The 70,784-nt window shown below is 36.5% G+C and overlaps 7 protein-coding genes across 7 annotated transcripts; 4 read left to right on the top strand and 3 right to left on the bottom strand.

The window, feature by feature from the left end:
* Nucleotides 1-6,585: 6,585 nt before the first annotated feature.
* LOC126717067 (glucan endo-1,3-beta-glucosidase-like) lies at nt 6,586-8,581 on the bottom strand. The gene is made up of 2 exons (XM_050418279.1): nt 8,449-8,581; nt 6,586-7,652 (listed from the first exon to the last, which is right to left on the bottom strand). Exons 1-2 carry the CDS (start codon nt 8,504-8,506, stop codon nt 6,706-6,708), a joined length of 1,005 nt encoding a protein of 334 aa, XP_050274236.1. The 5' UTR covers nt 8,507-8,581; the 3' UTR covers nt 6,586-6,705.
* Nucleotides 8,582-17,841: 9,260 nt separating this feature from the next.
* On the top strand, nt 17,842-19,780 carry LOC126717065 (receptor-like protein 46). The gene is made up of 2 exons (XM_050418263.1): nt 17,842-19,176; nt 19,207-19,780. Exon 1 carries the CDS (start codon nt 17,878-17,880, stop codon nt 19,066-19,068), a length of 1,191 nt encoding a protein of 396 aa, XP_050274220.1. The 5' UTR covers nt 17,842-17,877; the 3' UTR covers nt 19,069-19,176; nt 19,207-19,780.
* A 3,780-nt stretch (nt 19,781-23,560) lies between these two features.
* On the bottom strand, nt 23,561-25,921 carry LOC126713562 (protein GAMETE EXPRESSED 1-like). The gene is made up of 6 exons (XM_050413324.1): nt 25,396-25,921; nt 24,702-25,289; nt 24,495-24,621; nt 24,207-24,393; nt 23,961-24,111; nt 23,561-23,870 (listed from the first exon to the last, which is right to left on the bottom strand). Exons 1-6 carry the CDS (start codon nt 25,866-25,868, stop codon nt 23,624-23,626), a joined length of 1,773 nt encoding a protein of 590 aa, XP_050269281.1. The 5' UTR covers nt 25,869-25,921; the 3' UTR covers nt 23,561-23,623.
* Nucleotides 25,922-31,215: 5,294 nt separating this feature from the next.
* Nucleotides 31,216-34,479, top strand: LOC126717064 (elongation factor 2-like). The gene is made up of 2 exons (XM_050418247.1): nt 31,216-31,309; nt 31,752-34,479. Exons 1-2 carry the CDS (start codon nt 31,255-31,257, stop codon nt 34,190-34,192), a joined length of 2,496 nt encoding a protein of 831 aa, XP_050274204.1. The 5' UTR covers nt 31,216-31,254; the 3' UTR covers nt 34,193-34,479.
* Nucleotides 34,480-38,007: 3,528 nt separating this feature from the next.
* LOC126717059 (uncharacterized) lies at nt 38,008-51,310 on the top strand. The gene is made up of 11 exons (XM_050418233.1): nt 38,008-40,917; nt 41,101-41,340; nt 41,740-41,869; nt 42,721-42,873; nt 42,976-43,220; nt 43,332-43,401; nt 45,535-45,741; nt 47,370-47,605; nt 49,554-49,632; nt 49,740-49,877; nt 50,383-51,310. Exons 1-11 carry the CDS (start codon nt 38,417-38,419, stop codon nt 50,584-50,586), a joined length of 4,203 nt encoding a protein of 1,400 aa, XP_050274190.1. The 5' UTR covers nt 38,008-38,416; the 3' UTR covers nt 50,587-51,310.
* A 13,030-nt stretch (nt 51,311-64,340) lies between these two features.
* On the top strand, nt 64,341-66,683 carry LOC126703578 (uncharacterized). The gene is made up of 2 exons (XM_050405269.1): nt 64,341-65,947; nt 66,035-66,683. The coding sequence occupies exons 1-2, from the start codon at nt 64,341-64,343 to the stop codon at nt 66,681-66,683; spliced, it is 2,256 nt and encodes a 751-aa protein (XP_050261226.1).
* Nucleotides 66,684-67,268: 585 nt separating this feature from the next.
* Nucleotides 67,269-68,198, bottom strand: LOC126696042 (uncharacterized). The gene is made up of 4 exons (XM_050395981.1): nt 67,992-68,198; nt 67,672-67,762; nt 67,532-67,613; nt 67,269-67,431 (listed from the first exon to the last, which is right to left on the bottom strand). The coding sequence occupies exons 1-4, from the start codon at nt 68,196-68,198 to the stop codon at nt 67,269-67,271; spliced, it is 543 nt and encodes a 180-aa protein (XP_050251938.1).
* Between the last annotated feature and the right edge of the window lie 2,586 nt (nt 68,199-70,784).

Below are 70,784 nucleotides of genomic sequence, written 5' to 3'. Positions count from 1 at the left end.
GTGTGCTAGCGACCTCCCTCTGGTGTGACTTCCACAAATTCCCTCGTGTAACTCTTCAAGTAAGGACTCGAATTCTTCTGGGTGTATGCAGAGTAGGTATGGCCCAGAGTAGGAACGCCAATACAGTTTGTGGTCCTCCGATAGCCAGAACCGAGGAGCATTCCTCCGTATCTTCTCGGCCTCCAACTTTCCCTCAGGTAGGGTATCGTTTTGGAGGAAGTTCTTTATAGGATCCATCCAGCTGGGATTCTTTCTAATCTGATGGACCTGGGCCGGGTCTCTTCTAATAGGACTCGCTTGGACTAGATCTTCGACAAGGATCATTCGCGGCAGATTATGCGCCGAGGATGTGGCGAGAGTGGCCAGCGAGTATGCATAGGTGTTTACACTCCTGGGAACATGTGTCAGATTGAAGGATTCAAAACTCGACTGTAGGCGTTTGACTTGTCCTAGATACTCTTGCATCCTAGCATCTCTAGCTTCCAGCTCACCCATCACTTGGCCGATGACCAATTTAGAGTCCGAGAATGCTTCTATTACCCTTCCGCCCAATCTATGAACCATCGTCATCCCTTGAAGTAAGGCTTCGTACTCGGCCTCGTTGTTCGTAGCCGAGAACCCGAGTCTCAGTGATTTCTCAAAGGCAGCACCGTCCGGCGATATCAAAACTATCCCAACTCCAGATCCTCTCTGGTTGGCCACGCCATCCACGTAGACCTTCCAATGCAAGGTCCCCCCTGCTGAAATTGTACCAACTGATTTTCCATCCATGTCTTTCTTCTCGGTCATTGTTTCCACAGAGGGTTTAGCAAACTCCGCGACCAAGTCTGCGAGGACTTGACCTTTGATGGAGAATCTGGGCATGTATTTAATATCAAAGGCCCCCAAAAGCGCACTCCACATGGCAATTCTTCCTGTGTAGTCGGCGCTTCGAAGCACCGCTCGAAGGGGAAGCTGGGTTAGAACGATGACCGTGTGTGCCTGAAAGTAGTGAGGGAGCTTCTGTGTGGCGTGTACTATCGCCAGAATTGCTTTTCCCAATGGTAGGTATCGCACTTCGGCCTCATGTAATGATTTGCTCACGTAGTAAACCGGTTGCTGCACCCCATTATCATCCCGTATCAGTACCAGGCTTACAGCATGGGGAGCTACAACTACGTATGCAAACAGTACCTCGTCTGCCTCAGGGCTGGACATGATGGGTGGTCATGACAGGTATTCCTTAAGTTGCTGGAAGGCCCGAACACAATCCTCCGACCATTCAAACCCTTTCCACTTATTTATCAAGAGGTAGAAAGGTTGACATCGATCCACTGATCGTGATATGAACCTGTTTAATGCTGCGATCATGCCAGTGAGCTTCTGCACTTCTTTCAGATTCCGAGGAGCCTGTAGGCCGTTAATTGCTTTGATTTGATCGGGACTTACTTCTATTCCCCTGTGGGTTACCATATACCCTAAGAATTTCCCGGACCCGAACCCAAATGAACATTTGGAAGCATTGAGTCGCAACTTGTGCTCCCTTAAGATAGCAAAGATGATTTCAAGGTCTTTTACGTGCTCGGACACCATTTTACTTTTTACAACCATATCGTCTATGTAAACCTCAATGATTTTGCCCAGCTGTGGCTCGAACATCCTAGTCATCATCCTTTGGTAGGTTGACCCTGCGTTCTTTAGTCCGAACGGCATCACCTTGTAGTGATAATTTCCAATGGATGTCATGAAAGCCGTCTTCTCCTGATCTTCTAACGCAAGGGGTATCTGATGATAGCCCTGGAAGGCGTCTAGGAAACTCATTCGAGGGTGGCCCACGGTTGCATCCACCAATCGGTCAATTCGAGGTAAGGGAAATGGGTCCTTCGGGCACGCCTTGTTTAGGTCCGTGAAGTCCACGCAGACTCTCCACTTCCCTGTTTTCTTCCTTACCACCACCGTGTTTGCCAACCATTCGGGGTAAAAGACCTCTTTAATAGCCCCTGCTTTTTTCAGTTTTGCCACTTCGTCTCTTACGGCACTAGCATGTTCCTTTGAGGGGCGTCGGGGTGGTTGTTTCTTCGGAGTGGAAGATGGGTTAACGTTCAGGTGATGACAAATAAGGCTAGGATCAACTCCCGAGGCGTCGTAGGCGTCCCATGCAAACACATCGACATTTCTTCTGAGAAATCCGACCAGTTCCTCTTTTTCTTGTGAAGGCAACTCGGAGCCGACCTGGAAAAATTTCTCCAAGTCGTTGTTGACAGTGAATTTTTCTAAACTTTCACACCTTATCTCCTCAGCTAGCTCATTGTCGTGCCCTGCCAAGGCGGCTGGTTGCTATAAGTTCCCAGGGGCCGAGGACTCGGCATGGGACCGATGTAAGATGGCGGCCACCATACACTGCCTGGCCATGGCCTGATCTCCACGAATCTCTTCTACTTGACCTCTAGATGGGTATTTTACTTTTTGGTGAAGCGTGGTGGATACGGCTTCCAGGGCGTGGATCCATGGCCTGGAAACTATCGTTGTGTAGGGTGAGTAAGCATCAACCACGATAAAATTTACCTCCACCACCTCCGATCCAGTCTGGATAGGTAGTCTGATCTGCCCCTTTGGCGTAACAGTCTTCCCTTCGAAGCTGATAAGGGGGGAGTCATAAGCTGTCAAATCCTCCGGCTTCAGGTTCAGCCCTTGTATAGATCAGGGTACATTATCTCTACTGCACTTCCTGGGTCTACTAGCACCATTTTCACATCGAAGCCTCCGATTCTTAACGTAACCACTAAGGCATCGTTGTGAGGTTGGATAGTTCCTCTCTTATCCTCATCCGAGAATCCTAGTATCAAAGAGCTTCCCTTTTTATACCTTTTAGGTTCCCTTTGCCTATCCTCGGAGGGGAGCCGACCAACAGCCAGTACCCTGGAAGGGGGTGACCCAGTTATTCCTAGTGCGGCGAGGATGACATGTATCGTTTCGGTGGGGGGTCTTAATGACACATCCTTTCGAGGCTCTTGCATTGCTTGATCGGGATGGCCGCTCGAGGGGTGCAGAAGATGACATAGCTTCCCTTCTCGGACCAACTGGTCTAGGTGATTCCATAGGTTCCTGCAATCCTTAGTGGTATGTCCATGGTCCTGATGATAGTGGCAGTACAGGTTCTGGTTAAGTTTGGAAGAGTCTCCAGCCATCTTTCCCGGCCATCTGAAGTAGGGCTCATTCCTTACTTTCTCCAGCACCTGTTGTACTAGCTCCCTGAACACGGCATTCACCGTTTGCGTGTTACTCTGTCCAGCCTGTCACGAAAAATCTCTCCTCGACTGGTTATGGCTATATCGTTCCGACCTAAAATCATTTGCTTTGGGGGGAATGATCTTCTCCTTTCCCCTTCCTTGCAGCTGATCTTCCTCCACCCTTTTGTACTTGTCGATCCTATCCATCAACTGATGAACGTTGGCAACTGGTTTACCAGTGAGAGATTTCCTTAAGCCATGCTCGGTGGGGAGACCACTTTTGAAGGTGCTGATAGCAACATCATCATGGTTGTCATCTAACTCGTTATACACCTCCCAATATCTATCTGAATATGCTTTTAGGGTCTCTCCCTCGTGCATGGATAAGGACAATAGCGAACTGAGGGGTCGAGGGACTCTGGTATTTGTAATAAAGCGGGAGCAGAAAGCCTGAGTGAGCTGCTTGTATGAGCCTATGGAATTTGTCTTCAGGCTATTGAACCACCTCATCGCCATTGGTCCCAAGCTGGATGGGAAGACTTTGCACATCAGGGCTTCATTTTGCGAGTAGATAGCCATTTTTTGGTTAAACTGACTCACGTGCTCTACCGGGTCTGCTTGGCCGTTATAGATGGTGAACGTTGGTTGGTTGAAGCGTCGAGGCAGCTTAGCCCCTTCGATTCTATACATGAAGGGTGACCTTGAAATCTGGTCTAGCGCCCTCTTCATAGCATCATTTCCCGAACCCTTGCTGGAGGGGCTCTCATATTTCCGTACAGGGCGTGGTTCCCTTTCGTAAGAAAAGGTTTCACTTGGGGGGGGTCCTTGACCTCCGTCGGTAACTCGCATCCTCCCCATTAGAGGACTCATCTGAGCTAGAGGGAGATCGTTTTCGCTGCACACGTCGTAACTTCCTCTTCAGGTCATCTATCTCTCGCTGCATGGCCTGATGACTATTTCGCCTCTGGGATACGTGACTACCTATCTGGGTGTGACTTTGACTCGTCTGGATAGTATGCACGCTTCCCTCACGATTCCCTCTGCCGCCTGGGTTGGCAAGGTTATTTTGCCTCTGGGACTCAATGGGTTGTGTCTGTTGAGAGTTAGCCTGGTGAGGATTCTCCTGGTGTGGACCTAGTTCTACCATGCTCGACCGTTGTGCTAGCTGATACCCTAGTTCTTCCCACAGACGGCGCCAATTGTAGGGACACGATTTTAGTTAACCTAGTCCTGGACGGTCAGGCCCTGGCCCAAAAGGTCCCACACAATGAATCTTGTAGAGTATGGGCTGAAGAACTTGATTCCAGTTGGCTTAGACGGTTCGTTGCATGTCTTTAGTGGATGTAGGAGCGTGAATCAAGAAAAGGGACATGAAAGTGGAAGTTTTATTCATGGCTTATGCATTCATATAGTGAATCCTTGCTCCCCTCCTCTCTCTTCCCTCTCTTTTCGCCCCCCCCCCCCCCTCTTTCTGAGGGACTCTTACATATTATATAGGTCCTCTTTTATCATCTGGGTCTTACGCTTGTTGATCATCCAAACCCCCACTTGAGCACCTGTCTCATCAGACGCCCTTACCAGTTCTTTGTGAGTTGCAGTGACCAAGGTAACACTGTTCAGGGGTCTTCTCTTCATTAATGCGGCTAGGAGAGTAGTTGGGGTGCATTTAATGTGGTGGTGACAGCCTTTGTTGGGATATTTTGAGCCTCCTTTCTTTTTACGTGTTTGGAGTGAGGGCTACAGTAACTGGGATGCATCATTGACCTGGACTTTGGAGTGTCTGAGGAGGAATTACTCCTCGGACGTGTTTTCTTCGCCCCAATTGGCTTGGGCAAGGACTATGGGCCGCGACGTCTCCTCGGACAGAATGGTCCTCGGACGGGCCCAAGGCCCAGCCAACTTGTTATTCTGGGCCGGTCCCCACAGTAGTACTTCATGTATTTGCAAAATTTTTTTGTTTTTTTGTTTTTTTGTTTTTTTTTTTTTTTTTTTTTTTTTGAGATTGATACATTCAAGTTATCTCTTTATTAGATTTTTTATAATTTAAGTTTTTCAATGACCACCATAAAAATATTTCCTAAAGCCGTCACTGATCCATAAAAATAAAAAATAAAAAGATCAACTATTTTTTCCCAGTTTCATCCTATATTTAAGTTATACATTTAAACTTAAAGTTGGAAACCAAGTTCTTCTCTTTATATAATTCTATCCAAAAGAATTACATATTGTAAAATCTACATCAAGCTATATATAGTTTTTTTTTTTTAAATACTTTGATTTTATATTCTCAAATCTTAACTCAATTTTAAAGATGCTTAGATGCATATGAGTGGGAGAACTTGTTCTAAGTTAGTGGTTGCATGTTTTCACCATATGTCTATTTTACCAATGTATAACATGAAGAGACTTAGTTCATGATATTGTTGGGTGCACTGCACTATGGTCCAGCCCACACTTTGTCTTAGCTCATTAAATGAGCTTGTTGAAAAATTGGCAAGAAGTCAGCAAAGCAAATTGAACATGCTGGAGAAGCTTGTCCGAAAAAGAAGAAATTGGGTTCATCTTTTCCTCTATAATTATATACAAAAGTCCAGCAACATTTATGAAGGGATGTACAAAAGTTAAGCCACATAAATAAAGATGTGATTTTAAATTTGTGAGACACGTTGGAAGGAAGAAAGAAAAGAAAGAAGCAAAAGGCAAGGGTCATTCGGCTAAGGGAGAGCTGAAGAAAAGAAATTGGTTGAAGCAAAGTCAAGGTAAGTGGCTTGCATTTATTGTGACTAGATGTGAAGAGTGTGAAAGGAAGAAAAGAAGGAAAAGATGATGAAATAAATAGAGAGGCCATTCGGCCAGTGAAGATGGGCTGAATAAGTGATGTCCCGGGGGGTGAAGATGTGAAGCCCCAGAGAAAAGAGAAGTCTCAGCAAGTAAGACTGAGGACTGGTGCAGTCTTGAAGGACTGCGTGAGTGAGAGCAAGCAAAAGAGAAGAGAAAAATAGGGAGGGTAAGAGAAAATGCTCAGTGAGAAAAAGAGTAGTGAGTGAAAAGAAAAAGAGAGTTTTTCTTTATTCAAGTTGTATCACTAAGTGTTGTAATCTCTATTTGATATAGTGAAATTATTCGGAGTTTGTCCAGTGGTTTTTTTCCTTCAAGGAGAAAGAATTTCCACGTAAATCTTTGTGTTTTTGTGTGGTTGTACTTCCACTGTACTTGCTGAAATTTATTTACAGTTATATAGAATTTTTTCCCAACAGATATATAGGGAGAATTTGGGTTCAGATTCATCTATTTCACTTGTTGAAGAAGAAAAACAGTCACAATATAGAAGTAATTTATGATTTTTTTTCATCCATTTTTTCTAGCGACACGCGAATTATAATTGTAGGAAACTTATTTATTAGAAGAGTGATTTAGTTTAACATTTAAAGGGGATACATAGCTCATGGAACACTTACTTAAAATTAAAACAAATATGCAAGTCTAACCACAATAGCTAACTGAAACTGATTTGGTACTTGGGTTGTTTGTTAGGAGAGAATACACCAAAATGTTTCTCAGTTTCTAATCCTTCCTTGACGTTTTCATCAAACATGGCAAACAAATAAGTTTCTATTTGTCCAGACTTCTTTGGAGTCCCGCCCTTCACATGATTAATCAAATTGTTGTAGTAAGTGCCTGCATTGTCTATGGTAGCTTCAGTACCACCTTCAGATGGCCAACCACTCTCTGATACTACAATTTGTAGATTAGGTGCACCAACTTTCTCAAGAGCAGAATAGTGTGCATCCAACAATGCATCAAAGAGATTTTGGTATTGAAGACTACCATCTGTTACCACAACCCCTGGTGAAGTAAATAAGGCAAATGGAAGGCTTATGTCTTGAGGCTTATCAGTATAGGCAAAGTAGGGGTAAACATTGGCTAATAGTGGTGCCCCATTACTGACTAGGAAGTTGATAATTGGGATTATATATGAACTTGCACTATCACTAAATGAACCTGCTGATGGAGGGGAATTATTGCCCAACAAAGTTGTATCTATAGCTGTTGAAACCTTAATTTGGTCTTGTAAATTGGCAGCTACAATTGCATTATGAATGTTTTGCATGGCAGGTAGAACAAACTGGGCTTCAGCATAATCAGGATGTACTTCATTCCCAACAGCAATGTATTTGAATTTGACATCAGGCCAGTATTTTGCTATGTTGTTTTGGACCCAATTTGTTGCAGCTGTAGCATCAGTGAGGGCTTGAAGATTGCTGTTAAGCATGCCAATGATGAGTTCTATGTTTGATCCCCTAAGGGCGTCGAGAGTTGTTTGATATGGTTCATATATCCTCATCCTTCCAATGCCATTGCTTTTATACAGATCGACAACTTCTCCATCAGATGGTAGATTGTTTCCATTTCGTCCATAACATACGCCAACAGATTGTGCTCCTACATCAAAGTTGTAATAAATTTTGATAAGAATTAGCTTAAGTAAACATTGGAAAAGGCTGGGGAGATGAAGTACTGATGTGTTCTTTCAATCTTTGTGTTCCTATCATCAAGTGGTGAGAAATAATTTGAAAAACAAAGTTTTGAATGATATATAGTAACTATTTTGATCTAAAGTGAAAGAGGTGCGATAGCTTGCTTTGCTACGTTTTAAACAATATACAAATTAAACTAGGAAGTTAATTTAAGACTATTACAAATTAAGCAATATACTTATATTAGTTTAAAATCGAACCCTAGAATTTAAAAAATATATATTTAAACCCCTAATTAAAACCTAAAATCAGACCCTCAAATTAAACTTGAAAAGTACGAGGTGTAAATTGCTGCGATTTTAAAAGTGTGGGACTCGATCTGAAAAATTGATGAAATTATATATAAAGTTTATTTTGTAACAGTACGAAACTTATGAAACTATAGATTTTATTTTGAAACCACTCTTACAAAATAAGGTTTAAAATTCTGTAACTGTATTAGTTCTACCACCACATGGAAAAAAGTTTAGGAAGAACTAAAGTTTGACTGCCTCTGCCCCATGCAGACGGGCCTTGAATCTCTGATCAAAAGTTCAAGGCCAAACTCCTTGGTAAAGACTAAAGACCAAAGAATATAGAGCTTTTCTGGATGCTCACTGTGCTAAAAACCAAGACAGAGCTTACATCAAAAGATTAGACCATAGCATATATATGCACGCAGTAAGTAAATATACAGGGAGAGAGACTAGCTATATATATACCTGTTAATTCCAGGCCAGATATCAAAAAACCAGTAAGGAGCAATAATATTGGAGCCATGGGGAAAAGGAAATTAAATGAAAAAGAAAAACCAACTCTTAATGCTTAAAACACAGATATCTCTTCATTAATTTATAGGGAATTTAAAGTTCTAGACTTCTAGACAATGCCCTATACCATGTAGTACTCCATGGAAATCAATGTACACGTACGTACTGACCAATGTTCAAGATCTTTAACTAGACACGTATTACACTAAGATAAAGTCGTACGTTCACATTTATTTGTTTTTTGCATGTGCCTATGTATAATTCTTGAAAAGTCGAGGTAATTTAAGATGCAACTTCCTTCTCCTATTTAATTTAAGGGCCCTGACCTGAATCGAATGGTTTAGGTTTGTTGGGTTCTAAGTCAAAGTCTAGCTAGCTCGACGGATCAATTACGGTCAATTGAGAAGACTGACCATCTGGTATCTCTTACAACGAATGGAAAATTAATGACTGACCCAGTTATCATAAATCATAATCCATTTGTTCAAAGTCACGTAGTCGCGTATATACTATCTTTTAATCTTTATGCAATTCTAGCAGCCCAGAATTTGGCCATATCATCCAGGATTCCCTTGTATTATTAGCAAATGAATTTCGTTTATGTGTTTTCTCTCATGTAAAAAGATTAGGCAATACTATTGCCCACTACCTTGCCAGAAAAGCTAAATTTGGTAATGAGCTCCAGGTGTGGATTGAATCCATCCCTAATGATATAACTCCTCTTGTGTATTGAGACTCTTTGTAGTCTTTTTCCCTTTCAAAGAAATTGACCTTCGGGTCTGGATTATCAAAAAAAAAAAAAAAAAAAAAAAAAAAAAAGAAGCAATTCTCAACTGGCAGATAAGGAAAATGATCTTATTTGTAGCTTCCGCCATGGAAATTAAGCAAAATAGATATATAAATATAAGGGTCATTCTACCGTACCCTCTTTTTTCTTTTTTTTTGGTGGGTACAGTACCCACCTAAATCTGAACCATTAATTTAATACTGTTTTGATCTTGACCATTCATTTAATTTTAATAGATATTGGTTACCGGTTAAGCAAGTAATATATATAAACCAAAAAAGCAAGAAAGAATAGAAAATAACAAATCAAATTTCTCTATGCTTTTCTCATGTTTACACTCTGTCTGATCTTCTTCTAGGTAGGTTTCTGCCTCTCTAACTTCTTCTCTTCCAATCCAACCACAAGAACCCAGACAACTGTTAAACAAAACCCTACCCACATGAGAAGGAATAGGGTTATACACTCCAGTTTCAGCCATTCTCTTTGCTTCTCTTGTCTTGCACACCCACAACCTTAGCTCGGCAATGCCACCCATAATGTTCAGGTTCTCTCTTTACTTAGGATTATACACTGATATGGGTTTATATTTTTTGTCTCTAAATTTTGTGGGTTTATGCTATTGTTGTTTTGTTTGAGTTTTGGTTGTCATATATCAATATGTAACTTTGGCACATACCTTTCGATTCACTGCCTCCTCGTATTAATTGATTTTGAAATTTTGATTATTTTAATTTTTAAGACATCCGTTGAAATTACTTTCTGCTTTCAGACACGGTAATGTATGATATATACTCTTAAATATATAATGCCAAAAGGCACAATTGAATAAAAATTCTTTGTTAATAATAAAAAAAAATTATAGGAAATTTAATATTGGAGCCATGGGGAAAAGGAAATGAAAAAGAAAAACCAACTCTTAATGCTTGAAACACAGATATCTCTTCGTTAATTATAGGGAATTTAAAGTTCTAGACTTCTAGACAATGCCCCATACAACTAAAATGGCTTTGTCAACCACTCCATGGAAATCAATGTACACGTACTGACCAAAGTTCAAGATCCTTAACTAGACTCGTATTACACTAAGATAAAGTCGTACGTTCACATTTATTTGTTTTTTGCATGTGCCTATGTATACTTTTCTTCTTGAAAAGTCTAGGTAATTTAAGATGCAACTTCCTTCTCCTATTTAATTAATTTAAGGGGCCCTGACCTGAATCGAATGGTTTAGGTTTGTGGGGCTCTAAGTCAAAGTCTAGCTAGCTCGACGGATCAATTACGGTCAATTGAGAAGACTGACCAGTAGGTATCTCTTACAACGAATGGAAAATTAATGACTGACCCGTTATCATAAATCATAATCCATTTGTTCAGGGACGAACACAGGATTTTAAGTCGGGGGGCCGGAGATAAGCAAAAAAAAAAAAAAATTTCAAATACGCATCCATATAGTATTAATAAACTATCAACCAAGACAGATACCCAAAAATCATTGTTTCTTAATATATTAAGATACAATCTACTAACAAAAACAAAAAATACGAAACACTATTGTTTCTTTATACAATCATCTATGAAAAGGGAACTCGACGCTCTTTCAAATCTTCAAAATCATCTACTATTGAATCCAAACTAAATGTCGAAGCTATATCCTTTTCAATGTATAACATCAAAGAGTCATTCAAAAAGTCATCTTCCATTTTGTTTCGAAGTTCAGTTTTGACAAGTTTCATAGCCGAAAATGCTCGCTCTGTAGTAGCAGTAGAAACTGGAAGAGTAAGCACAAGTCTCACCATTCTATAAACAAGTTTGTAGTGTTCTGAATTTCCAGTTCTCACTAACCATTGAGACAACTCAGATAAACTTTTCAATTTTTTGAACTCTGAATCTTGGACTACATTATGCTCAAAATGATAAAGCTCCTTCTCCAACACTTGTTTGTCATAATCTGTGAAATCTTGTGGATAGAAATTCTTTACCAACAAACAAAGATCACTAATTCTGAAAGATTTTAATGCCTCTCGAGGTTCTAAAGCTGAGCTAAGCCTAAGTAACTCCATTGCATCTTTATTAAACCGATAATTTAGTTCCTGTAGTTGACAATTTATTGTAGCATAAAAAATATTTACTCGATAATGATGCTCATTTGTAACATTATCTTGTTGATTACGAGCTCGACCTCGCCACTTAGTAAATAATAAGTATTACTTAGGGTAAATGCTCAAATTAACAAATTGATATTTTTTTCATTAATAATAAAATTGTACAAATTTCCACATTGCTAATTAAAAAAAAGATAGTACAAACACAAAGGTTTGCATTTAAAATAATTGGAAAAAAAAAATAAAAAGTTCCATTTTAGTTGATTGTGAGTGTGGGTGGCAAAAAGGCTGATAGGCCTATATCGTTGTCTACATTGGGCCAGGGGCCCAGCCCAAGGAAAAATACCTCCTCGGCCATGGGGAATCCTTCTCGGATGGATATAGCCAAGGGTAAAAGAGTCAACATATGACTAGTGGCAACACTCCATATCGTTCCGTAGGACAGGAAAAGACAACAGAGAAAATAAAAACGTCTAAGGGAAAGGCTGCCACGACTGCATTCAGTGCCTTATACCTGGCAAAGCCATACTTCTCTATACGTACAACCACTCCCAACAACTGAAGGGAGAGGCTGATGGGATAAGTACCTACCCTAGGGATCCTATTCAGGAAAAAGGAAATGACTATAAAAGGGGATAAAAAGAAACAGAAAGGCAAAGAAAGTGACATAAAATTTGTACTGCTAAGTTCAGTAATCCCAAAATGACATTACTAAGTAAAAGTTAAATGCCTTGAGAATTTAAAGTTTTAGTCTAAACTTTTAGACAGTGTCCTGTACCATGCACAATGCTAGCAACATAACATTTTACATCACTTTTATCACAATTTACTATGTAACGAGTTATGAATGCCACTATTTTTTCTTCATTAACCTATAACTCACTACATGACAAATTATGGAAAATATTGTGATAATAGCTGGTACTAAAATGACTCCATCAATCACTCCATGGAAATCAATGTATAGGTACTGACCAACTGTTGTTTGCATGTGCCTGTACTTTTCTTCTTGAAAAGTCTAGGTAATTTAAGATGCAATTTCTCTTTACCGTCTAGTCTAGCTAGCTAGGTCTAAGTATCTCTTACAAAGTCCTTCTAGTGCCACATTAAGTGGCACAACAAATGCCACAACTCGCCCATGTGGTGAGTTGTGGTTGGTGGAAGGGTGTCGGGTGTCCTCACATGGACCCACCACCACCCTTCCACCAACCACAATTCACCGCATGGGTGAGTTATGGCATTTGTTTTGCCACTTTATGTGGCACGAGACTTATTCATCTCTTACAACGACCTAGTTGTATAATCCATTTGTTTAGAGTCACATATAGAGTCACGTATATATCTTAATCCTTAGACTTTAAGCAATTCTTAACTAGGAATAATGACTTATTTGAAGCTTTCACCTAGCTGATCAAGACCTTGGAAATTAAGCATAATATATATCAGCCTTTTCAGACGTGGTTGATTATATTGTATAGCCCATAAATAAGATCCTTTTGAAAGTATAATATCTTGGCAGACTGACCTCTACACCTACCAAATAAGTCGGCGAAGAAATTACAATCAAGGGCAGCCTAGACTTTAGATGGTTAAGAAGTTTCGTTATGCATTGTACATTAAATTTGTGAAACGAAAATGTGAACTGTAGAAATTTTAGATCAAGATGTGGTTACAGTTGGCTACATGGGCCACTCATTGAAGAAGAGAGAAAATCGGGAGGGGAAGAATTTGACTGGAACTCTAGAAGTTAGGAATATTTAAAATTTGGCATATGACCCACTTTGCTATGCACAGATTTTCTCTACCTCAAAGAGGTGACCGATGTATCTTGCCTTATATGTGTGTGTGTGTTTTTATTTAATAGTCACCTCATTAAGAATGGCAAAATACTTTCAACTGCCCCAGATCTAACTTGACTCCAGAGAGTTTCTTTTTCGGCCCGAAGTGGGGATGGTAGGAGGCTTAACATACCTAATTTGACCCTAATTTTCTTTTTTTTTTTGGTAAACGAAAAACGGGGTAACTAGGCTACCCCAGCCTTCAGGGTAGGGCGCACAAGTTTTGATGCCCACCAACAATTGACTATGGAGAAGATTCGAACCCAAGCCTGACAAGCAGGACCCAAATAGCCCTACTTTGTTCTATTGTTATCCATACTATAGTTTAAAACTTGCACCTCATTTGTTGGATATTTTTTTATTTTTTTATTTTTTACTACAATTAAAATTAATCAATCTAAATCCGACTTTCCCAATTCCACAAGCGTGTTTTACTTTGACAAACCAAAAACAAAAATAGACCAATCCGTGAGTAATGGCAATTGACGAGTTGGGAAAATCGGATTGTATCTGGTAACAAGGTCATGTGGCTTGCCGTGTGCATAAGTTAACGTTCTGGAGACTAGAGAGAGGTATTTAATTGTAATAATTTTATTAATTTTTAATGAATATTAGAAAATGAATATTTTTTCTTAAAAAAAAATAAAAAATAAAAATAAAAAGAAGACTCACAGATTGGTCTATTTTTTGGTTTGTCTTTGTCAAACACGCTTGTGGAAAGAGATCACAATTCACAAGCTGACTTGACTAGGCCATGAATCAGCTGACTTGACTAGGCCATCGTGAATCCATAATAAGTATTATATTTTTTATTCCACAACCCAATCCTCCCAACTTAATTTTTACAAACATCCAATTCCAACAAAGAAGAAAGAAACACAAGAATGGCAAAACTCAGCCTACTTCTATTACTTGAACTACTCATTTTCTTCACCCCTTCACTCTCTTGTCCTGAATATAAAAAACAAGCCCTTCTCAATTTTAAAGCCTCTCTCATCAATTCTACTACTACTACTTCTTCAACAGAAGGCCAACGTGTTCTTTTGTTTGAATCATGGAATTCTAGCTCAGATTGTTGCAACTGGGAAAGGGTCAATTGTAGTTCTAGCCTTGGTTCAAGGACTGTGATTGCCTTATATCTGAACGACCTTGTCGACCAGCTGCCGCGGGAACACACAGTGTTGACTTCCAACATCTTGACACCGCTCTTTCATATTAGAAGCTTGACGCATCTCAATGTGTCTAAAAACAAAATACAAGGAGAATTGCCAAGTGACGGGTTTGCTAATCTGACTGAATTGATTTCTCTTGATTTGGGGTCAAATGACTTCTTTGGCTTCATTCCCTCTGAAAGAACACAGAGAAGAACGAAGAAACAGAGTATAACAGAAAGAGAAAAGAGAGAGAAAGAATTACTGAATTGAATCAATTGTATTGATATGAAAAACTAACTAATGCAATACAGAGGCAGTACACTATATATATACAGTATCAGTAAAGGTAAAGTTAGTTACAGACTGAATAAAGCACGATTGCCTCTCACACGTGCTATACTTAAGTTATCAGTACATACAAGACTAAACGACACCGTTCTATTTAATCTTGCATTGTGCCTTCTTTATACTTGGAACTGAGCTTGCTTCATCTTCAATTTCCTCAATCTTGCAACTGCTGTTATCACTGCTTTCATCCCCCCTCAAACGAAATGGGAACTTCCACATGAGTTTGGATGTCAACCAGTGAAAACGAGAAGAAGGTAAGCCTTTGGTAAAAATATCAGCAAGCTGATCGTTGGAAGAGATGAACTTGACCATGAGATCCTTCCGGAGAACCTTTTCACGCACAAAATGGTAGTCCACCTCAATGTGCTTTGTACGAGCATGGAATACCGGGTTGGAAGCAATGGCCAAGGCACTAACATTATCACACCACATTAAAGGAGGGGTAGAGAGAAAGATCCCCAAATCTCTGAGAAGCATACGGATCCAATATAATTCAGCTGCAGTAGAGGCTAAAGCCCTATACTCAGCTTCAGTGGATGATCTGGAGACAGTGGACTGCTTCTTAGCAGACCATGTGATGGGGCAATTTCCAAAGAACACAACAATGCCAGAAATGGATCTGCGATCTACCGGATCACCAGCCCAGTCTGCATCACAATAGGTAGACAAGGAAGGAAGACCAGGTGTAAAAGCAATGCCAAAATGAAGAGTACCCCTAATATACCTCAGAATACGTTTGGCAGCTTGGAAGTGGTTCTGAGTTGGAGCACACATGTACTGACAAGCTTGTTGGACAGCAAATGACAACACCTTAAGAGAAGTAGAAAATTGATTCTCAACAAGAGCCTTAAAATGCTTGAAAACAGACAACACTTCATTCTTATGTTTGAGCAAGAATAACCAAGTAAACCTAGTGTAATCATCCACAAAGATCACATAATATGAAAAACCAAGAATAGAAGATAAAGGAGCTGGACCCCAAACATCACTATGAACAATGTCAAGTACAGATTTAGACACAATAGGAGACTTAGCCAAAGGATATTTGTGCATCTTGGCACTTATACAATATTCACAAGAAGAACAAATGTTCACAATTTGAGACAAAGTAACAGAATGATAGAAATGCTTTAAAGCAGAATACAACAACCTAGAACTAGGATGTCCAAGTCTGTAATGCCACAGCAAAAGTACATCAGACTTGATGGAATTGGAAGCAGACATAGTGGAGTTGGAATTGAAGGCTGAGGAAGATGATAGTGTGGAAGGAGATGGAATAGGATACACTCCATCTTTACTCAACCCTTTGTAGAGGATCTTCCCCGAAGGTAAATCCTGAATTAAGAACTTGTAAGCATCAAAATAACAAAATGCATTATTTTGAAGACACAACTTATGGACAGACAAAAGATTAGAAGCAAGAGCAGGGACTCTAAGTATATTATGAAGCCTAAAGTTATGAGAAGAAGTTTTAAGCTCACCATGACCAACATGAGTGACTGGAAGCTCCTGACCATTGCCTACTGTAACTGTTTCAGTGCCTGCAACAGGTTGTTGATGAAGACTCAATTGTGACAGATCAGGAGTGACATGATCTGAGCAGCCTGTATCAGTAAGCCAGCCATTGCAGTGCTGGACTTGAGATGAGTTAGCCACCATTGAAGCCAACTTAGCAGGGGCATGTCTCCCTTGATATGCAAAATCCATTCTGTGGTAGCAATCAAGGGCTGTGTGACCACCCTTTCCACAGATTTGGCAAAATGGCCTATTTGACTGAGGTTGGCCAAAGGGATTTTGTGACTTAGAATGTTGCCCTGGGGTAGGATGATAGCTAGTATTACCAAAACCTCCATTGTTGTTGTTAAAACCACTGTGATTGCCAAAAGCTCCATTGTTGTTGTTAAATCCATTGTGGTTACCTCTGCCACCTCTTCCTCTTTGATTAGAATATCTACCCCCTCTGCCTCTTTGATTAGAAAAACCTTGATGTGGAGATTGAAAATTGGCATTCATAGCCATTGAAGGAGGAACAAGACCATTAGACCTCTTTTTGATTACTCTCTCCTCAGCATTGAGTAAAGTATTTAACTCCTCAATAGACAATACATCACTACGAGTTCTAATTGCAGAACTGAAAGAATCATATTCTGAGGGTAAACCATCAAGAGCAACATGAAGAAGCTCTTCATCATCCAAGATCACAGAAACAGCAACCAATCTATCCTGAATCTGTTTGATCTTTTGGAAATATCCATCAATTGAATCAGTTCCTTTCTTCACTGCACTCAGTTCATTACGAAGACTCATAACATGAGACCTTGACACTGAGGCAAACCTCTTTTCTAACACCTTCCATACTCCCTTGGCAGATCTTTGCCCAACAGTGAGAGCAAGAATTGCAGGTGATAAAGTGGAATTGATAAAAGTGAACATTGCTTGTTCACGATTCTTCCAAGAAATGAAATTAGGGTTAATCTCAGTAGTGAGATTACCAGAAGAATCCTTCAGAAAACGATCTGGAATAGTAATTGAATCATCAAGAATGTCAACCATAGGGTAGGTTTCAAGAATTACCTCAATCTGATGCTTCCAAACAGTGTAGTTGCTATAATCGAGTTTAACAGTCATCATCGAAGACATATTTGATAACAAAAGCAACGAAGTGTTGACAGGGAAAGCTGTATTAGTTACAGCAGGAGTTGAACTAGAGGTTGAAGATGAAGTTGCGGATGTGGAAGCCATGGATAAGGATCAAAGCTCTGATACCATGAAAGAACACAGAGAAGAATGAAGAAACAGAGTATAACAGAAAGAGAAAAGAGAGAGAAAGAATTACTGAATTGAATCAATTGTATTGATATGAAAAAACTAACTAATGCAATACAGAGGCAGTACACTATATATATACAGTATCAGTAAAGGTAAAGTTAGTTACAGACTGAATAAAGCACGATTGCCTCTCACACGTGCTATACTTAAGTTATCAGTACATACAAGACTAAACGATACCGTTCTATTTAATCTTGCATTGTGCCTTCTTTATACTTGGAACTGAGCTTGCTTCATCTTCAATTTCCTCAATCTTGCAACTGCTGTTATCACTGCTTTCACCCTCTCAACTTTTTCAGTTGAGATATCTTCAATATGTTGATATGAGTAGCAACAATTTCCATGATATTCCTAAAGAGATAGGGAATATGACAGAGTTGCGGCATCTTCAATTTTTGGACTTGAGTAAGAACCACCTAGAAGGAATGTTCCCACAATGGCTTGCTGAAATGGAAGTTGGATTTATAATTTTGTCAGATAACAAACTCACAGGTTCTCTCCCTCCTTCTCTTTTCAACTCTACATATTTAAATATTCTTTCCCTGTCTCAGAACAAGTTTTATGGACAACTACCAAGCAACATTGGTAATGCCACCTATCTTATGTCTCTTATGCTAAATGACAACAATTTTTCAGGGAAGATTCCTGAATCCATTTCCAATCTTCGTACCCTCACCCTATTGGACTTGTCCAAAAACAAATTTTCTGGCAATAGTTTACCAGATTTTAGCTCTAATATATGGCCCCAAATCATTGATTTATCTTCAAATGAATTCTCAGGTGAAATTTCAACAAACTTTTCCATCCTGACTAGAGTTCTTTCATTAGGAAAAAATAAGTTTTCTGGCATCATGTTTACAAATCTAAATAATATGCGCCAACTTGAATGCCTAGACATCCATGACAATAAAATCACAGGTGAATTTCCGGATTTTATCTGCCAAATCTCCACCCTTCGAATACTAAATTTAAGGAACAACTCTTTTCAAGGTTCAATCCATGATTGTATTTCCAATCTTACTAGCCTCCAAATTCTTGATCTTTCAAACAACCGTCTTGTTGGAAAAATCCCTGCCAAGTTCGGAAATTTTACTGGTATGATTAAAACACCTAACGAGTCAGTAGGTGATGTTATTGGTTTTATGACTACTTCTTTCAGCTTCCAAGGCAAGATTAATGATCTGATCCTCAATTGGAAGAAGTCAACACAAGGTCTATCTTGGAAAAATCTAAACATCTACTCTTTGTTAGACTTGTCAATGAACCAACTTTCAGGTGAAATTCCAACTACTTTAGGTAGTTTGAAGGCTCTAAAGACTTTCAACGTCTCACATAACAACCTTTATGGGAGAATACCAGCAAGTCTTGGTGATTTGTTGAATCTAGAGAGTTTGGACTTGTCACACAACAATTTATCGAGCTCAATTCCAAAATCACTAGCAAACTTGCAACAATTATCTATTTTGGATGTCAGTAACAACAAGTTGGCTAGTAGGATTCCACGTGGTAGCTAAATGGATACAATGAATGATCCAAATTTTTTTGCCAACAATAGTGGGTTGTGCGGAATGCAAATTTGAGAGCTATGTCCGGAAGACTTTCCACCACCAAAACCACCAAAGGTTGAGAGTAAGGAACCAAAACCACCAAAGGTTGAGAGTAAGGAAAGATGGTTCTCATGGGAAGGAGTGGGGATTGGATATGCAGTCAGCTTCATCATAACAGTGGAAGTCCTATATCTTGCCAAGTATTTTGTCCCTGCAACACCTCCAAATTACCGCCGTCAACAAAGAAGGCGAAGAATATAAATTATGCATGTTGTCTATGGTCAAAGATCTAAATCCCAGCATTGTAAAGGCTTTCAGTCAAACAAATAATAATGACAAGTGGACCAGTGGTCATTCATAAGTATCAACAGGTAATTTGGCTTGAGGGGCGACCATTTATCATGTTTGGGGGGTAAACATTAAAAGGTTCACAATGGTAAAGTGAGAAGTAAAGTGGAGTTGCTGAAAGCTATTGCTTATGATGTAAAAGTTGTTTGTTTCGGTTGTAGTTTAGTAGCCAGTGAGGCTTATCTCTTATTTTCTTTTATTTAGTTGAGGTGTTGTTTTGTTTTTGTTTTTGTTTTTTTTTTTTTTTTACGTTGCTGCCACTTGTTTTGTTGCCTGTTTGCGCATGACTACCATGAGGTTGAATAAAATCTTGCTTGTTTATCCAAAAGAATCTTTGTCATTGAATTGTAATGTACGTAACACCCCAAACCTTTTTTTTAAAGCAATTTTACATGTGAATAATATCTCAAGAGAATGACCCGGTTGGTAATGTTATTCTAGTAACGTTGTTTGTATTTTTTAGAAATACGCGTGGGTGAAAAGGTGTATACAAATACGTGTAATGTTGTTTAAACACTAAAAACTATTGTTCAAAACACCCTACCAAACAGCCCTTTTATTTTTTCATTAAGGATGTTAATTATTTTGTAGAGGACTTTTGAATATCTAAAGCATGTTATGGCATTTATGTGATTTTGTGGTTATAGGCTAAGTGAAAATTAAGGAAGTGAAGAAACCTAAGTGTATAGTGGTAAATGCCTTCTCAAGATATTTGTAATTAGTGGTCTACAATTAGCACAGCCCCCTCCATGAATCCATACGATTGTCTCCCTCTTCTTAAGTTCTTCGCTTGCTTATTTTTCTCTTTTTGTTTTCTCCACCTCATGGCCAACCCATTGCAAGCCTCCTCTGCTCACAACTACCCATTATCACCACTTAAAGCAACCTAAACCACACTAGCACCACACCATTTTAATGGAGGCAGCAAGTGTTTTCTCCTTAAGTTGCTGAAGCGGTGGTGTGAAGGTTTCGATATTCTTGGTGATGGACCTAGTGACTGGATTGGTCGATTATGTGATGCCGGTTGAGGTAAAATTGTTTGGCCTTTTATGACTTCTTAATGGGATTTTTAAAAATGAATCATTATTGCACTAAAGTACTTTATGGTTAAACCCATTTTAAAACATCAATCATGGTTTTCCTAAAACGTACTATGTGTACTATTATTGTAAATCATTTATGGAAAACGCATGAAGATTTGAAAGTGCAACATATTTCTTATTGCATATGATGAAATGCATGATTTGTTAGCATGGAAATGATTAGCATCTTTGATTAAATTCTTGAGAATAGATTTTATGGATTTATTGAATTATTTGAAAGATTTAAAGATGGTTTATCTTGACTTGTGATATTTGGGAAAATTGATAGAAAATCTTCTTGACAAGAAATGAATTTAGTTAGGTTCTAAGACTTTAGGAACTAAATGTATTAGAACTTCACTTTGTATATGTTGGCAAACCATGATCAAAACAATGAGTCTACATTTAGGCTTGCTCAAAGTTTATTTGTTATAGTTTGAATTGAGCTGAATGCAAAAACTTATTGTGCAAAATTGCAAAGCTTGATCGATCGAAAGTAAGGCTCGATCAATTGAGAATCGTATCTGTAGAATTTGAATTAAGCCCAAACAGCAGTTCAAGCCCATTAAGGATTAGGGTTTTAGATCTACTTCTCCTAGTATATAAAGGAAATCCTTAGCACATTTTTAAATAGGCTTTTCAGAGAGAGAACAGTGTGCCTCTTTTATAGAACTAGGGTTTTGTACCCAAAAGCTCTCTAAACTCTTTTGTTGTGCTATGTGTTGAATCTTTTGTGAGATTTAAAGGTGTTTACCTTCATACACACTTAGAGTTATCAAGATTAAGATTCATGTCAAGAACTTGATGATCGCTTCAGTTGCTGCTTAAAGAACTTAAAGAAAGTCACAAGTGGGAGTACTTGTGATTGCAGTAGATCAAGGAAAGAATTAGGGTTTTAGATCTATTTCTCCTAATATATAAAGGAAATCCTTAGCACATTTTTAAATAGGCTTTTCAGAGAGAGAAGAGTGTGTCTCTTTTATAGAACTAGGGTTTTGTACCCAAAAGCTCTCTAAACTCTTTTGTTGTACTATGTGTTGAATCTTTTGTGAGATTTAAAAGTGTTTACCTTCATACACATTTAGAGTTATCAAGATTAAGATTCATGTCAAGAATTTGGTGATCGCTTCAGTTGCTGCTTAAAGAACTTAAAGAAAGTCACAAGTGGGAGTACTTGTGATTGCAGTAGATCAAAGAAAGAAGTAGTCCGTGGACTCGGAGCTGTCACATGGTCGTGGTAGTAAGTTTTCTACACAAGGTAGCAATAGGATGTTAGTGGTCTAAGTTCTATTGTATAAACTTCAATTCTTTCATAGTGGATCTGTTTTACCTTAAGGATAGCTAGGTTAAATCCTCCCCAGGTTTTTTACCGGTTTGGTTTTCCTGGGTTATCATATTGTGTGTTCTTTATATTTCCGCATTATTTACATGATATGATTTTATTGTGTTAATATAAGACTAAATAATTTATCTAAGTAATCACTTGACTAAATAACTAGATTAAACAACTTATGTTAAGGGGTCTAAAAACTAACAAGTCCGAAGGCTTTGAGAACCTTGTGGATATATTGGGTATTTCAAAGGTTTTTGTGAAATTACTTGAAATTGAACTGTATTTTGATTTAATGTAAACTGTGAGCTCTTCATGTTTTTAGCCTTAGATTGTGACATGTGATTAATCGATGATTACCCAATCAGATACTATAGTCTGTGTGACATTGGTATCTTAGCACCCGTCTTTGTGATGGTTATGAGTTCTGATTTTGTGTTAGCAACGAGTTTTGGCTTTGTGTCAGCAGATTAGTTCCAGCTTTGTGTTAGCAATGAGTTTCGGCTTGTGTCAACGATTGTCATGTGGCCTTGAGTTGGATTTTCTAGTTTTGGAATAGTGTCATTATTGCTCACAATATATAGTATGTAGTTTTGTGTTGAGATATTTTGAGAAATATATATACTTATGTAGTTTCATATATATTGAGAAATTTTGAGAAATATATACTTATGTAGTTTCACGTTAAGATATTTCAAAGAAGCTTTGTGCTATGTTGTTTCAAGCATTCTTGTTATGCCATTATTGAAATAGATTTTTCAGAAATCAAATTGAAATTCTCGAAGTATGACATATTTTGTAAACTGCTCATTATCATTAGACTTACATTTCCCCACTCCCATTAATTATGTTACTTATTAGGCTTTAGCTCATCTCACTCTCTCACAGTTTTATAGATAAATTAGCTACACGTCGGGCATGAAGCTTAATTTATTGATGGTGATTGCAGTGTTATATTAAATTGGGAGACTTGGGCCCTAAATGGTTGATGACTTAATCTTGCAAAGTTTAATGAGGTCATAATTAATTTTATTGGAAGTTGAGCATTTGAGGTTGCGAATTTTAGAAAGGACGTGGTTTTGTGTTATGCATTTGGAGTTTTGAAATATATTCTTGTATTAATTGGAGGCACTCCTAGTTATTGTTTGTAAATGTGTTATAGAGCTCTGACTTATAATGTGAAGATTTTAATATGGTTTTTTTTTTTTTTTTTTTCATGTGTAAAGGAGAAGAAAATAAACGAAAAAGAAAAATCTCCTACGTTCTTGCTTTTAATGGTTCTTCTCTCATGCTTTGAACCATTTTGGGTTTGGGGTGTGACATGTAATAAGATAAGAGGGAAATATATCAAATTTCAAATATAAATCCAAGAAAATTATTTTTCCCCTCATACGCTTATTTATACTAGTAGCAGACTCTCACAATTCGTAGGCTATATAATTCTGGGATGTGAAATAATTTAGATTTTGTTCTTTGAAATTTGTGCAATATATTAGGAATAACAGTCTTTAACAAAATATTTATCTTATAAGAATATTTCATTTTAAGTGGATTATATATATATTAGGTGGATTTAACAAACTAAAAAAAACAATAAATAATTTTGCATTTCAAGAAGCAAGAAGAATGATTTTTAATTAAAAATTTATATATAAAAAGTCAAATACTATTATTTAAATAAAATTTCATCATTAAAAAAAAAAATGTCTCACTTAAATCTTTCGCCTCAAGCTAGTCTCGAACTACATTGAGCCAGTCCTATCTATTTGGGGCGAAGATTATAATTTCTTCTAATTGAAGTGGTCATGATTGAATTTTCTCCAACTTCCTCTCGAAGCATATAGTCAGGGTCTTCAAAATTGTTTACATCTTCGGGTAAGTCAGTGTCAATCCATGAGGACCAGTTTACATCACTATCCATGTCCCACGACAACTCCTCATTTCTTTGCATGCCATTAATCTGCTCAATTAATGTTAGTAGCATCTGATGGTTCAGAACTTCATAGTCTCTGCATGATTTACAAATCACTAAATTAAATTCTGAATCTATAACTGTTTTTTCTTATCCAAATATTATTTTGCTCTTCATTTCAACATACCTGTATGTGCATATGGCATGGATAATCTGAATTGAGGCAAGAAGCGCAAAGAGTGACCTGACCAAATTTATTATCCAAGTGCTTTGTTCGATATTATCATTTGTTGCAAGCCGAAATATTGCAACTTCTATGACAAAAGTAGCAAATAGCCCTGCAAAAATAAAAATTGATTAATGTTATGGTAATATTGGTTTCCAAATTTTTTTTTTTTTTTTTTTTAAAAGGTGGGAAACTAATAGAACATACCGATATATAGCCAGGGTCTGACTTTGTATGTTTGCTTTGTGCTAGTGAAAATGTAGATGATGAAGATTGATAGACAGTACACAAAGAAGGCTTTAATTAGTCGCGATTCGAGCAGCATGGCATTGTGCAAAGCAAACAGCTTATCTAAAGCAACAAACATGTTTGCTTGCTTTGATTCAAAAGATTCCTAAAATGCAGAGATGGAGATATCATATGTCAAAATAATGAACATTATTCCAAGCAACCACTATATAAATATGATAATAAGGCTCAGAAGAAAATGATAACCTGAGCTGCCAAAATAGACTTTGAATTTTCCATCAAGTGGTCATGAATTCTTTGAAGCTGTTCTTGCCCCTGAAGAAGCTCTTCCTGTTGTCTATGGCCATATTCAGCAAACTGTTGTAGAGTACTCCTGTAATTCATTAGTATTAGAAAATTGTTCATTGATATTCTTGGTTTAAATTTAATTTATCATTTAGTTTCCTATTTTACCTGCTATCTTCTAGTGCTTCAGATTGAAATTTAGTTAAATTTTGAAGACCCTCAAGAGCTGTGGATTGTCCATCTATAACTTCTTGTTGCTTATCTAAGGAAATCCCTGTCAAATTCCGAATGTCATCCACTTTGATTTGCAGATTTTTCATCTTCATAAACATTGCATCTCCAACTTTATTTATCCCCTTCTCTATTTCAATGGCCTCATTTTTTAAATTATCTATTTCTTGGCCCAAACTGTTGTAAGAATCATTAAGCATTGCAATTCCATCCACCAAACTTTTCCTCATTTCCACTTGTCCTTCTTGCAGCTCTGATTGAGAAGCTGCAAGCTTCTCTGATTGCTCATATAAAGCTTCTGAATGCTTGAGAACAACATCTATATGATCACCTACATTCTTAGTTGTTCGAGCTACTAGTTGAATTCGAGTATCAATGGAATTCAAAGAATCATAAATTTCACTTGAGTTCTGCAGTAGAGATTCCGTTTTGCCTTCTATTATTTTTAATTTGTCTTCAGCTAGTAGGGCTGAAATTTTCAGTTCATTTACCAATCTCTCTGTTTGTTGCTTGAATGCTTGGGCCCTGAAAACACAACCCCAAAAAAAAAAAAAAACAGAACAACTATGTTTAGGTTATTTTAGAGAAGGAAAAGAAAGTATTCAAATTATGTGAAGAAATAATACTCAACTGTAACTGATGGCAGATGGAGTTAGTTTCAAGATAGAATTCAAGGTAAACCTTATGAGCATGTTCATTTAAGCCCTTTAAGCATTTAGCCATGGCAGACTTTGGGTCACAAGGAGGAAAAGGCAGCCTGCCAGATTCCTTTTGAAAGCAATCACCAAGATGCCAAGCAAATCTAGACCGCTTCTCATCCCCGGCAAAAATATCTGAGCATCCGGCAAAGAGATTCCGGTAAGCGTTTTGCCAACAAGAGTTTGAACCAGCCAATTTCATTCTGGCACCTTCTACTAGCCTGGCTCCCTTCTGATCATTAAAAACTTCCATGGAGAATTTTGCAGGGCCAGAATTATCCTTTGTATCAAAAGCTTTCTCATCAAATTGAGTCTCTGCAGACGAGGAAAACCAACCCCATGACATGCACTTTGTGGAGCATGAGATTAAAATCAACAGAAGAAGAAGATGACGATGATGACCCATTTGAGCTTTACACTGAAACTGTTTAAATACTGTCTAGGTTCTTCTCCAAAATTGTAAAACCTGCATTATACAATTCAAATTATATAAATTTAGGCTTCCACGACATGTAGTGCATCCACACACAAATACATTGATATCAATGATATGTCCTCACTCCTAAGTATATTTATATTAGAAGTTTAGAGACTAAGAAGACTTGGAGGGCAGGGAAAGAAAGCAGAAAAAAGTTTAAACATAAAGGACAGGTTGAAAGACAAACTATTGGAAAAATTATATGTTGAAGAGCAACAAAAGGACCTTATTATATCAAAGAACCTTATAAACTATCAAATAAAACTTACTATTCACTAAACAGCATCAAAGAAAAAAGAACAAAAAAAAAAAAAAAAAAGCCTATATAAAAATCATACTTGCACTGAACTAGCAAGCAAATAACAACAAAAAAATTATTACTTTTGAATATAGAACCAGGCTTAACAAAGATGAAAACCAGAAGCAACCGACTTTTCTTTTCAGCCTTGTCTTGTGGCAGCAAAGTATGAAACAGAAAATAGTGATAAATAATTGTATTTATACCTAGGTTTTTTTATTTCCTACTTGGACTAGAAAGAGCATTCCAAAAATAACCTATACCCAAAATAATATTGCACTGCTGAATCGCAGATGGGCTTGGCGGCTTTCAATGACGGTATCCAATTTGGGTCATCTTATTCACCCGGATTTGGGCCAATGAGTCGCCATAATGGGTCCAATTGTTGGGTTTTAAAAGTATAACGTTTAAAATTTAAGAATAAAACAGTAGTGATGTGTAATTTGAAAACCTCAACAAAATCAAATGACTATTTTTTTTAACGGGAAAAAAAAAATATTAAAATGAATTCGTTTTTTATTATTATATAAAACTATTAAAAAGAGGACTTCGATTTAGTATGTAACTAAGATTCTAAGAATAAAAAAAGTTTATATGCACAAAAAGTATTTTCTTTTCTAACTTTTATGTAATAAATAAATAAATAAAAGAAATTTTAACTATTAATAATAACAATAATAAAAAATTTATATACGTGTCCCATTTACATGTTCATGACGCTATAAGGATCGACATTAGTTGTGGAAAATATGAGATAAGATTATCAAAATATATATTTCATCCTTATCCGATCCTCATTAGTCATCATTTCCATACATATTTATATCATGTATTGTTACACCAATGGGGGATGGGCATGGGGCTCATGGAGTCATGGAACGAGGTGGCCATGGACCCGCGGAATAAAGGAGGAGAGAATCGGAATATAAGAGGCATAGGTGAGCTGCACGGATTTTTCTTATTTATAAATTTATAAATATTAGTTTATAAACGTTTAAGGTTTTTTATTTATTTATTTATTTATTTTTATGATAAGTATATCCCAAGATATATATTAAGTATTATGTAAAAGTTGAATTTTATTACATTATTATTATTATTATGTGCATGGCTCCAGTGCAATATGTAGGATTATTATTGATAACTAAATTATACCATATAATAAAATAAAATGTAAAAAGTTAATTATATTGTTCTTATTGTTTATTTAAATTGAATGATATGTAAAATTATATACCACTAAACTTTGTCAGTATTTTTCTGTATTAAATTATAGTCTACAATTTTTAAAATAAATAAATAAATAAATACTATTTATGTATTTCATGACCTTCATATGACACAGATCTTGTCAATACTTCTAAAATTCCTGAATCTGCAAAAGGATCCCTTAAAAATTAGAGAGCAATTCGAAAATACTTCTAATTTTCTTTTGCATAATATCTAAAATTGAACATTATTAGGAAATTACATACCAATTATTCAATATCTTAATCTATCAAATGTACATTAGAAAATATTAGACCATTCATTTACATATAGCTTCAACAAAGTACCAATCCATGAAGAGGGAAGAACCATCTTATAGTAAGTGACCTCCCATATTACTATGAAGAAAAATAAGACTCACGTTGTATATATTGACATGTGAAATTAATAATATAAATAAAATCAACTAATTATATGAATGAAAATGACAATAATGTAAACAATAAGAAAGTTAACTATTGATAGAATCTAACATTAACAATTTATCTTAAGAAAATCATAGTAACAATATCTTTATCCTCTACATATTTTCACTGAGAAAAGAAACAAAGTCTTAACTAATTACAAATATATTTGAAATTGAAGAGAGAATACTAAAAACATTCTACCTTGAAAGGAGAAAATTTGCATTTTTTCCCCATCGTTCTTGAGTTTTGATTAATTCAAACCTAAAATTAGAGCATGCAAATCAAATGTGAAATCAAAAGGAAAAGAAATACTAAGAGATTTGAAGAGAGATTGCTAATTGTATTCTAGCCTTACCATTGCCTTAGTCATCTTCTCCTCCTTTGCACAAATTTAGGAACAAATAATTAGAGTTGAAAGTAATTTTTTTCCCTATTGTTGAATGGTTAATAACTAAAGGAAATTAATAATGTTTCGGTTCAAAGAGTTGAAAAGCCAACGTACGTAGTTTTATGTAAAAATTAGTGGTATGGCTGAATTAAAATTAAAATTCCTTTTGTTTCATGTCAATTAACCATGGAGAGAATCAAATTAAATTCTGTTCTAAAAAAAAAAATGAAAAAAGGAAATTAAGTTTTTTTATAATAGGGAAAAATAGAGATGTGGGATGGTTACATGTCATGATCTTAACGAGTTCAGTACAACTGGATACTAGACCTGAGCCTTACCCACTTGTGTTAGGCCAGTTTGACATGGCTTAAGACCATGGTTTTAAAAACTGGACCGTACCAACCAATCAGACTAGTTCAATCAAGAATCGGGCACCAGTTCAATCCCAAAAATACCCCCAAAACCAATAAATTAAACCAGCCAAAACTGAGTTAAACAAGGAACCAAAGGCAAAACTGTTTTGCCCCAATCCAGTTTTTTAAACCATAATCAGGACACTTGTCATCTTCATAGGTGCCATCTAACTCAATTTAGAAGAATTCTTGTAAATAAGATTGCAGATAAATTTTTTCCATAAACATCTTTTGCGGTAGGTTCACATAATATTATTTTTTTTACCATTTTTTCTAAATTAAATTATTCTTATAAGTTTTTGAGAATTTTTTTGGATAATTTTAATTTGCTATTTTGAGGATAAGAACAGAATACTTTAACATAACATAAGTTTTTCCTTACACGTGACTCTATATTTTAAAAAAATTATTTAATTTTTAATATACATTTAATACTTAATTTTTTTTTTATAGAACCTGTACCTCAAAAAAAAAAAACCTTCTTCTTTTTTAATTTACATATCATTATTGATTAAACTGTTCATCACATAATTTTTTAAAAAATATATATATAAATTAGGAGTCTCACACATGCTTGCCTAGATTAATTTATTCAATAATTCTCTTCATTCATTTTTGAGGTAAAATAATTGGATTGCAATTCAATGCAATATTTAGGACAATTGCACACATGAGAATGAGACAGGAGAATCACACGTGGGCAGAGATTAGTCAAAGCCATATGCGTCCACAAAATCTCACAACACAACACTTCCTCAATCCAGTGAATCCACTGATAGTGACATATTATATTGGACTGGGCCCCTACTTTGACACCAGTCTGAATAATATTATATTATAATATGCTTTACGCCGTCAAAAAAATTCAAAGGTTTGACTTTGAGTCTGAGTCTTGAGTGTGTCAACCTAGCCCAGCCCGATACCACCAAAAACCCTAACAGAGGTTTTATTCTCACTTGGAACATCATATATATACACTCCTCAGTTACACACTCATTGCTTATTTCTCTCTCTCTCTGTGAGAGACCAAACAGGTTTGTACTTTGTAGTTTGTTCATTACTCTCGCTGTACTAAGCTTTAGATCATTGCTTTTTTGTATTTTCTTCAAAACTCTGTTATAGTTTGCGATCTGGATTGAGTTTGATCATTCATTATGTTAAATTTCATCTTTTCACATCTGGGTTTTGTTTGTGATCATATGTTTATCTCAATATGTCTGTGTACAGCTTTTTAAAGACTCGTTTTTTTTTTTTTTTTAAGGTACAGTTATATTTCAAACAACTTTTATCAGATATAAACTGTTTGATTATTCTTTATGTTAAATTTCATCTTTTTATATGTGGGTTTTATCTGTGTTATGTTTATCTCTCTGTCTGTGAACATCTTTTTAAAGACTCGCTTCTTTTAGGTACAATTATACTTCAAACAACTTATATAAAATAAACTATGTTTGTAATGTTTGTTTGATCATTCATTATGTTAAATCTCATCTTTTCAATATTTATGGATTTTTTTTATGTAATGTTTATCTGTGTGTGTGTTTTCTTATAACTTTTGAGCTAATTTGCTTATGTAGAGCTTTCCAAAGACTTGTTTTTTTTAGTACAATTATACTTTAAGCGTCTTTTCGCAAATAAACAAATAAGCTACATCCAATATATTTGCGGGTGTGTGTGGCAACAGCTTTTTTTTTAAATTTAATTCTGTGCAGAATCTTAAAGATTCGTTTTTTCTAGGTACAATTATACTTTGGACAACTATTAGCAAATAAACAAATAATTGGGCTTAAGTAGGGATGTATGTAAGTCTGATTTGTTTAAGTGTGAATATTATGTTATTGGTTTCAAGTAAGAGGAATACTCCCCTAGTTACTTGATGAATTCTATGTATATTCTGGTTCGATTTTTTTTAGTTGGTGTCCGAACTTCTTGATCTATGTGTGAAAAACAATATTTTTATGTTACTGTAGAAATATTGTATTTTTGCCATTTATGGCTTATTGTGGCAATACAAATTTTTTATGAAATCAGTAATAGTATGTGAGACTCTGTACCATTGGAAAATTGTTCTAGGTATAAAGGTTTTCTGTAAATTCATTGTGGTGAAACAATTTTTTGAAATCTTTATAGTGTTCTAGGTATGGTGTTTGCTTTACAGGTTCACTACAAACTACAGTAATAGTGTGTATATAATGTGGTGATAGTATGTTATAGGTATATTGTTTGCTTTCAACTAGCAAGTTGGTGTAGTGAAGTTGGTCTTGGTATATATCTATTGTAGTGTATTGGATGAACAAATTTGCTAATTTGAATGACTTATTTTCTTTTTGTTATGGGCAGGTGTATCTTGATAAATTAGAGGAAGACATTCGTTCAGATTCAAACACTTTGTGTCATTTAAAGACTAGTCAAGATGGTAAGTTTTTTTTGTCTCTATTAAGTTCATTGGGTTGCTGCGGTTTTGGTGCTTATGATCTTAAAAGAGAAATGTCTTTGCTATGTGCAGGTGAAGTTTACAGCTGATGAGCTCCGGAGAATTATGGATTATAAGCACAACATTCGTAATATGTCTGTTATTGCGCATGTTGATCATGGTATGTGATCTGTTTGCCTCTGGGTCTTTATTATGGTGTATTTTATCTCAGATGGTGCATTATATTAGTCTTGTATGGTCATATCAAAGTAAGAGCAGATTGTAAATAGTGTGGCAATTAAAATTGTATAGAGTTGATGAGGAGTAATCTTGCAGTTGTTGACTATAGACCGCATATTTTGGTGTTTTGTCAGCCCCCCGCAAGTTTGGAGTTCTGTTAAAGATGCCTGTGCTTTTACGAGCTGTTCTGATTTCGTTTCTTTCTTCCAATCATTACTTCCGATGTTTTCTGACTGTTGTGCCACTGGTCTTTTCCTACTAATATATGCTTGTCTTCAATGATTCATAATATTTCCACTTGTATACTTTTATAATAGTGTATTTTGTTGTTTTGGTTCAAATTCTGATGTTAATTTGCCTTCCTTCTTGTCCCCAATTCACAGGGAAGTCTACACTTACAGATTCTCTTGTGGCTGCTGCTGGTATCATTGCTCAAGAAGTTGCTGGTGATGTCCGGATGACAGATACCCGCCAGGATGAGGCAGAGAGGGGTATTACCATAAAGTCTACTGGTATATCCCTCTTTTATGAGATGACTGATGAGTCTTTGAAGAGCTACAAGGGAGAGCGACAAGGGAATGAGTACCTTATCAATCTCATTGATTCTCCCGGGCACGTTGACTTCTCATCAGAGGTCACTGCTGCGCTTCGCATTACAGATGGTGCTCTTGTTGTGGTAGATTGTATTGAGGGTGTCTGTGTTCAAACAGAAACAGTGCTTCGACAAGCCTTAGGGGAGAGGATTAGACCTGTTTTGACTGTTAACAAGATGGACCGGTGCTTCCTTGAGCTCCAGGTTGATGGAGAGGAAGCTTACCAGACATTCCAGAGGGTTATTGAGAATGCAAATGTCATCATGGCCACATACGAAGATCCCCTCCTTGGTGATGTTCAGGTATACCCTGAGAAAGGGACAGTTGCTTTTTCTGCTGGTCTGCACGGTTGGGCGTTTACTCTAACCAATTTTGCTAAGATGTATGCCTCCAAGTTCGGAGTTGATGAGGCCAAGATGATGGAACGACTCTGGGGTGAGAACTTCTTTGACCCTGCTACCAAAAAGTGGACAACTAAGAACACTGGCTCTCCTACCTGCAAGCGTGGTTTTGTTCTGTTCTGTTATGAACCCATCAAGCAGATAATTAACACTTGTATGAATGATGAGAAGGATAAGCTGTGGCCTATGCTAGCAAAGCTTGGTGTTACTATAAAGGGAGAAGAGAAGGACTTGATGGGGAAGACCTTGATGAAGCGTGTCATGCAGAACTGGCTCCCTGCAAGCAATGCCCTTTTGGAAATGATGATATTTCACCTGCCCTCGCCTGCCACGGCTCAAAAGTATCGTGTTGAGAACTTGTATGAGGGTCCTCTTGACGATGCTTATGCTAATGCTATTAGGAACTGTGATTCTGAGGGTCCTCTTATGCTTTATGTCTCAAAGATGATTCCTGCGTCTGACAAGGGTCGGTTCTTCGCCTTTGGTCGTGTCTTCTCTGGCAAGGTCTCTACCGGTTTGAAGGTTAGAATCATGGGTCCCAACTATGTTCCCGGTGAGAAGAAGGATTTGTATGTTAAGAGCGTGCAGAGAACTGTTATTTGGATGGGGAAGAGGCAGGAAACAGTTGAGGATGTGCCTTGTGGTAACACAGTTGCCATGGTTGGTTTGGATCAATTTATCACCAAGAATGCTACTTTGACAAATGAGAAGGAAGTTGATGCACACCCAATCCGTGCCATGAAGTTCTCTGTGTCACCTGTCGTGCGTGTAGCTGTTCAATGCAAGGTTGCATCTGACCTTCCCAAGCTTGTTGAAGGTCTGAAACGTTTAGCCAAATCAGATCCTATGGTTGTCTGTAGTATTGAAGAGTCTGGAGAGCACATCATAGCTGGTGCTGGGGAACTCCACCTTGAGATCTGTTTGAAGGATTTGCAGGACGACTTCATGGGTGGAGCAGAGATTACACGGTCTGACCCTGTTGTGTCCTTCCGTGAGACAGTCCTGGAGAAGTCTTGCCGTGTTGTGATGAGCAAGTCACCCAACAAGCACAACCGTTTGTACATGGAAGCACGCCCCATGGAAGATGGGCTTGCAGAGGCCATCGATGAGGGCCGTGTTGGTCCAAGGGATGACCCCAGAGGTCGTTCCAAAATCTTGTCTGAGGAGTTTGGTTGGGACAAGGATATTGCAAAGAAGATCTGGTGTTTTGGCCCTGAGACCACTGGCCCTAATATGGTTGTTGATATGTGTAAGGGAGTCCAGTACCTCAATGAAATTAAGGATTCTGTTGTTGCTGGGTTTCAGTGGGCTTCTAAGGAAGGTGCATTGGCTGAAGAAAACATGAGAGGTATCTGCTTTGAAGTCTGTGATGTCGTGCTTCATGCTGATGCTATCCACAGAGGTGGTGGTCAGGTAATTCCTACTGCCAGGAGGGTTATATATGCTGCTCAGTTGACTGCCAAGCCCAGGCTTCTTGAGCCTGTGTACCTGGTGGAGATTCAAGCTCCTGAGCAAGCACTTGGTGGCATTTATAGTGTCCTTAACCAGAAACGTGGACATGTGTTTGAGGAATTGCAGAGGCCGGGCACACCCCTTTACAACATCAAGGCATACCTACCTGTTATTAAGTCTTTTGGATTCTCTGCAGAATTGAGAGCTGCAACTTCTGGCCAGGCTTTCCCCCAGTGTGTATTTGATCATTGGGACATGATGTCCTCTGATCCCTTGGAAGCTGGAACAGAATCTGCACGGATTTTATCAGAAATTCGCAAGAGGAAGGGCTTAAAGGAGCAGATTACCCCGCTGTCAGAGTACGAGGACAAGCTATAAAAATTCCATTTAATGATTGTCACTTGTCAGGCAACTTGATCTGCATGAAGAAACAATAGTGGGTGAATTGCCCAACATATAATTTTCTTATTTTCTTGTAGTAGGTTTCCTATGGGTTTACTATTTATATGCCCTTTTTTATACTAGTTTAATGCCTTTAGCAAGGGCTTGAATAAACACTATATACCCTTCTATTTTCAGATACATGGAATTTTTTTTGAAATATTCTTCTCAGACTTTGGTTGAGAATGGTGTTGCTTCTACATCTTCATGCTTCTGAGGATTACATGTGGAAGAGATGACTGTTCCAATGTTTAATAAACAGCCTAATTCATGTATTGGTATCTCTTTTTTTAACTGTTATCTAATTCATGTATTAGCTGCTAAAATGTTGGCATGATCGAAAATCATGAGTGGTTTCCATTTTTTGCAAGGCAACCTTTGATTAGTTGATTTTATCTAGTTTTAAGCAAATGTAGTTTTGGGTATGCGGTTGAACCAATTAAATCAGTTAGTTTGGTCAAGTTTTCAACACTAGCGCATTTGTTTGTTGTGGTTTATAAGTATAGTGTGTTTTTTAAAATTATATAACACGATGTATGCATACATGTTTTTCAAACTCATTTGTTCACTGTGAGCATATTACTATGTTGAGTTGAGTTGGGACTCGTGAGGATTGGCAATGCTCAATCTGATGTGGTCAATTGTCTAGGATGTGAATGCGACTTGTGGTAGGAATGAATCATGTTAGTCGAATGAAACTTTAATGTGGCACTTCCACTTAACTTAGATGCTCTTCAAACGCATTAGATGCTCTTCAAACCCCACTTTCAGAGTATGAGGACAACCTATGAAAATTCTATTTGGTGATTGTGATGCATCCTGATCTGCAGGAGAGATCGCCCATCATAAATTTTCTTGCTTTTTGTTATTTTCTTGGTTCCTTTTTTTCCCCCTCAAAATATATTCCTAGCCAGGAGTTGTAGGTTTTCTACGGGTTTAAATGTCTCTAGCCAAAACCCTTATAATTCAACTGACAATGCTACGTAGGAGTTTTTTAAATATTCATGATTTTGGTTAAGAATAATTCTACTTTTACATCTTCACGCTTGATTAAGATATTGTGAGCCGCTGAATAATTTAAAGACCAAATCATTCAGATTTTTGAAAAATTGAACTTTTTGTTGTGAGTTTAGTACCTAACATCATGGTATCGTCACTATTATAAAGTAGAACACAAAAAATTGAGACAAATGGTTGTTTTTCATTTCTAGGCACTAACCTTGTGGAAGTGATTTATAGTGTTTGGATAAACATATCTTTATTGGTTGAATTTCATAATTATTACTGATTTCTCACATTCAATGAGAATTAAATCTAAATGATTAGGTTTTTATTTTATTAATTTTTTTTTTTTAAGGTTACAGCATAAATCTACTTTCTAAACAATTTCTACCGAACAACTCAATAATGCTTAAAATGAGATTTGACAGCTTTTGTTTCCGACCTTTCCCTCCTACCATATAATAATTAATGATAATAATAAGAGGAACTTTCTTAGTGATGGAGTGGTGCTGGTTATTTTTGCCATGAAGGGGTTGGTTGTGTGTCAGTTCAAGTGACATGTTCAATAATGCCAACTACTAAGCTCATCTTTTTGCCATCCATAACTTGGGTCTAGCCCCAACAAAAGCAGCATTAACAAAGGAAATAAATATTGTAAGAATTTTTTTTTTCCTTTTTGTTCCATAAATTTTTTACAAGCTAATACAACAACAATAAAAAATAAAATATAAAAAGTTTTAGTATTAAAAATTATTGTATCAGGTATGAATTTTGAACAGTTAATTATGATGGTTCAAGTATTGACAAGCTTATATGAAATGAAAATATAAATATGTTTTCTTAGATTTAAAAAGGAGACAAATTTTGCAGTATGTGCATTTTTATTTTTATTTTTTGGGCACCTATGCAAGTGGCAAACTGACAATAGACAATGAATTATTATCATTCAAGATTATTTGCACATGCTTTGTTTAAATATTAATAAAGAAGACATCAAATAGCTAGATTATTATTGTGTAGTTTGAGACATCGAGGCCAGTTTTGCTTGAGTTCCAATCAAAATTTATTATTTATGTGTATGAACACTATATCTTTATATTTGGTGGAATTATCAAAGATGACACTCTCAGATAAGTCATTAAATAATATACCCTTAAACTTAAGTAATTCAAATTGGGAATTGCATCAGTTGTTTGTTGGAACTAGAAGGTCAATGAGAATAAACAATAAAAGCAAGTTATTAGTAGAATGCATGATTCTCAAGATTAGGACAATGTACATTTTTCATTAAAAAAATTTCAATTATATTTCGAGATACAAATTAATGATCTTTATTCTTTAAGATTTGAGTAAAATAAGAAAGAAACTTTTTTTTTTCCAACAATCCTAATATTATTTTTAATGAAAATCTACCATCAACAAGTATAACACACAATTCCATCCTTTGTATTTGGTATTCAAAATAAAACACTATATTACATGTTTGGGTCAACTTTTAGGTAAAATACAACTATACATCTACAATCTTTGTTATTTATTGTAGTTTAATTGACATCTTTTGATTTTTTTTTTTAATTTTTAATTTTCAAATCACACTTCTACAATAAGAAAAATTGTATGGTATTGATGATAAAAGATCACAAAAATAATGTTTAAGAATAATATATTTTTCAACTGTCTTAATGTATAGATCAAAATAAAGATAAAAATAGACTTGAAAATTTTAAAAATAAGAATTTCCTCATTTTTAGTGTAATTTATTTGGCTTGAAAATTTTAGAAATATGTTTTCTAAACTAAAATGATAAAAAAAAGTATAAATAAATTTTGTTTCACTTCCTACTTACGTATATACTTATTCCATAAAACACAAAATTCTTAAAATGAGCCTAAAAAAAAAAACATATGTTATCCTTTTGTATTAATAATTTTAACAATGAACGAAAAACAGATAGTTATAATAATTGAATATCAAAAGAATTTTTATAAAAATTAAAATTCTAGAGAGTATCTATATAATTGCATCATCCTCTTCATTTATTTATTTATTTTTAGGTTCTTTTATAGATGAAATTTAGCTTTACAAAAATATAAAATTTACATAGTTTCACAACTAGTTGTCCCTAATTTAAATCTAATGAAAATGGACATAAATATTTAATCAAAAGCAAAAAAGAGAAAATAGATATAAATATATTTCGTAGGAAGATATTCCTTCATAGATTCATTATGTATTTCATGCTAATATAACCGGTTCACATTAATAATATCAATTACCTCTTTCTTTTATTAAAAAAAAAAAATCATGTTAATGAGTGCCTTTAAGATATTAGTTAACAATCCATTTTAAGAAAGTTTTAACATCACTTTTATGAGAAATGAAAAAATTTATCAAAATATTAATTATTTTTTTTTCTTTTCCCATAAATATTTTTTAAATGGATTATTAACTAATTCTCTAAAGATATTTATTAACATTTTCAAAAAAAAAAAATATATATATATATATATTTTACTTTTTAAAACTTTGGTATGATATATCCAAAATGGTTTGTACCGTAATACAAGTTTTGAATCTTTTGATAATACAATTCCTAATCATTTGTGAGGAAAAAAAAAAAAAATTGTAAGAAAGTTATTCAAAAGATAGGAAGAAAAAAAAGCAATATAAAAAGCAAAAAAAGTAGGTTTCTCAAAAAAAAAAAAAAAAAAAAAAAAAAAAAAAAAAAAAAGCAAAAACAGAAAATAACTTTTTGAAAACGCCATGAGAGGATCAAAAAACTGACCCAAGAAAAAACAGAGGAACGGAAACAAAACGAAACATCTTTCACCCCGTGATTTTCTCAAAACCAAATCTCTCTATCTCTGTCTCTTTCTCTCTCTGTTTCTTAAGACCAAAGAAAGAAACACAACTAAGACTTCAAGACACAGACACACACACACACACAAACAAAAAAACCTTTACACATTTACAAACGTTTAAAAAAAATCTTTGAAATCCCACAAAAAAAAAAAAAAAAAAAACCCCCATTATTCTATAAAGGTTTTTGCATTGATTTTTCAAAGCAGAGCTAAGGTTTGGATCAGAGGGTCCCATCATCACCATCATCAAGACCCAGAAGCAATCTCAGCAGTTTGATTTGATGACTTCTGCTTTGACATGTCGCCGCCGTTACTAGAACCTGAAGCTCCTTCTTCACACACAACAACAAGAAAAACCCAACAAAGCCACAGCTTTAACGGTGAGTTTTCTCTTGCTCTCCCATTTAATTCTCCTGGGTATCCTTCAAAATCTCATTTTGTGCCAATGAACCCATCAAATTTTGGTGATCAAACTTCTGGGTTTTCGAATTCTAATCAAAATGATCCCAATTTCGGCTTCAATACGCCGTCTTTTCCACGATCAACCTCCGGTACTTCGAGGCCGAGGCTTGTGAAGTTGAGGAGGCAATCTAATTCTCAGAATTTGAGGCCAAACGCCCCCGGTTTCAATCCGTTCAGGCCTGGTTCGGAGAATTCGGTTCTGTCAGGAACTGGGACTTCGGTTTCCGGGTTGGGCAGTGGGGGGAATGAGGCATTTATGTTTGGAGAGAATAGGAATGATTTGGGTGTGAATTTGAATCCGGGGAGGTGGGATTCTAGTGGAGGTTTGGGAAAAGGAGTTATTGAGGAAATGGGGAATTTGAGAATTGGGAGTGGGGATGAGTTTGTGAATATTAGGCAGAGTTCGAGTTTATCTGGGGGGTTGGAGAGTCGTGGCTTTGTATTCGGAAGTGGGTATAAGAAGGGTTCTAGTATTGATGAAAGCATTGCGTCGGAGCTTCCAGAAAATTTGAAGAAGTTGAACATTGAAGGTTCGGGGCATGGTGAAGGTATTGAGAAAATTAGAGATGGAAGGTTTAATGTAGGTGTGGTTGATAAGACCAAGTTTGGTTTTGGGAGTGGTGACAATGTGGGTAGTTCCTTTGATAGTGGTGTGGGAGCAGAACTCCCAAATGAATTGATGAATAAATTGAACATTAAAGAAGCTGGCCACTTTGATGCCAATGATACGAGTATGTTTGTATTTGGAAGTCGTAAAAAAGGTGATGATTCATTTGCTGGAAGTTCAGTAAACACACTTCCTGATCAGTTGAAGAGTCTGAACATCAAGGAAACTTTAAATTCTAAGAGTTTTAAGAAGAAAGAAGTTAATATTAGGACCAATGAAAAAGAGAACCCTGTTCTTGGAACCAGTAAAAGTACTAGCGGTTTGTATGATGGAAGAAAAGAAGCTCTGCTTTCGAAGAATATGGAGAAGTTGAAAGTAGGAAGTGGGGCAGAAGACTCTGTATCGGATACAGGGTCGTCTGCCTCTCGAGAATTTGTGAAGGAGATGCAAACGGGAAATTTTGGTGATAAGTTATTCCATGACCTTGATAAATCAGTACCCACAGAATTCACTTTTCAGCCAGGATTGCAGAGTAAGGATGCCAGTGGTAGTCAAGTTCCTTTCGATGAACCGAAAGATGATACCAAACTTGGTGGAAATGTTTCATCACCATCTTCATTTTCATCTAGTGATACGGGTTTTCCACCAGCTGGGAGTGCTTTTGAAAGGCCTATGGCTGAGTTTAGCTTTGCAAGCAAACAAGACGGTATAGGGACACCCTTTGTAGAATTTAAAACACCAAAACCAAAAGCTAACATATTTTCAGGCATAAATCAGAAAATGGAATTCAGTGCAAAGAGGGAATCAACCAGAGACTCAAGAGTTAAGAAAATGAGTGGAAAATTGAAAAATCCCACCCCAGTTAAGCTGTGGCCTGGTCAAAATTTTGTTTCAAAGGAAAGTGATTCCCAAGAGAACCCAGAGCCTTCTGAATCTTATTCACCCATGGATATTTCCCCATATCAGGAAACATTGCCTGATAACCGTTACTCGAGAGAAAATTCTGTGACATCTGATGAGTCATTCAGTCTCGATAACAGCTATGGAGCATCTGATTCAGCACCAACGGTTTCAAGTGATGCTATAGATGAAGATTTGATTATTGCAACACAATGCTTGGATATGAATGATGGTGACTCAATATGCCAAGAAGCAAAAGTCGGAGATTCTGAATACCATTCTTATGGAAGTGTTGGTGCTGGAGACCTTCAGGAAGATTCTGCTTCTGGGGTTGAAACTGAAAGCTTCAAGTCTGCAGCTGAGGAGGTAGACTTTAATATTGATGTTGCTGTTACATCAGCAGAAGCTGAAGCCAGTCCAAGCTTAAACATTGAGAGGCATGATAGTGATGGCAGGATGCACATTGGTATTGCTTCAAGTTCAGAAGATATAAATGGGTCTAACTTTACCTTTGCTGCCTCTTCTGCCGCTCAAGATCAATTATCCGCTTTGAAACGCCACCAGAAAAAGAAAAATTTGTTGAAAGTTGGTCATGATATGTACGATTCTACACTCAATGCAAAAGTTTCATATGCATCATCCTCTGCAAATCTTTTTCCATTATCTGGAACTTCATTGCCTTCGTCTCCTGGGCGGGTTCAGAAGGGAGATTTATCTACTTCTCAATCCAAGGTTAAAACAGATTCAGAGCCGGATAAAAACCCAGAGATCAAGCAAGAGTCTGCTGCCAGTGTTACATCTCAGGAAGCATGTGAGAAGTGGCGACTAAGGTCAGTATCAATTCAAATCATCTTCTTTTCATTTCTATCCATAAAATTTTTAAAACAATAAAAATCATCTTCCACATTGCATTTCTAGTATTTAGGTAGTTAGCCACATGCATGTTAAATGTTCTAATTATACCCCCTCCAGTCTAAGATGCCATATTGTTTGTTGAATATGATATTTATCAGGGGAAACCAGGCCTACAAGCATGGGGATCTGTCTAAAGCGGAGGATTGTTACACAGAAGGGGTGAACTGTGTTTCTACAAGTGAGACATCTAGAAGCTGTCTAAGGGCTTTAATGCTATGCTATAGCAACCGTGCAGCAACGCGTATGTCTCTTGGAAGATTGAGAGATGCACTGGGGGACTGTGTGAAGGCTGCTGCAATAGATCCCAACTTCCTTAGGGTGCAACTTAGAGCTGCAAAGTAAGGGATTTTATTTTGAGTTTGTGGTGACTTTAAGTTGTCTACATATGCTAGTTTATCAGTTACTGAACTTGTTTGCTGCCAAAAAAAAAATGTGAACAATCTATTAATCGTATTCTTGGTGATTAATAGTATTGCATTGTATTCTATTGTATTGAAATCCTATCAACTTGTGGATTAATTTGAGAGGAAATTATTTGTTTATGCACATTTCAATGGTATATGGGGTGGAAGTTTCCACTCTTGATTTTTATGCACATTTTTTGTTCAACTAGTTTCTTTAGGCTTGTTTCTTATTCAGATAGAGAATAATTTATGCTGTCTCATCAGCCTGATTTTGTTTAAAAATGATAGAAGATTATAATATCCCCTAATCCTTGCTTTTTCATTTTCTTAAAGTTGCTACCTTGCCCTTGGAGAAGTTGAAGATGCATCAAAATATTTCAAGAGGTGCCTGCAATTAGGAAGCGACATCTGTGTGGACCGGAATATTGCAGTAGAAGCATCTGATGGCTTACAAAAGGCGCAGGTACTGCAACTTACTGTTTGGAATAGATCAGATCTTGTTATTGTATTTATCACCAATTTTTTCATTATATGTATTTAACACTTATAAATATGAAAACTTTATTATAGCATCCAAATTGGAAATAATAACTCACTATTGTCTCATAAAAAATATCCAAATTGATATTTGTGCAGAGTATATCTTCGTTTATTTTAAATATATTTTAGGTGAAATGTAGTTAGGAAACATTTGGTTTTTAGAAGGTTGTTTTATTAGTCCTTGCAGCTGAACAATTTGAAGAGTGTAAATTCACTAATTTCATGTTGTATCACTCAGAAGTATAGTATTTTACAGTATCATTCATTATATAAATTTCCACTTCTCTATCTTAATCTTTCCAAAATTCAATAATTCAGGTATTTAGACACATGTCTATTGCCTAATGAGAGTAAATGGATTCAATAAATTGGTTCTTTTCCATTGGGAAGGATAGCATTGTAATGGGAGAAAATGTATTACCATTCTAAGAAGCATAAACATTATATGCCTCTTAGATTATTTCCTGTTTACTTGGGAAAGGTTTTTCATTGACCAATATATTCAGATGCTGCAAACATTATCTGGAAAACGTTTTGTGCCAAAACAAACAGAGTGGTAGTTACAGAATTTTGAAAAACATGATGTCAAATTTTCTGATTGTATACTAATTGGCTTCAGTTTTGAAAGGACTTGGTGGTATTCCTGCTTTTTTCTTTCATATTTTCCTCTTCAAGATTTGTTGACCTTTTTTCCCGTTTACATCTCTGTGGATAACCTTTTATTCATTTCTTTTTCTGGTGTCCAAACTAATTTGTGTTTTTACTGGCTACCAGAAAGTGTCAGTATGTATGAATCGCTGTGCCGAACTTATGCAAAGGAGCACATCCAATGATGCAGAGACTGCTTTGGAAGTAATTGCTGAGGCTTTGACATTAAGCTCGTTCTCAGAAAAATTACTAGAAATGAAAGCAAATGCTCTTTTCATGGTTTGTGGCTCTTTTTGTGATACAGAGAAATTTTACTTCAAGACATTGGAATCTATTAGAATTCTTGTCTGTTTTGTTTTGAACTTTTGTTTCATCTGGCAGCTCCGGAGGTATGATGAGGTGATTCAGTTGTGTGATCAGACTCTTGGTTCTGCTGAAAAGAACTCTCCTCCAGTGGAAGCTAGTGCCTGTGAAAGAAGTCTGAATGATTCTGAAATCTTGGAGAACTATTACTTCAGGCTTTGGCGATGCTGCCTGATTTTTAAATCCTACTTCCATTTAGGAAGGCTTGAGGAGGGTCTTGCTTTTCTTGAGGAGCAACAGGACAAAGTATCTGTAACAAATAGGTAATTCATAATCCTAGCATGTATGAATCCTACCCCTCTATTTACATGCTTCATTGCAATGAAGGTATGTTTTTGCCACATAAAGTTCATAATGCTAATTAGAACTTTCAGGAATGGAAGTGAGGCCCTGGAATCATTAATACCCCTAGCTGGCACTGTACGTGAGCTCTTGCGTCATAAGGTATCCTTTTCTTTTTTGAATTCTTTTCCGTAAGTCCATTTTTTGTGCTTAAAATAGTGTTATTATAAAACTTAATGGACACCTTATAATGTTGAAGTCACCCGTGTAGGCTGTGTTACTTAAGGACAGCATAGTCTGGTTTACAGCCAATATATTGTGTGCTCTCATTTATAATTTTGAATGGGATTTGTCCCGTGCAAACATGAGCAATCCAACGGTCATTCATTTTGTATTTTCTTGTTTGGTCTTTTAAAGGAATTTTCTTTCCGGGCCTCCATGCTTTGAAGCCTATAATGGCTAGTACAAGAATATTAAATATTCTTGTCTGTCTATTTGAGTGTGCATAACATGTTGCACAATTCGTATATACATTAATGAGTGGATATTAAACCTGTGTAAGGTCTCTTTGAATGACTTTCCTGGAACACTCAAGTGTTTGGGGAACTAGGGTTTGTTCAACAGGCTAGCCACTTCTTCATACAATCTGTTCCCAAAGTAACTCTTTTCTGTTATATGAGACCATTCCTGACCTGTCAATTCATAGGTCTCTACTTGTTAGTATAATGTTAAGGAAGTTAATGAGTGTGTATTGGCTTCTTGTATGTTACTCTTTCTTATGAATGTCCAACTTTCCCATGACAAAATGCACATTGTTGGATCTGCTTTGATGGGTGTGTCCAAAGATGGATCAGGGGAACAAAATCATGGTTCACCACAAGTTTCTTTAGGATACTTCATGCATTGCTAACCAAAAAAGATATGTTACTTAGGTGAATATACAAAATAACTTGGGGTAGTAAAGGAGAAATTTGTACTTTACTATGTTACTAATTGTAAACACATTGTACTTTCTTATCAATACAACTCTTACTACCTATCCAAAAAAAAAAAAAAAAAAGGTAGTAAAGGAGAAATTTGGATATTTGAACGATTGAATTGCACCTCAACTGCAATGTTTAAAGGATGAGACTATTCGGATGTCCATTTGCAGCTGCACAACTGATACATAAACCCAACAATTTGCGATATTTTTTTTAAGAAAAGAAATGAACACACTCAGGGAATATTCAAACCATTTAGTTTAGAAATTCTTCACACTTCAGTTATAATGGGTTCACTAAAGTGCACTGTCAGTGTCTGCTAGAGCTGACAGCTTGACAATTTTCCATTTAGGTGTTTGATTTTCCACCTATGTCATTTATAAATGTTTGACTCAGATAACTGTCTCAAAATAACTACTTTAGTCCAATTGGCTTGACCCTTATTTGATTCTATGCTTTTATTATTTTCTTAGTACTTGCCCCATAATGCAGATCCTTAATTTTCTGGTAGTTCATTGGTAGCAATTCTAGCTAATCAAGTGAAAGAGTAAACTTAAATAAACTCAATTCAATTAAGCTTTTATATAATTAAATGCGATTTTCATTTTATGTAAATCTGGGCCATATAAGCTATTACAGGAGCTCCAATTGTGACTAGTTTTTTGGGGGTCTAGTGTTGATTTGGATAGAGCTTTGTTTGAGTCGTGAAAACTGCATACCTTTAACATAGTTGTTTTCCTTTCTTTTGTTTGTACATATTTTTTCTCTGGCTGTTTCATTTTTCTAATGAAGTAGTCTTCTCTTAATACAAGTTTTCTTACCTAAAAAAAAAAAAAAAAAACTGCATACTTTTAACTTATTCTTTAATTATATATAACTGTCATTATCAACAAGTGATAGAATATTTGCTATCCCCACAAATTTTACACTTGTGATGGGTCAAATGTTACTTATCCAAAAATGATGGGTCAAATGTGAGACGTCTTCCTTGAAATGAGGAGGAATATGGCTAAACCACAGGAATAATAGTAATTATGAGTATTTGTTGCTTGACTGATGTTAGGGTAAAATGGTTGGACTGGTTAAATAGTCACATCATGCTTAGTGACTTTTTTTATTTTCTTTTTAATGTGTTCAGTTTTTTCCTGAAACTACTACATTTGCAGGTAGTAAAGTGCTTTATGGTGTATATAGGTTTTATTTTTCACTTGACTTGGTCTCCTTTTTCACTTAAAAAAAAAAAAAAATATCTCTTATCAAAAACCTGTAATGAGTTATATTTGTATTGATTCATCTATTGTTCTCAACACAGGCTGCAGGGAATGAAGCATTTCAGGCAGGACGGCATGCAGAAGCAGTTGAACATTATACTGCTGCTTTGTCATGCAATGTGGCGCCACGTCCTTTTGCAGCTGTTTGTTTTTGCAATCGTGCTGCTGCATACAAAGCCTCGGGCCAGATTACTGATGCTATTGCAGATTGTAGCCTGGCTATTGCTCTTGATGGAAATTATCTTAAGGTTTTCCTCTAAACTGATATGATCTACATCATTCTTAGATATAAACTTGTTGAAGAAGAAGTTGTTGGGGGCATTTGACATCTGGTTGAGACTAAACTTGGTCCATAGTAATGTACTCATTGTTTTAAATACACAAGTCTGTAATCTTAGATGGAACCATCAACATATTTACCATTAAGGAAAAAAAAGCTGGGTCTATGGAATGCCCAAAGTTTTGAGGAAAAGCAAATGGAAATTTAATGCAATTTAAACAGTGAAACCACTTAATTCTGGATGCATTCAGGTCTATATTTCTTGGTTTTAATAGGACTCCTTAGCAGGCAGAGCTAAAATTGATCTTTTATTGCCTTCTTGAAGATCCAATTTGGACATGTGGAGTGGGCCAATATGTATGTCATGCACACACTAGCACTTACACCATCATCATTTACATGCCTGAAACTGCATGTGGATTCCAAAACAGAAATTGAAACCAGTGGGGGATTCCCAGGATTGAAACACAAGACCTTTTAGGAAAACTAGGCTCTGATACTATGTTGGATTCTTGTTCTTTTAGAAAGTGTGTATAAGGTTTTATTAAGTTAATTACCCTAATACACATAAATATTATATATATGTGTGTGCGTTTGGGGGGGGGGGGGGGGGGGGGGTGGGGGGGGAGAGTGAGTACAATGATACTTTTGATACTAACTCATAACAATTCCTTTAGTCTCAAAAACTTAAATCTGTTAGCAAGTGGGCCAATAATGTATATGCAAGCACACATGAATACCAACTGGAAGAAATTTTGAACTTCCATTATCATATAAATTACCAATCTGTTTGGAATCCAATAATTGAATCTGAAGCCAACTATGAATGAAGGTGCCATAGTCAACCCCTCTTTTGGATCCTCTCAGGCTTTTTTGCTTTAGATTATATTGATGTCCTTTATTTTTATTGTGATTTTACCCTTATCATTCTTCTCACTTAAGTATGCATTTTTGTATTTTCCTAAGTACACAGATTGTGCCCCCATTAGCAAATTTCAGTATATTTTTCTTATTTCTTTTTTTAAAAAGAGGCATCTTATCCAACCTTTGATCAAGACAGCTTATTTTGGGTAGTTGTTGAATATGGATCAATGTGGGTCAAAATGTATTTGCTGGTAGTGAGTGCTATTGCACAATGAGGAAAACATGCAAATTAATTTTAGATATCAAGATAGATTCTACTGTTGTTACAATCAGCTATAGGGAGTTTATGGAGGAAATTGAAGTGTTATCAACTCATAGATATTGCCCTTTTTTTTTTCTCTTACAACATTTGTTGGGGCGCCACGCACCACCCTAGTGGGTGAGGGGATTGGAATCGGTATTCTCCCATGGGGGAGACAAGGCAATGCCATTGAGCCACAAGGCTCTAGGGTATTCATGCACTCCTTTTTGTGCGTTGTGTGATACTTCATTAAATTTTTTTTCCCTATATTCATTTGTATGTTTGATCATTATCATTCAATCTGTTTGATTTTGTATGCAGACTCGTCAATCTAAATTGAAAGAGACTCATGTAGACAACCCTAATTATGTTGTCTTCTTCAGTAACATTGCTGGTCATATTTGTGCCTGATTGTGTTAATACTTTGACAGGCAATCTCAAGACGAGCAACTCTATATGAGATGATCAGAGATTATGGTCAAGCGGCTAGTGATCTTCGGAGACTTGTATCTATTCTCACTAAGCAAGTAGAGGAAAAGACCAAGCAGTCTGGAGCTGCTGATCGATCGAATAGCTGTGCAAATGATTTGAGACATGCTCGTCTGCGGCTTGCTGAAATAGAAGAAGAAGCCAGAAAAGAAATCCCCTTGGATATGTACCTGATTCTGTAAGTTACTCTTTCTGCATGTTATTCCAACAGGATTTTATTAAATGACACTTCTTTGTTATGTGTTGTCATCTAGAGATAATTACCACTATTCCCTAATTGCCTGATGCATTAAGATAAAAATGAATTTGGTACTCAATGGGTCATTAATATAAATTTAAGGGCCATTGTGATGCAGGAATAGTATTCTTGTCACTTTTTTTGTTTTTACTTTCTTTTATCAATGATATGTCACCCATATCTATTTTAAAAAAGGGCATTTCTAACACAAGCATAACTTGTGTCACCCAGGCTTTTGGACACTTAAAAATAAAACCTTCAGTTACCTGAATGCAGATATCATTTTTTTTTTAAATCAATAATTTGATAATTGAAGGAGGGGGGATTTGAACCCTAGATATCTCCTTTGGAAACACCAAGAGGTGCCAACTAGTTGAACTACAAGGCTCTTGGCTCATCTACAAAACTGGTGCTGGATTGTGTGTGGTGTGTATCTATGTCAAGAAACTTGTACATTAAGAGTTTAAAAAGGGAAAAAAAAAACAAAAAAAACAAAACTCTTTCATGGTTTTATGCATGCAAACTGATAGTCAATGTAGTTAAATACGTATCTTTATCTTTATAAATTGACAAAGATAGACAAATATTACCATGTTCCCTCAAGGTGTGGTGTATGATATGATTTAATTGTTTTTCTGAATAATGAATTTGTCTTGATTGGTCTTAGTTTATATCTCATGATCTATAGTTGATGTTATTGTTTCTCTTTTAAATGCATGTGGAAATTTCCAGTACAGGAAAATTTCTGTTTTGGGTCTTTCCAAATGTTTATTGGGTTAAATAGCATTCCCTTTGTTCCATACTGAGGGTCTCTTTTGCTGCTTCTTTTTGTCTCAAAATATTCCTTCCATTTGAACAAGTTAATAGTTTAAATTTGTAGTTTCTCTTTTTATCCTCACCTTGAAACTTGTGTCTGTCATAAAATGTTAAAACACCAATAGTATAAACTATAAATTTTGAAAACATACAAAAGTTGGTTTTCAAGATGTTACACTCATTAAACTCCGAGTTTGTGCGTGTTTTGGATAAAGAGGCCCTCATTATGGGATGGAGTCCTAATTTTCCTTGGGATAAGTAAGTGAATGTTTATTTATTCATACATACTTGAGTCAAGGAGAAGACGAAGCTTCCTGAATTGGCTAGTGGAAGATGACAAATTTTGTGTACAAAGTTCCCTTCTTTATCTTCCTCATTTTTTTCCTTTTCTAATCTTAAATGTTGTTTATTTTATTGGAAACTAATGTTGTATATTCTCGGGAATCCTATTAAATGGTTCTTTTCTTGTTTCTTTTGAGGATTAAGTACTATTAAATGGTTTTTAGGTAGTCTCTGGTGTTTTCATATATGTATCTGGTTTTGGAGTAATGATTTATCAGGGAAAAGTAGGGTTTTTGTGTTTCTTTCATTTATTTTTCTGGCTAATGTAAAGTGAAAATAAATTACTTGTTCACTTTATCTTCTCCTTTGTTCTTTCCCATTAACATGGGGCCAATTTCCTTATACATGTGTCACATCTAAAGCTTGGTCCATTTTCATTCTTTACTTGATTATGTGGCATATATACAAATTAGTTTTGGATGCTTATGCCTAAGTATATATCTGTTAATCCAGTAATCCTTTAAACCTATAGATTTTGGCAGATACACATCAGTTCTTGTAACTAGATTTGTACATTCAAATATGCATCATGGTTTTGTGATTGTAATCGGCATTATGGAAGTTGTCTTAAAAAGTGTGTTGCTTACAAGTTCCATATTTTGTTTTTTAAGTGCTTCCTTTTCTTTTCTTTTTTCTTGGAAAGAGGTTGCCCCAAAAGCAAGATAATCACTTCTAAGGTTATTAATCTCAAGCCTTTGAGATCATTTGCTGATTCAAATTATGATTGCAGGGGAATTGGTCCATCTGTTTCAGCATCTGAAATTAAGAAGGCCTATCGGAAAGCTGCACTGAAACATCATCCTGATAAGGTTTAGTGCTGATTTATTTACTTATTAATAAAAATAAAGAATAAAGGCACTTATTTATGTAGGTAGTTACTGCTATTAACCTCTTAATAAGTCCTTTCGTCGTGTAGGCTAGTCAATCCTTGGCAAAAAGTGACAATGGGGATGACAGGCTGTGGAAGGCAACAGCAGAAGAAGTTCATAAGGATGCCGACAAACTTTTTAAAATGATTGGAGAGGCATATGCAGTACTTTCAGACTCTATCAAGGTACGTGCATGTTATCATTCTGCACTCTGTTTATTTTCCTTGGCTCAAGGTTTTGAGACTTACCATTTTTTCTTAGTGTTTTCCTGTAAAGAATATTGCATTTCAAAATGTCGAGTTCTACCTAGGAAAGAGTTGTTTAGTGTGTCCCACATATGAGTTTCCAACTTCACAGGAATGTTGCATGATTTGACTTGCTCAAGAGGGCACAAAGCCTGAGTTTCTTTTCATGGCACTAAGTACATTGTTTATCTATCATAGTCCATAGATGGATGAGGAAAGATATTCTATCTCTGGCTATTTGGATGGATGGAAAATGGAAAAAATTTTCCAGGAATGAAATTAAAAATTAAATAAGAACACAAAGCATAATAGTGCAGAGAAGATGTATATGGCATACAATAAGATATTTAGGACAGAACTATAAATTTCCATGGAATCTACACATAGATACATTCTATGAGATTAATTGCCCCACCATTAACTTACCAATAAATGACTTCTGCAGCGTTCACGGTATGATGCTGAAGAAGAGATGCGGAATGCCCAAAAGAAACGTACTGGAAGCAGCACATCTAGAGCACAAACAGATGCCCAGTACCATCCATTTGAAACAAGTAGCAGTAGGCGGCAATGGAGAGAGGTTTGGAGATCATATGGTAACTCACCCTCTAGAGGGTCGGAAGGCACTCGAGTGGGCAGGTATTCATGAAAACTTTGTGTGGATGTGCATAATTAGAATCTTGAGTTCTGATCAACAAGTCAGAGGGGAGGGGCTAGTCAGATGCTCAGATGCATTCTATATGTAGCTTCGGCTTAGAGGTCCCACAGACAGGCAATTACTTTAAGCGACTTTTTGAGATCTAGTGGCATGTGTTTTGCTGGAGGTGCTAGCCGGGCAATAGGTCAGATTGAGAATCGCAGTGTTCTCTTTGACCTATAATTTTTTCAATATATATATGAAAAAAAAAAAAAAAAGAACTAGTTTTCTGAAAAGTATATTAACGTTTTGATAGTTTGAAGGAGGTGAGCTTTTGTTTGAAAAAGAAAAAAATGGGAAGGACGAAAGAAAGAAAGAAGAAAAGAGTTTGCTCTTTCTTACACAATATCTAAAGGAGAGGTCTGACCAGTCGTTTGAGCTATATAAATTTATTGGTAACATGTACAGCAGTGATGAAATGTGGCATTTCAAAAAAGAAACTTACTGGCTTTAGAAGTTTGCTAGTTCTGGCTGGGATTAAACAGATGAGTGGAGAACAAAGGGATTTCCTGATTGGTTCTAAAATCTTTGCTATCTTTTCTTTATGTTGGTTGTATGTTCTTTTTCAAAACATTCATCCGAGTATGAGAGGAAGATTGTTCCTCCAACATATGGTCTGATGCCACGAAATGAGAGATTTTCTATTTGTAATTGTATTGAGACGTTTCGCTGTACAGTCACTGTATATCATGTTATTTGCTAATCCAACCCAAAAAAAAAAGGGAAAAAGAAAAAGTATAGGCAAGAAGTTTGAAAGGGTTTTCTGCATTTATATTTATGTTTTTGGTTTTCTAGTTGATCCAAAGTTACACAATAAAAGAAAGTGGGAGTGGTATTGTTGCCCCCAACGCATCATGGTTCCAAAATTGACAATAAACTATCATATTAATCATCTTGCGGTGGAGGCTCAGCAAGCCTAACATAAGATATTGAGACCAAGTTTTTTCCCTCCCCAATAGCAAGAGGGGGATGGGGGAGTTTGAACCTAAGTTCTCGTCATTAGATCTATGCAATATCATTGAATTACAAGACTCTTGATATATTTTTATTCAAATTATATATAATATTAGTGAGTATTTTGTCCTTTAAGGAACTTTCAAACTACTTCCAAGCAAATGATAGCACCGTTGCATATCCAAAAAATGTTGTTTCATTGATTTGCAAAATCAAGACCTATGACTTCCTTCTTGACATATTGCCAACACAGAACAGGAACAACTGAAAAGCACTGATAGTTTGTAATTGTGATCTTTTGTAACTGTCTGAAAGAATATATTATAATTGTTTTTCTTTTCAACAGACAGCAGGCAAAGAAATGTCTTTTAGATATTTATTTACGTTGAAGTCGCATCAATGATATTCATTGCGTCGCTAGTTTGCAATTTTTTTTAAAATTTTGTAGTAGTTTTAGCATTTTTTTTTTCAATAATTTAACTGCATTGAAGGAAGCAAGACGTGTAATGAATGGTCTTAATTACATAATAATAATTTATACAAAAGGATTAGTTAATAATTGGAGTTTAGAAGGCTTAATTAAGTAGGCAGTACTCCTCTATCTTCTTCATGCAAACCTCATCTACTACATTACTTTCTCTAATAAATATAACTTCATCTCTAATAAATATAACTTCAAGAAATATATATTGATAAACTCTTATATTCAAGTGGTCATCCACAATCCTTTTGATATCTCTTAGATGTGTACAATAACAATAAAGCAAACCCACATATATATATAGAACTTTAGAATGCTTGTAGAGTTCGTGGGATAAGGTTGCAATAATGAGTACAATTATGAATATACATCTCCCATATAGACTTTACACATTTCAGCCTTTACACATCCCAAATAACATTTTCATTGCTCAAACTTTACACATTCCAATCAAACTTTATTTCTAACAGAGACCAAAATAAAACACAATAAAAATAGGAAGATGAGGCAAGCTGGAACATATTCAGGAACGTTGAGAAGAGGGCCTCACTTGTTACCATTGGCAAGGATAAACAAGACCATGAAGAGTATATATAGAGAGAGACTTGTGAGCTGCTCATAGAGGATTTGACACAGGTCTTGGATAGTGAACATGCAAGGCAAGAAGAGAAGGACCCTGCTTCACAAACACATGGGCTCAGCTGTTATAGCCACTGACATGTTTGACTTTCTTGTCAGAACCATGGTGAAAAAGTGAAATATTGGAGTCTTAGCTCTTGGGGTCTCTATCTTTCTCTTTCCCTCCAAAGTTGTATACTAAAAGCAAGCATAATAGAAAAAAAAATGAGGGTTACCCATTGTAACACCCGTCTCACTTAAATTTAATTTAATTGTTTCTAGAGTGAAGTTGATGAATTATTTAATTTATTTTGGAAGTGATATTATTCTATATTTGATATCTACAAAGAAAATAAATAAAAGAAGATATAACGTGAAAAATTATTTTTGTATATTATTTATATTTAACTTTTAGTCTTCTTACCAGTTAAGGAAAATGATAAGAGATTAAAACCTATTTGGATTAGGAGTTTAAGTGTCATTGGAATTCTTTAAACTTATAGCCTATCTAAACAACCTTAATTTGAGTTTAAATAGGAATTAAAGTCTTGGAAGCTTATTTAAGTTTTATAGGCTTCTTGAAAACTAAAGAGATAAGTTTTAGTGGGTTTTAAATTCTAGCCTAGGTAGGAAACTGTTTTAACGTGAAAAAGGTGAAAAGTAAATTAATGTTTTCTACGTGAAAGACAGAGAGAGAAACTATGAGATTACGGGGAAAAAAAAAAAAATTGCTGCATCCGTGTGTTCAAGTATACCTCTCTCTCAAAGATCTCTGGGAATAACCTATAAAGCTAGTGTAGTCTATTAGATTCGCATGAATTTTTCCATACAAACTCATGACTTAAGCTTTTGGATGATTTGTTATTGGGATTTACGCAGCTTAATTGCTAGTGGTGCTAACTTTATGGATGCTATATATATATATATATATATTGGGTTAATATGATCTACAAGCATATGATTATTTGGAAGCCAACTTCTACCGGGAGAATAAAATAACATAGATATCTACATATTCGGTTCATTAGAATTGTTTACTAGGTATTGATTTTTGGAGTACTTGATAAAGCAATTGAGTACTAAATTAGCTATAGTACCACAATAAGTTGTGAGATACGAATTTTAAGAGTGAAATTTATATTTTCATTGCTGCCTTAGTGTATCCATTCTTACTGAGTCGTCTTGTCCTTTTTTAGGTTCTAGTTGACATTGTTTCAGACAGTTGAAGTGAAGCTTGGTTTAGCAATTAGAGGTTAGTAGACTTTAGAATATGACGTCTCTCAAGACGTGTATATATATATTCTTTGGTAAAAATATATTTATATATATATATATATATATATAATTGCAAAAGTGAAGTTTCAAAATTTTATACCATTGTCAATACTTTTTACTTACTTGAATTTTATTATCTCTTGTGTGTTATTTTGAAACTATACATGTTAAGAATATATAACTCAAAACTGTATTTTTGAGAAAGTATTCATTATATAATATATGATTGGTATTGACAATATTGTAATAAAGTAAGAATGTTTTCAAACGGTCAGCTAGACAGTCTGCAACCTTTGCCAACACAAGATTAAGTGTTGGTCTTCGGCCAAAGTAGTGTTATTGTGGTGCGGTGCTATGTTATCGTTTGCTCTTTGAAGCCAGTGTTATTGTTTGCTTTTTGGAGCCAATGTTGCCTCTTTAAGGTTAGTGTTATTGTTTCACATGGGAATCACCCACCGAGTGTTTAGCAGTATATGTCTTTGTCTGACTAATTTTTTCCATATTGAACTACTGTTTTATTGTTATTGGCCTTTATTAGTGAAAAAAAATTATTTATTTCTATATTATATTGGTTCTATCTATTTTAGTGTACTTTGGCCAACTAAAGTGATTACTATTTTATTTAGTGATTACTATTTTATTTACTGATTACATTGTTATAGTTAAATGTTTTATTCCTGACAGTTTTACAGAGTATATTATATTACCATTAAAACTATTTGTAAATGTTTTGTAAAGCTTATATTTTGTTAATGATACTATTATTTTGTTTTGAGAGACATCCTCATGTTATGCAATCTCTTATTGACCTTCCAGCTCACCCCCTTTCTTCCACCCTTTCAGATTAGAGCAGTGGAATATCTTTTGGTAGTAGATCATTGGAGTCATAAATCGAAGACTTCTTTTGGAGCTATGTTAGTTGATAAATTGTTTTATTATGTTTTCTTAGGACAGTGAGTTTGGCATTTGTGAAACTCTTTTAGATTGTATTTGGAGACTTTATTGTTAAAGTTTTTATTTTATGGATTCTATAGGAAAGAGTTTGATGGTTTGATGTTTATTTGTGGACATTTAATTACACTCTTTTTTATTATATCATTGTTGATTATTTATAAGACAGGTCGTGCATCTAAATCCTTGGTTTGAGTTTGGGGTATTACACCCATACGGTGGATTTTGTTGTTTTGGATTAGAATGGTTGAAAATAAAGTAAAAAATAACTTTATAATGACAAAATATTTCTTTCCCCTTCTAAAATAATGAAATCTCAAATGAAATAAAGTATTTTGAGGTTAAAATCAAGAATATCTCATATTAAATAATTTGATTATAATGCAAACTCGGTGTCTCACATGAAATATTGGTTTTAACATGTTCATGCATTATCTCAACATCACATGCTCGTGCATTTCATGCATTTTAGAGTTCATTTGAAGTATAAGCCATTTATCCTTGGACGTATCTGACTTCTGTTTGTTGTTTTATGCAATTTATGTCTCTGAAATGAAAGGAATCCCCTAGAAATAATGGAGGTGGCTAGGAGTGTTTATTGACAACACATATATTGTGATGCCAGTGGCAGCTCCAGAAATTTTGTTTAGGAGAGACATTAAAAAATTTTAATAAAAAAAAAACTTGAATATATCGAGTTATCGACAAAAAAATAATAATAATAATAATAATACATGAAGTTTTACAATTTTCTTCTACAAGTTTTCAAATTTTGAATTGTTATATGATAGTTCATTATGAGTATCTATTGCCAATGTGGGTAGCTATGACTTATGAGCCTATGACCATTTTATTTTGTTAAGTTTATTTAACATTTTTATTTTTATGCAGTTGTTATTATCTATTTGTTATTGTTTTTATAAAAATATTTTAAACTAAATGACTAAACTAAACTTATTAATTTTGTATTAATTATTGAAGCACAAAACCACACTCATTCATACATAAATTTTGGACAATCACTAACTTTACATTTTTTTTTTCTTAAATTTTACTAACTTTATAACAAAAAGTTATTATAACATGATAACTGTGGGGCTAGTGAATTCGCGGCCCAGGCCCATTCTGCATGGGGGCCCAGGGGCTAGGGCCCACACCGAGGAGAGCCATTGCCGAGGACAACCTCCTGCTCGGCACCTCACGAAATGCCTGAAGAAGGGGGGAAACTGAGTTCAGGGGCAGGGTAAGGGAAAAAACTACCAACATCATAATATCAAGCCCTGTATCTGACAAGTCCATGCTCTAGACCATACCCTTTAACTTTCCCAGCGACCCCAAACCATACTGAAGTATGGGTTGACAGGACAGGTCTGCACCCCGAAAAAAGGGGGAGACTTACACGTGAACTTGAAGGAAGAGAAGAAAGACGGATATAAAAGGAAGAACTCGCCAAAAAAAGAGGGGGGGGACTCTCTCGAAAAAAAAAAAAAAGAGGAGAGAGGGAAGGACACAAGGATCCTTGGACAGCGTCCGAGGACAAAAGTCCTACAACCCGTTCCAATAGAGGGCTTAGCTAGTCAAGCAAGGCCCGCCCGTACCAGAATTTCCATGGACGCCACGATCAAATCGTCCACCTGTGCCCAATGTCATGCCATTCGAGCCCACTCTCTACAAATCATATTGTTGGGGTCCATTGCATACGAGCCCAACGTTACTCTTGGGCCGTTAAACAAATCGTGACCCTACAATTGGCGCCGTCCGTGGGAATGGCTTGTGCGTTGGCTCAGGCGGCGGAGGAGTTAAGCTTTTGTAGAGCAAGGGTCTATGAGGATGCCTTTATGACCGGCGACACATTGTTGTTGTTCCAACATAAGATCCCACTAGGGGCTACACCTCGCAATGCCAATGGCATGGGCAAGGCTAGGGGCTTCAAACATCAAGCTAGCTTCCCCCACCTTGTTCGAGGAGCTAGCCTTTGGAAAATGAATAAATAAAGAAACAATACAAGTTTTGGACAGAACCAAGGCCTTGCATGGTCTTCGGACTCAAGCCTCTAGGGAAACCAACTACTTACAAGAAACAATACAAGTTTTGGACAGAACCAAGGCCTTGCATGGTCCTCGAACTCAAGCCTCTGGGGAAACCAACTACTTACAAGAAACAATACAAGTTTTGGACAGAACCAAGGCCTTGCATGGTCTTCAGACTCAAGCCTCTGGGGAAACCAACTACTTAAAAGAAACAATACAAGTTTTGGACAGAACCAAGGCCTTGCATGGTCTTCGGACTCAAGCCTCTGGGGAAACCAACTACTTACAAGAAACAATACAAGTTTTGGACCGAACCAAGGCCTTGCATGGTCTTCGGACTCAAGCCTCTGGGGAAACCAACTACTTACAAGAAACAATACAAGTTTTGGACAGAACCAAGGCCTTGCATGATCTTCGGACTCAAGCCTCTGGGGAAACCAACTACTTACAAGAAACAATACAAGTTTTGGACAGAACCAAGGCCTTGCATGGTCCTCGGACTCAAGCCTCTGGGGAAACCAACTACTTACAAGAAACAATACAAGTTTTGGACAGAACCAAGGCCTTGCATGGTCCTCGGACTCAAGCCTCTGGGGAAACCAACTACTTACAAGAAACAATACAAGTTTTGGACAGAACCAAGGTCTTGCATGGTCTTCGGACTCAAGCCTCTGGGGAAACCAACTACTTACAAGAAACAATACAAGTTTTGGACAGAACCAAGGCCTTGCATGGTCCTCGAACTCAAGCCTCTGGGGAAACCAACTACTTACAAGAAACAATACAAGTTTTGGACAGAACCAAGGCCTTGCATGGTCCTCGAACTCAAGCCTCTGGGGAAACCAACTACTTACAAGAAACAATACAAGTTTTGGACAGAACCAAGGCCTTGCATGGTCCTCGGACTCAAGCCTCTAGGGAAACCAACTACTTACAAGAAACAATACAAGTTTTGGGCAGAACCAAGGCCTTGCATGGTCCTCGGACTCAAGCCTCTGGGGAAACCAACTACTTACAAGAAAAAATACAAATTTTGGACAGAACCAAGGCCTTGTATGGTCTTCGGACTCAAGCCTCTGGGGAAACCAACTACTTACAAGAAAAAATACAAGTTTTGGACAGAACCAAGGCCTTGCATGGTCCTCGGACTCAAGCCTATGGGGAAGCCAAGTACTTAAAGGAAAAACTACATTACATGGACCTTAGAATCTATCTGAGAAGAACTCTCCATTAACAATTGGGTTAATTCCTAAACTGCATGGATTCTCAAGTCTGCTCTCGGATCCTCAACACCAAAGGGATTGATGCAATATAGAGCAATGTGTTGCTAAAAACACAATCGGAGTCCCCTACTGCTCAGTCACCCCCTCGGATGAATTATTTAGAGTTTATCATTCTCGGACGGTATTCTCGCATTTATTATAGAATATTCAGCTGTTATCTTGGTTAGTTTCCTAAGTTTAACTTACTATGAATTATCGTTATTATGCCTGGTAATGTCGGTAAATTAGAATTAGTTGGATTATGTTTCAAGGTTTCCTGCTCTAAGTATCATTAAAGAAAAACACACACGGAGCACACCCATTCACATAGTAGTGTTGCAAAAAAGAAAAGTATTCAAAACAAGCAAACAAATTTCCCTTTTTATTAAAACAAAAAATAGTACAGCATACAATGAAAAGCTGGAATCAGCTTATACTAAAGCTAACTACATAATCGAAAAGAAAGATACAAAAGAATAAGATAAAGCCGAGGAGGTAGTACAGAAGAGAGGTTGGCTGCTAAAGCTAACTACATAATCGAAAAGAAAGATACAAGAGAATAAGATAATGCTGAGGAGGTAGTACAGAGGAGAGGTTGGCTGCTACTTCAAGACTTTGTTCTTCCTCAACACTTTTACATGCCCATAACTCAGGCAGCAAAAAAACCCAGCGTGGGGCCTGCACCATTGAAGAAAAGGTGCAGAGAGAGCCCAGCTTCAGGCTAGCACAGCTGAAGAAAAGGTGCAGGGAACCCAACTTGAGGCCCACACTGTTGAAGGAAAGGTGCAGGGAGCCGGAAGTTGAAGAGCCTACACAAAAATTTGCCTGTGATAAGGCAGATGGCGGTGATGGCGGAAAACTTTACTTCTGATGCACCAAGAATCTGGTGCGACCAGTACCTGCTTCGGATTTTGACTAAAAGAAGGAGAAACCCTATTTCTCCCTTTGTCTAGACGGGGTATTTTCTTGAATCTGTGCCCCCCATGCCCAGACCACACTACCTTGAATCTCGTAAGGACCCGGCGTCGCTGTGGCGGAGGGAGTTCCTTCACCCCAACCCGCGCCTCAAACATATTACACTAAGGGAGGATAACACCAGATATGGAAGTTGTGATTATGGCTGAAGGATTGTGGTTTGGGAGGAAACTGAAGGATTTGTGTGTAAGTGGAGCAACCTCCTACCCTATTTATTTAAAAGACAAGGAGGTGGCATTTAATTCACGCAGAGTCCCAAGGAACGCTACAGAAAAAATGGTTCCGGCTCAATTCCCAACGCCACCTGCAACCATAAGATTAAAAGATTCTCGTGAAGGCGCATCTCGAACACTGGAACGTCAAAGACTAAAGGAATGCCTCTTAATCCGGTGCATCTCTTATGCAAATGGAGAAAGCCTAAACATCAAAAAGTACATAATCTGAGTGAGTCGTGATGTGGGCCCAGCATTATCAAAATCCTAATCCCCAACTAAAAGTCGGGCAGCAGGATTTTGAGGGGCTATTGTGGGGCTAGTGAATTCGCGGCCCAGGCCCATTCTGCATGGGGGCCCGGGGCTAGGGCCTACGCCGAGGAGAGCCATTGCCGAGGACAACCTCCTGCTCGGCACCTCACGAAATGCCTGAAGAAGGGGGGAAACTGAGTTCAGGGGCAGGGTAAGGGAAAAACTACCAACATCATAATATCAAGCCCTGTATCTAACAAGTCCATACTCTAGACCATACCTTTTAACTTTCCCAGCGACCCCAAACCATACTGAAGTATGGGTTGACAGGACAGGTCTGCACCCCGAAAAAAAGGGGAGACTTACACGTGAACTTGAAGGAAGAGAAGAAAGACGGATATAAAAGGAAGAACTCGCCAAAAAAAGAGAGGGGGGGGACTCTCTTGAAAAAAAAAAAAAAAGAGGAGAGAGGGAAGGACACAAGGATCCTTGGACAGTGTCCGAGGACAAAAGTCCTACAACCCGTTCCAATGGAGGGCTTAGCTAGTCAAGCAAGGCCCGCCCGTACCAGAATTTCCATGGACGCCACGATCAAATCGTCCACCTATGCCCAATGTCATGCCATTCGAGCCCACTCTCTACAAATCATATTGTTGGGGTCCATTGCATACGAGCCCAACGTTACTCTTGGGCCGTTAAACAAATTGTGACCCTACAATAACAATACACACACATGTAACAAACCATCTCCATTTCCTAATTATTAAATTATATCAGGCTCTTGGTTTGGTTTCTCAAAAAATAAAAAAATAAAAAAAATTATATAAATTTATACTATATTTATATTGTACACACAAACGTCCACACACATCATAATTCACACAAATAACATTATAACAAAAAGTAAATCAATATTAGACACACTCACATACATAATATAAATTTATAAAAAAGTGTGACATTTATAATTCACAAACACTTACTCTTTGCTCTTAGAGTTGGAAATACTTGTAAAATGGGTGTGCAAAATTTAAGTTAGAGTGTGCAAAAATATTTTTAAAAATAAATTAAGGTATTAAACTAACAAAAAAAATTATATATATATACTTTTTTTTTTTTTTGAAGTCAGGGGGGTTTATTTGAACCCCTAAATATAGTGTAGTGCCGCCCCTGTGTGATGCATTGCAACATTGGGCAAAAGAAAAGGTAATTTCTTAGACATTAATTTAGCATATTCAAAATATAATCCCACCTTCGGAGTAATATTGAATGGAACATAACAAGTAAAGCCATAGTCCATGGTTATGTTTTCCCCATGCATTGTGTGTAAATTAAATTTTTTATAATTTTATTCAAATACAAAATTAATTAATTAATACAGTAATTTGGAGCTAAAAATAGATTTTTAAATTTAGGTTAATCCATTCAGGCTACTGACTTTAATGACCCAAGGAAAAGCGCTAGCCACATCTGCGCTATACCTCAAAAGAACTAGTTGCAATTGAAGTTCATTGCAGTTGTTAATAAAGCCCAGTTCAACCCAGTAAATATCCGATGTGGGACTCATCACACATCCACACACATCACACAATCAATCATATTGGGGCATCACAAGTTCTATGCATCTTGTGCTTTTTGTAGCAAAGACAAAAAGGAAAAAAAAAAAAAAATCCCCTCTTTAATAAAGTTTACATGAAAACACTGCATATTTTGATATGTTAATAATAAAAAAAAAAAAAATGCAAGTTCTTAATTTCTAGATATTGGTTTTCCATTTCCGAAACATAAATATACAAATTGGAAGTGATATTAATTGAACAGACCAAAACTATAATGGTATTCCAAATAAGGTCATTACATTCAAAACATGAATATGTATCGAACAAATCATAACATGTAGCGTGATTAATTATGTTTATGTTTTCACACATTTATAAACATACATAAACATATATAAACATATTTATATAATCATTTTTATGTTCTCACATGCAATACACGTAAAGTAATTTCATACTACTAAAAATAATGAATTACCCTAGAGATTTTCTTTTATTTTTAACGTATGAAACAAAAAGTACTCATTTACATAAAAAAAAAAATATACAAATGATTATAAGTTATTAAAACGTATTTTCAAGTTTTATTTAATTTATTTTTCATTAATAAATTTTTTCTCGAGTTCATTGCACTTGGGTAGGGATTTGGGGTTGATGACAAGTTGTATTTTAAACTTCATTTGAAATATAACTCTTTACACTCACTAGTATTGACTTTATATTTACATGGTGTTCTCGCTCACATTGAGTTTTTAAGGTTTGCAGTTGTTCTTTCAATTTGTTGGAACCATATAAAAAAAAAAAGTCCTTAAATGCTTATATTCTTCACACACCATGACTTTTAAAATCTAATGAAAGGTTTGAAGAATTTAACTCTCATTTAATGCCTCTATTATGAAAATCAACAACTAGTAAAGTATGATAATAGTAAGAAACGTTATAAATGAGAACATGAAAAAACTAATTAGCCACTATTATTATGGAATATATATATATATATATATATATATTTTTTTTTTTATGCATCTAAGAAAATGAAATGTATAGGGTTTACTTATTAAGGTATATGTAAAGATTCACGTTAAAAAAATATGTAAAGGTTTTTTGAAAAAAAAAAAAGTAGATGTAAGGTTTTTATTAACTTAAAAGACAGTGAAAAACCAATTTTTAATTACTACAACCGTTGTTACTCTATAAATCACAAACAACACTATATTCAATATCCTAAATAACATAGTTAGGCCCTTTTGGATATACACCACCATATTCAACTTATAAATTACAACCCAAATCAATTATACAATTACACAATCAAAGCATGAACATGTAACATGTATTACCTTCTGAATTATTGCTTGGAATTTTCACAATTATTGAAAGAGAATCTCCAAATTTAATTTTTAGAAAACATCAAGACAAGGTGAATTTTATTCTTTTTAACTTCCATAGAAAAAAAATATTACACACATTATTCCAACCCTTATGGAAAAGAAGGTTTACATGTAGCATGCAAAACGTGTTTAATTGACTTAGAGATGTAAAAATTAGTCAACCAACTATGGTAGAATTAAGGTTTCAAATTTTAAATAAAACAATTCTACAATAATAAAAAATTATTTTGTGATAAATATGATTATGAAATGCATTACTTCTCATTAAATTAGTTCAAATTACAAAATAATAATAATAATAATAATGAGATCACCATAAAAAATAATCACGCGCAACGCGCTGATCTGTGACTAGTTGCTATTAAAAGCGAGGTTTATTCAGAAAAATAATATGTGATAGGTTTCAGAATTTGGTTCACTTCTACTATTTCACACACATATTCATAATTGGTATGGAAATGTCCACATTTTAACACAAAAAGTGGATGTGAAAAAAGAGATGTTAAATAGTGGATGTGAAATAATGTCCATAATTATGTACCCTATAAATGGTAATCTCAATATAATCCATAGATCTAATGAGTACATGGTAGAAAAAAGGGTAATTCATCGGTGAATGAAAATTTATTCCATAGGTCCAATTAGCCTCTAGCAAAGGCAGCCCCACTTGAAGCCTAGAGGTTCAAGAATAAAAAAAAGGTCATATACAGGACTTAGTTTCTTCTAACGAAACTCCATAATTGTCTAGCCTTAATCAATTCTACAAAGAATTAAGAAAACGGAAATTGAGAATCAACATCTAATGAATTGGATAACATTCATTAATGAATTAAACTGGGATGCACGGACGCGGCTCCCAGGGTCGCGCACCCGCGTCCGACGCGGCGGGACGCGGCGACGCGGGAGGGATGCCGCAGACCGCGCGTCCGTCCCGCGTCGTCCCGCGTCCCGCCACGTGGCAGTGCCCGAATCGGGCCGACGCGGCTCGGATCGGCGCCGATACGGCCGAAATCGGCGCCGACGCGGCCGAAATCGGGCCGACTCGGCCTGTATCGGCCGAAACGGCCGAGTCAGGCCGAAATTAAAAAAAAAAAAAAGGTGCAAAACGCACCGTATGACTAAACCTAAGACTCCTAAGTACCCAGACCCCTCAAACCCTCACATTTCGTCCAAAACTCTCAAAGTCCATCTCTCTCACTCCGCCCCTCATCTCCCTTCTCTGTGTGTGTCACTGTGCTCCGTCCCTCTTCTCTATTCTCTGCGTTTTGAGCGTTCTGTGAGTGCTGTGTGCACACTGCCCTGCTTCAGCCTTCAGGTGTGCTCTCTCTTTACTCTTTTCTTGAATTTTTATTGTTTGTTCTTTACAATTTCTCTCTGAATCTGAAAATTTATATCCTTGACTGCTTGCTGTGTTTTTTTACTTGTTTTTGCAATTATTTCTTGTGGGAGTTAAAGGGTTTTGTTAACATGTGATTTGTGGTTTGTGGGAGTTAAAGCCTTAAAGGGTTCTGTGTTTGTTTGCTGTGAACGTGGAACGTGGTTGCTGTGTTCTGGTTGCTGTGTTTTTTTTACTGAACTTGGTTTAATTTATCATTAATTTATTGTGTTAATAGTTATTATTTGTAGGTTATTTGTGAGAGTTAAATGGTTTTTTTGGTTCTGTGGTTTTGCATTTTTTTGCTGTGAACCCGGTTGCTGTGTTAATAGTTATTATTTGTAGGTTAAATTGAATCTATTGAATTTACAATGGACGAAGTTAATAGCACAGAAAGTTCACAAGAAGTGTCAAATGCTGAATCTCCTCTTTGGCAGTATGTGACTAAAGTAGAAAAACCGGCTGGTGCATCTGTTAAATCTGGTGGAAACACATATTTTAAGTGCAACTATTGTGATATAGTTTTTATGGGATCCTATTCTAGGGTTAAGGCTCATTTATTACAAATTTTCGGCAAAGGTATTATAGCATGCCGTAATGTGTCAAAGAGCCATAGGTTGGAAATGCAGCGAATGCATGATCAAGTTGAGGCTAATAAGTTAGAGCAAGAACAGAGAAGTCAAATTCCCTTACCCCCACCTCCACCTCCCCCAGGCCGTGGGATACATATTTCCCCATTTCGGAGACAAGAAGGGAGTGATAGTAGTCATAGTACAAATCCGGTTGATGCTAAGAGGAGGAAGGTGACTATGAATACTACTTTGGAGAAAGCATTTCAGAATAATGCTAGACATGATTTAGATAGTAGAATTGCTAGGATGTTTTACACCGGTGGGCTTCCGTTTAACTTTGCAAGGAACCCACATTATCGTAGTTCCTATGCATTTGCTGCTACTCATAGCATTCCGGGTTATCTTCCTCCTGGATACAATGCTTTGAGAACAACACTTTTGCAAAAGGAAAGAGCCCATGTTGAAAGACTCTTGAAACTAATTAAGGACTCTTGGCTTGAAAATTGTGTAAGTATAGTTTCTGATGGATGGTCAGATCCACAAAGGAGGCCTCTTATTAATGTTATGGCTGTATCAGATGGGGGTCCAGTATTTATAAAGGCAATTGATGGGTCAGGTGAGTTCAAAGATAAGCATTACATTGCTGGGGTGTTGAAGGATGCTATAAAAGAGATTGGGCATGAAAAAGTTGTCCAAGTCATCACTGATAATGCAAATGTGATGAAGGCTGCTGGAGCTCTTATTGAGGGTGAGTATCCTAAAATATTTTGGACACCTTGTGTTGTCCACACTCTCAATCTAGCTTTGAAGAATATTTGTGCAGCAAAAAATACTGAAAAGAATGAAGTTACATATGAGGAATGTAGTTGGATTACACGTGTTGCTGATGATGCATCCTTCATACGTGTTTTTATCATGAACCATTCTATGAGGTTGGCAATGTTTAATGAATTTTGTCCATTAAAATTGCTCCAAGTTGCTGATACTAGGTTTGCTTCGGTGGTTGTAACATTGAAAAGGTTGAAGTTGATAAAAAGATGCCTTCAAGCCATGGCTATTAGTGACCAATGGGCTTCTTATAGGGAGGATGACGTTGGAAAAGCTCAAAAGGTGAAAGATATGATTCTAAGTGATCTTTGGTGGGATAATATTGATTATATCCTTGAATTCACGGCACCCATTTATGATATGCTACGAATAGCCGACACAGATAAGCCTTGTCTTCATCTTGTGTATGAGATGTGGGATTCCATGATAGAGAAGGTGAAAGCAGTGATATATCGGCATGAAGGCTTGGAAGATGATCAATATAGCTCATTTTGGGTTGTGGTGTATGATATACTCATTGATCGGTGGACTAAAAATTCTACACCACTACATTGCTTGGCTCATTCCTTAAATCCTAAGTAAGTACATTCATTATCTATTTTCCTTAGTTCACCCTTTAGTAAAACACACATTTGATCTATATTTGTTTTTTAATCTTTAACTAGGTATTATTCCATTGAATGGATTTCGGAGAATCCAAAACGCATCCCTCCACATCGGGATCATGAAATTTCTATGGAAAGAAGCAAGTGTTTGGAGCGATACTTTGAAGATGAGAATGACTTAACGGTGGTGAAGTATGAGTTTGCTAAATTTTCAGGAGGGAGGTTTCCTTCACCAAGTGCCTTGACGAATAGGTGGACCTTACTACCGTTGGTTTGGTGGCAATACCATGGCTCCGCATTTCCAACTCTTCAAACCCTTGCCCTTAAACTTCTTGGACAACCTTGCTCATCCTCATGTGCTGAGAGAAATTGGAGCACGTACAAATTCATTCATTCCTTAAAAAGAAACAAAATGGCTCCTGCACGCGCTGAGGATTTGGTATATGTGCATTCTAATCTTCGACTCTTATCAAGGCGCAATGAAGAGTACATACATACCGCAACAAAGATGTGGGATATTGCAGGAGACTCTTGGAATGAGAGCGACATGCATGGAGGAGCTGGAATTCTTGAGAATGCAGCTCTTACACTTGATGAGCCAGAGTTGGAGGCTATAGTTATTGGGAATGTTAACACTAGTGCTACTACTAGTGAAAGTGAAGTTCGAAGTGAAGCTATTGATCTTGAGGATGATGATATTTGTGTTTGATTGTTTTGTTGATTATCTTTTATTTTGTTTTAGTTTCAAACTTATGAGTTGTATTCTAATTTCCAAACATCATGGAATGTTTTAGTTTCAATCTTGTGGATTATATTTAATTTATGAACATCATGTTTTAGTTGTTATCTACTATTGCTCTTAAATTTGGTGTTTGTTTATATAATGTGAAAAAGTAAAAGTATGCTTAGCAATATATTAAACATATATTATAAAAATATTTTTAATAATTTTTTAATCGCCGAGTCCTGCCGCACCCGCACCCACCTTTTTCAAAAATTGCCGAGTCCCGCACCCGCACCCGCACCCGCACCCGAGTCTCGAAACGCACCCGTGCTTCATAGGAATTAAATCAATACATTGGCCTCTGTTTTATATATACAACTAAACAGAGAATCTACACTTGATCTTAGCCAAAGGTCTGCTAATTGAGGAGGCCTAAATTCCAAAATCTATGGAGGGCAATAACTACATTTTTCTATAAGTGAACACTACATATATATATATTTCATAATTGCAAAAAGCTAGCCCCCTACGCCCCACCACCCACCTCCCCCCCAAGCTTCGCCTATGGGGTCATCCCATTGGGGCACGATGGGGGATTCCCTTTCTTCGTTTTGTTCCTTGAACCTTGCTCTTCTCTCGTCCATGGCTGCTACCACTGTATAAGTTCTCCGAGTCTGACACCATTGCAGCTGAGTGCCTCTTCTTCTTTTGGAAATTCTTGGGTCCCCACCATCTATAATCAATAATGACAAAGCATTAGCAAAATAATAATAATAATAATAGGGAAGCAAAAAAAAAAAAAAAAGTTGGGAAAAATTGTGGGAGTGAAGTACCCTGCAACTGAGAGAGCAAAAGAAGAATGGCTCCGGGATTCTGCACCAGCAGGCCTCACATTTGTTGGTGAAATCTTCTTCGCTGATGATAAATTGAGCCTTACGTTTAATGTGTTTCCTCAAGAACACAACCTTGTTACCGTTGATGATGCCTCTCTTGATTCCTGTAAGGTCCAAAATTTTTTGAAAATCACAGACCCTAATCACTTCTTGATTTGTGGAATTCCTTATCTGTCACCAAACAGAGAAGAAACACATTAGGAATTCACACATTAAACTGAAAAAAGAGAACTTTGTGTATGTGACACAGTTATTTACTCGTGGAGCATAAGGTGAGACACAGAAGCTGCAACAGAGGATGTGCATTCAACTTAAACGATTACGTTTTTCCTCTCTTCCCCAAACAAATAGATCCGGCAACAAAGAGGAAAATTTTAAATTCAGAGAGAGGAAATGGTACCTGAACAATACGGTGGTCCTCGTGGTCTTTGATACTGATAGAGCAGAGAGCACCGTCCATGCAATCCAAGCAGTACCTATTGCATCCAGACTTGGGGCGGCAAACACGGTGCAACTTGCATTTTTCAAAGAAGCTCTCTCCGAGCAAAGCTTTCAACCATGGAGGCCACCTGTTTTTCTCTTCATCACCGGTTTCTTGGTTTTTCATCGCCACCCTGTTTGGAGAAAGAGAAATAGAGCAAACTGAGAGAGCGTGTGTGAGTAAAACAGAGAGAGAGAGAGAGAGAGAGAGTTGCCTGTGTGTGTGAGAGTTGCCTCTGTGTGTGTGAGGGAGTATGGACCGTATGGGTCTATTTGTAGAGAAGAAGAAAGAGAAAGAGGGAGTTGCCTGTGGAGAGAAGAGGGAGTTGCTATTTGTACTAGCAATGCTGTTGCGTTGGCAAAATCAAAAGTATAATCCTTGTGGACAGAGTTGCCTGTGGCCAAAATGGCCAAATGGTCATAAAATTCTAACTATATAGTTAGTAGTTCTGGTTACTAAATTATATTATTTACTAGTATCTCGAGTATAAAAGACTCGATTTTGGCCTATAAATCGAGTCTCAAATACTCGATTTCCATGGTCTGATGTGACACTTTTTTCCTACTTGGAAATCGAGTCTATAAGGCTCGATTTATAAATAAAAAAAATTAAAAAAAATTATAACTCTCAAGTCTCTCGTACAAGCCAAAATACACAAAAATAAAATAAAATAAAATAAAAAAATTAAGAAATCCAGAAACACAACAATCAGATCAAAGGAAGAAAGAATCAGATCAGATCGGAGAGGCGACCTACCTAGAACATATCAGAGAAGAACCCAGAGAAAAAAAAAAAACCAGAAACAAAGAGAATATCAGAGAAGAACCCAGAGAGAGAGAGAGAGAGAGAAAAAAAAAACAGAAATAGAGAGAAGAACCAGGCCAGAAACAAAGAGAAGAACCCAGGCCGCGCCGCTTGCCGTGCGAGACCCATATCGTGCGCGGCCTGCGAGACCCACGCGTGCTGTGCGCGACCCAGGCCAGGCCGCACACGGCGAGCAGCACGGCCTGGGTTCTTCTCTGTTTCTGGCCTGGGTACTCTCTGTTTCTGGTTTTTTTTTTTTTTTTTTTTTTTTTTTTTTTTTTTTCTCTAGGTTCTTCTTTGACCTTTATAAGTTTTGTAAATCAAGTCTTAGAGACTCGATTTTCATGTGCTCATCACGTGGAAAAATATGCCACATTAGAAATTATTAGACCATAAAAATCGAGTCTCTGACACTCGATTTATAGGCCAAAATCGAGTCTTTTAAACTCGAGATGCTAGTAAATAATATAGTTTGGTAACTAGAACTACTAACTATATAGTTAGGATTTTATGACCATTTGACCATTTTGGCCTGCCTGTGTGTGTGAGAGAGAGAGAGGTATGGACCGTATGGGTCTATTTGTAGAGAAGAAGAAAGAGAAAGAGAGACAGTTCAATTAGCCCCAGTGGACAAGAAGGCTACGCAATTGAGTACTAGCAATGCTGTTGCGTTGACAAAATAAAAAATATAATCCTTGTGGATAGAGTAGACTCAGAGGGATATTCTTTTTCTTTTCTTTTTTTTTTTTTTTTTTGATGCAAGAGGGATATTCTTAACTTATGGTGAAAATGGGTAACTAAGCATAATTTTTCAACAATATAGTTAGTAGTTTCAGTTTTTAAACTATATTATTTACTAGCATCTCGAGTCTATGAGACTCGACTTTGGCATATAAATCGAGTCTTTGAGACTCGATTTTCATGGTCTGATGTGGCATTTTTTTCCTACCTGGAAATCGAGTTTCTAAGACTCGATTTATAAACCAAAAAATTTTAAAAAAATTCTAAGTCTCAAGTCTCTCATACAAGCCGAAATTCCCAAAAAAAATTTAAGAAATCCAGAAACACAACAATCAGATCGGGAGAAAGCTAGAGACTCAGATCAGATCAGATCTTGGGTTGGGCGGAGAAAGCTCGAGAGACTTAGATCAAATCAGATCTCGGCCTGGTCGCGCGGCCTGGGTCGCGTGCTGCCTGGGTCGTGGTTGCTCGCTGCGGCCTAGGTCTGGGTTCTTCTTCGTGCGCGGCCTGGCTCACGGTCGCACGCTGCAGCCTAGGTCTAGGTTCTTCTCTGTTTCTGGTTTTTTTCTCTGGGTTCTTCTCTGTTTCTGGTTTTTTTTTTTTTTTTTTTCTCTAGGTTTTTCTCTTCTCTGATGTGGGTGTAAAGTTATAAGAGTTATAAATCGAGTCTTAGAGACTCGATTTCCATGTGGTCGCCACGTGGAAAAATATGCCACATCAGAAGTAATTAGAGCATAGAAACCGAGTCTTTGATGCTTGATTTATAGGCCAAAATCAAGTCTAATAGAATCGAGATGCTATTAAAAAATATAGTTTGGAAACCAGAATTACTAACTAGATAGTTGGGAAATTATGGCTAATTTCCCATTTCGTCCTTAACTTATCCAATGTTATAAAAAAAAATTGAGTACTAGCCGAGGCTGCATGAAACGTGTCAAACTGTTATGGCCTTGGTCTGTGACTTTTGTTCCCTCAAGCAGCGGAGAAAGCATGTACTCTGTCATGACTTGGTCGTACTTTGGAAGAACTCATTATTTGGTCGTACTTTCTCTTTTATTCTTTCCTTGTTGGGAAACCTATTATTCTGTCCTTTATCTACATTTGGTAACAATATCCGGAAGAAAGAAATCTGCCTGATCTTATTGATATTGTCTATCAATTTTTTAT

This window comes from Quercus robur, chromosome 1 (assembly GCF_932294415.1).
Source record: "Quercus robur chromosome 1, dhQueRobu3.1, whole genome shotgun sequence".
Taxonomy (NCBI): domain Eukaryota; kingdom Viridiplantae; phylum Streptophyta; class Magnoliopsida; order Fagales; family Fagaceae; genus Quercus; species Quercus robur.
This window is presented reverse-complemented; position numbering and strand designations above follow the sequence as displayed.

What these genes read in the sequence shown, in the direction of transcription:
- LOC126713562 (XM_050413324.1), bottom strand. Translation starts at nt 25,868, where the DNA reads ATGGGTCATCATCGTCATCTTCTTCTTCTGTTGATTTTAATCTCATGC. An exon ending in TCCATCTGCCATCAGTTACA is followed by an intron (nt 25,290 to 25,395) that starts GTTGAGTATTAT and finishes TTGTGTTTTCAG; the next exon opens with GGCCCAAGCATTCAAGCAAC. An exon ending in GAAGCACTAGAAGATAGCAG is followed by an intron (nt 24,622 to 24,701) that starts GTAAAATAGGAA and finishes AATGAATTACAG; the next exon opens with GAGTACTCTACAACAGTTTG.
- LOC126717064 (XM_050418247.1), top strand. Translation starts at nt 31,255, where the DNA reads ATGGATTATAAGCACAACATTCGTAATATGTCTGTTATTGCGCATGTT. An exon ending in TATTGCGCATGTTGATCATG is followed by an intron (nt 31,310 to 31,751) that starts GTATGTGATCTG and finishes CCCAATTCACAG; the next exon opens with GGAAGTCTACACTTACAGAT.
- LOC126703578 (XM_050405269.1), top strand. Translation starts at nt 64,341, where the DNA reads ATGGACGAAGTTAATAGCACAGAAAGTTCACAAGAAGTGTCAAATGCT. An exon ending in GCTCATTCCTTAAATCCTAA is followed by an intron (nt 65,948 to 66,034) that starts GTAAGTACATTC and finishes ATCTTTAACTAG; the next exon opens with GTATTATTCCATTGAATGGA.
- LOC126717067 (XM_050418279.1), bottom strand. Translation starts at nt 8,506, where the DNA reads ATGGCTCCAATATTATTGCTCCTTACTGGTTTTTTGATATCTGGCCTG. An exon ending in ATCTGGCCTGGAATTAACAG is followed by an intron (nt 7,653 to 8,448) that starts GTATATATATAG and finishes ACTTTGATGTAG; the next exon opens with GAGCACAATCTGTTGGCGTA.
- LOC126717059 (XM_050418233.1), top strand. Translation starts at nt 38,417, where the DNA reads ATGTCGCCGCCGTTACTAGAACCTGAAGCTCCTTCTTCACACACAACA. An exon ending in TTGGATATGTACCTGATTCT is followed by an intron (nt 47,606 to 49,553) that starts GTAAGTTACTCT and finishes TTATGATTGCAG; the next exon opens with GGGAATTGGTCCATCTGTTT. An exon ending in TACTTTCAGACTCTATCAAG is followed by an intron (nt 49,878 to 50,382) that starts GTACGTGCATGT and finishes TGACTTCTGCAG; the next exon opens with CGTTCACGGTATGATGCTGA.
- LOC126696042 (XM_050395981.1), bottom strand. Translation starts at nt 68,198, where the DNA reads ATGAAAAACCAAGAAACCGGTGATGAAGAGAAAAACAGGTGGCCTCCA. An exon ending in CAAGAGAGGCATCATCAACG is followed by an intron (nt 67,614 to 67,671) that starts GTAACAAGGTTG and finishes ATTTATCATCAG; the next exon opens with CGAAGAAGATTTCACCAACA. An exon ending in TTTGCTCTCTCAGTTGCAGG is followed by an intron (nt 67,432 to 67,531) that starts GTACTTCACTCC and finishes TATTGATTATAG; the next exon opens with ATGGTGGGGACCCAAGAATT.
- LOC126717065 (XM_050418263.1), top strand. Translation starts at nt 17,878, where the DNA reads ATGAGTAGCAACAATTTCCATGATATTCCTAAAGAGATAGGGAATATG.